This window comes from Rutidosis leptorrhynchoides, chromosome 6 (assembly GCF_046630445.1).
Source record: "Rutidosis leptorrhynchoides isolate AG116_Rl617_1_P2 chromosome 6, CSIRO_AGI_Rlap_v1, whole genome shotgun sequence".
In the NCBI taxonomy this organism is placed as follows: domain Eukaryota; kingdom Viridiplantae; phylum Streptophyta; class Magnoliopsida; order Asterales; family Asteraceae; genus Rutidosis; species Rutidosis leptorrhynchoides.
The window spans coordinates 443,451,641-443,523,729 of record NC_092338.1 but is presented as its reverse complement, the minus strand read 5'-3'; positions in this window follow the sequence as shown (position 1 = coordinate 443,523,729).

Below are 72,089 nucleotides of genomic sequence, written 5' to 3'. Positions count from 1 at the left end.
ACACCATGACTACCACCACCATGAACTACTAAAAACACCCATCATCACTTTAATCATCACACCACAACCGGCCATCATCAACTCACAGCTACCACCCTCTTCCTTTTCATTTGAACACCACCTCCTACAACAAAATGATGATGATGATTAAATCCTGCTGTCCGGTTCTGATTGAATTCAAAAGCCATCACTCAGCACCATCGACCACAGATATGTTTGTCTCTTTTAATCATCTTCGAAACCTGCGTTTACATTTTTTTTCCTATCGCCAACCACCTTAAACCTGATCACCACGTACCATCACTAGTGTGTTGATTGCTGTGTTTGTTTATGTTTCAATCGAAAACCACTTCAAACCGAGAACAATCTGATCACCTCTTTTCTTCTACCATCTCCATCATCTAGCTTGATAACCATCGAAACAACTACTACTTGTTTCCTTTTCTGTCGAGTAAAGAATCAAACCGAAACCTCACCCTTGCTCACATATTTTTTTTCCCTTTCTCTCAACGTCATGCTGCTACAGCAGTTTTATTCATTTTCTGTTTACTATAAAATGAACGTGAAGAATGATAGAAATGGAAAACGAATTGATAAGGTTGATCACGATAATAGTTTCAGTATGAAGATGATGATACTTGGTGACTATGACATTGATGATGCGTGATAAATAATAAACAATAATAATAGTGATGATGAATGTTTCGTTAATGGGTTAATGAGGAATATTTTAATTGGGTTTTAAGACAGCTACAGTTATAGGTTAAATCAATTCAATATGCTGATTAAAACCGAAAGTATTGAGTTGCTCAAAGGGTTAGTAGTGTGGTCATTTAACAAGAAGTCGTGGGTTCGAAACCAGGAGGCTGCAAGTAATTTTTTCTTTTTAAAAATTGTTATGAAGTGTTGGGCCGAAATGAAAATAAAAGTGTTAAATAAATTAAAGTCGGGCATTAATCAGGAAAAACAGAACTGGAGCCATGGTTAAGGGGTGTTATGGGTGAGCGAGAGGTCTTGAGTTCGAGCCTTGGCAGAGGCATTTACTTTTTTTGGCTTGTTTCTTCAAAGGTTGTAACTCTTTATTTATTTATTTATTTTATTATTATTATTATTATTATTATTATTATTATTATTATTATTATTATTATTATTATTATTATTATTATTATTATTATTATTATTATTATTATTATTGATATTATTATTATCACATCATCATTATTATTAAAGATAAGTATTATTGTTACCATTAACATTATTATCATTATGAGGATATGTATTATTTTTTATCTTGACTATTAACATTATTTTTTTTAAAAATATCGTTAGTATTATTATTAGAATTATCATTATTTTTATCATTAGTATCTTTATTATTATTTTTATGAATATGAATATTATTATTAATTTTATGAATGTTATAATTATTATTATTATCATCATCATTATTATTATTACTACTATTTTTAACCTTAATATTATTAATATCATTACTATCATTTTACTAATTACTAGTATCATTATTATTATTATTATAAGAACTATATTATTATTATTAACAATATTACTATTAACAATATTATTATTATTACAATAAAAATTGTTATTAAAATACTTATATAAAACATATATAAAAGTATACATATAAATATAAAAATATAAACAATTGAAATAATATATATATTAAAATATAACCTGTTCGATTATGATTATATGTGTTAATATATATATAAATGATATAGGTTCGTGAATCCGAGGCCAATTCTACACTTGTTCAATATCGTCATATGTATTTTTACTACAATATACAGTATTGTGAGTTTCATTTGATTCCCTTTTACTCTTTACATTTTTGGGACTGAGAATACATGCGCTGTTTTTATAACTGTTTCCTAAATGCTTTTGAGATATATTTTTGAACTGAGGATACATGAACTGCTTTTATAAATGATTGACGAAATAGACACAAATATTCAAAACTGCATTCTATGATAGAATTATTTGGATTCAGAGGTTCGATTTAGTAGTTAACGGAGAGATGATTTTGCATTGCATATGCATTAGCTCCCGTTTTAACTACCATCGGCGGGATGATTTTGCATTGCACGCACGCACTAGCCCCCGATGTATTGTATTGTATTATAGTCGACTTTGTAGTTGGTAACGGAAGGATGATTTTTCATTGCGTACGCATTAGCCCCCGTTTCAGCTACCCTCGGAGGGATGATTTTGCATTGCGTACGCATTAGCCCCCGTTGTAAGAATTATATTGTATTAACTACCACTGTGAGATGATTTTGTCATTGCACTACGCATTAGCTACCGTTGGAGAGTTGTTTGAAAGGTTCCGGTGTTCTTCATATGAATGATTTTATAGCAGGAATAGACCTGCACAGATTGTTTTCTAATTATGAGTATCTTGTGGTCTATTATATTATTGAAAATGATTGATTATGAAAAACTAATGAACTCACCAACCTTTTGGTTGACACTTGAAAGCATGTTTATTGTCAGGTACGAAAGAAATCTTTCGCTGTGCATTTGCTCATCTTAGAGATATTACTTGGAGTCATTCATGACATATTTCAAAAAGACGTTGCATTCGAGTCATTGAGTTCATCAAGAATATTATCAAGTCATTTATATTTTAGATATATTATGAAATGGTATGCATGCCTGTCAACTTTTGATGAAATGAAAGTTTGTCTTTTAAAAACGAATGCAATGTTTGTAAAATGTATCATATAGAGGTCAAGTACCTCGCGATGTAACCAAATGTAATGTATTCGTTCAGGTGGATTAGGACGGGTCGTTATGCATTCGTTACATGTGAAAGACTTATACGATTCGTTATGTGGAAGGAACTTCCGGTAAACCCACTCTGATCAACTATGGTTAATGGCTTGGCCAGGTCGGCCGAGTCTCTTGTGACAACACTAGTGATTTTTGGGCTTTAGTTGTATGACACGTTGTATGAATGTGTTGTATACTATTGTTGATAGTTAGTGTCATCCACTTAGCTTCGCGCTAACCCCTCCATTTCCTTCCTGCAGGTTGTTATGTTATCTGGTTGCATATTTTGGGCGGGCGTGCTGGTGTTATGTTTGTCATGAAGTCAACTATGATGTGGATTTTGTATAACCTTGTATTTTGTAAATAGTGTTTAAGTGACACTTGGATTTCTGTAATTATCTTATAACTTAGCTAGTTATGTTTGTTAATTAATCATGCTTATTACTTTCGATGTGTATTTTAAAAAAATGGATGGTGTCTCACAAATTGTGTTTTTGACAATGAAATCACAAATCGGATTATCAGATAATTGTGGATTCTGTGTGTTGTGAATGTGTAAGAAAAAGATGCCAACTCGAATTCTATAATTCTGTTATATTGGTGGTTAATAGTTAGAGGATACAACCCTTCATTATGACAGGAAAAACTGTTACACGAAATAATGTGACTTTGGCTGGAAACTCCTCGACTTTTGGACCCCGCAGAGGGCGCTGCCCCTTGATCTCCGCTTTTTCGTCGCACCGATGACACTGAAAATCAGCAACAAATTCCCCCACCCATACCCCCACCCCAATTTTAGTGTAATCCTTGATTTACCAAATGACTTCAACCAAACAGATAAACCAATGCATAAATGAAAATGTTTCAGACTGTAAGTAAATAGAAGGGGGTGAATAATTACTTAGTGCGATTTTTTTTAAAAAACATTTTACGATTTAGAACTTGAGATTACTATAGTGTGATTTGATTAGTTGTTCACAAGTAAAGTAAATGCAAAGATAAGGGATAAGAGAACAAACACGTAGATTTATAGTGGTTCGGGAAGATGTTAACTAATCTTCCTTAATCCACTCCTCAATTCTAACAAATTGAGAGTTAGTTTCACTATGATGCTCCAAACTCGGTGGAGTTTCCAGATACAACACCAGCTCCTCGATAAGCCGCAACTTATGAACCCTTACGTCCCTTTAAAGAATTCACAATCACTAAATGCTCTTACCACAAGATCCTAATACTTCCACTAGTGAAACCTCACCTATCTTCTAGATCACTTTAAGAAGATAGTTTACAAGTAAACTCACAACTAAGTTTACAATCACTCTTGCTATAATCACTCTAAATAGATTACAACAATATTTGAATGATATCAGTAAATGTATGGGAATGTAAGTGCAAGAGGTGAGTCTTCAAGTGCTCCAAGGTTTGGCTTTTATAGGCAAGATAAATTCAAACCCGGCTGTCTGCGACTCACCTCACGGTCGACTATGATTCGATAGTGCATGATTCTGAACTCTGAAATTGTAGTAGCTTGAGATCTTTAACTTTATCATTTTCCCTTAATGGATGGCTGCAGTTAGATGCCAAAAACATCTGAAAAGACCTGCATTACTCCTTTTATCTTGGATGTATTCTTTGAGGTTGACCTTGGCTTAAAAGTGGAAAGTCCCATTGTACTAGAGGTGTGTCATTGATTTCCCTCTAAGGAAAATGCAGAATTTGGATCTAATGACAACCACAAGCTTCCAAACTTCAAGTCACAAGCCTTCAAGCCTTTTGTCAATATTACTTTTGCAAGTATATGCATTCATTGGTTACTTGCAACCTTCCAAATTAGACCAACTTGTTTTTACGTGAAGACTTTTGGAAGTTTACGCTAAACTCTTATTAAGCATGCAAGTACTGCTTAATGGTTAATCAAGTGGAGAACATCTCTTTACTTTAATGACCATCTTAAATATTTCATTACTTTTGATTTAGACTTAAAAATATAACTTTTGAAACAGAACTTTTAGCCATACTTGTGTGTTTAATATTAATCACAAGCTAAAAGTGTCATTAAGATGTCATTAAGTATGATTAACCAAGATTAGTGTTTTAGTGACCAAAATTCATTTGGTTATGAAGAAGGCAACAATTCTAAGCATGTTTAAATGAGTTTTGTAAATTATAGATGCCCCGAGGGAGTCAAACATTTTTTGATCAAAAATCCGAACATAGGAAAATGCGGTCGACCGTGGACCCAGCCGTGCTCCTTAAATGTTTTTCAATATACTCTTTTGACTTAACGGTTTTGTGTATTGGTCGTTTGCTAGAGATTGTGTAGGCTTGTGAACTTGTGTTATTCTATACGTTGTTTAAGCACACAAGACTTGGTGTCATCATCAAAATAAAGTGTTCAACATTTGAAAATTATCATTAGATCACTAACCAACATTCTCTCCCTTTTTGATGATGGCAAACCTATGTAAGTGTGCTTAAGTGTACAATACAACATATGTGTTAACTTCACTTACCATACACTTTCTCCCCTTTTGTCGAAGCGAAAAGGTTAGCTCCCCTTGGAACTAAGCGCACCCTTGAGTAATGCTCCCCCTTGAATCTTACATAGCGGTTGATGATATAGCTCCCCCTTGAATGTGCAATATAAGACTCATAGAGAAAGGATTAGTACACACATAAGTCATAATAAGAGTACATAAGACATTACACATCATAAGCATATATCTTAATCATAGACTAGTTAACATAACTATCTACCCTTAAGATAATCCTAACCAACTTTTTAAAGATAATTGGCATTGGTGCTGACAGCACCCGAGATGACCAATTCCTTAGAGTCGGATGAGAGAATTGTGATCGAAGTAGCAATCCAAAAAGTAAGCGGAGTGGTTGACATGGAGCGAGGAACCTCCAGAGGAGTTATCATACCTAGATGTCGAAAGATGCGATTGGGATGAATAGAATAGGTAAATGGATGATTAGGAAGGTTACGAAGATTTCCCATTTGCTGATTCATGATGAAGGCTAAGTTTATGGCTTCTTTTGATAAGAAGGACCATAGAATGGCTACTTCGGTTCACGAGAGATGATCGACGAAAGTTTCCCTACAAAAGATGTTGTGTCAGATGACAGTTAAGAGGAGTTGAATATCATGACGGATATCGAAGTCTCGAACATGAATGTGGTGATTGAGATTAAGAGGTACATCTGAGTGAGTGATAGTGGATAGTACTTCTTGTGTTGAATAAGTTGGGTGCAAAGATCTAAGATCGGTTCGAGGAGTGTAGAAGTTACGACTGTGGGAGGGAATCCTCATAACCGTAGCAAAGTGTGAGAGAGGCCAAGTGTGAATCTTATTACCGAGTTGAAATTTGACTTGATTTGGGTTGATAAGTTTGAATTTGGCATAAAACTCTCGTATAAGGGGTGGTTAGATGACCTCATCTAATTTTAAGAAAGAAAAACATTCTTTTAGAGTGAATGTTGTTTGAAGGTTTGTAAATTCATGATAGTGAACAACTCTTTCTTCCAGAAGAGTTTGAGTCTCCATTTGTTGTTGGTGATATGCCGTACACTGTCTTCATGTGTTGGTCATTTCCTAGGAATGTGAACATTTTAGCAAGAAGGTCATGTTTGCAACATGGTTTTGAAAACCTATATGATAAGCATGTGTCGATTAATTCTTGTCTAGATGCATTTTTGAAAGCGAATGAGTTGTGCCATTTTGAAAAGATAGACAAGTTTCATCATTTCAATTTATGTTTGCCAAAGTTTGATAAGTATCACGAGATTGACATTTATCACAATAACTTGGTCAAACATTGGTGTGTGCATGAGTGGTTTTCAAAAACAACTTTTATGATTTATGCAAGAGAAGGTTCCTACATGGCACTCTATTAGTTAAGATCGTTGCAAAGAGACTCTTTCACATAACTGATAATTTATGCATCAAAACAAGTGTTCCTATTAGTATGAAAGACACTAAAAATAATCCCATGTGAGATTATGCAAGTAGTAAAGGATTTCATGAGAAATTTTGAAAGTAAGCAAGATTAAAAAGTTTGGATGCTTACCTTTGAGGACCACTAGATGTTGGAGAGAATGGAGACAATAAAATATGGAATCTAGTGGTTGGGGTTTAAAGAAGGAGTGAGTTTGGTGAGAAAGTGATTTAGATAATTAAAATGGTGAGGAAAAGATAAAACAGCCGTCAACTGTTGTGCGGTCGGGGCCACGGTCAACCGTGGTTCAGCTGCACGGGTTCAGTCAGTTTAAGACACAAGTTCCATCATTCCCAACCCATTCCTAAGTAGAGTGAAGGTCTCCTTTTTTCAGAGGCTTAGTAAAGATGTCAGCAATATTTTCTAAGGAGTCTACCTTATCAATCATAATATTACCCTTTTGGACATGATCACGTAAAATTTGATTCTTAGATAGGTCTATAACACTCTTATTATCACAACAAATAGGTGTTTCAGAAGAGATGATACCGTAGTCGATGAAAGTTTGTTTCATCCATAGCACTTGTGCATATGCTTTCCCACGGCAACGTATTCCGCTTCGGTAGTAGATAGTGCAACATTTGTTTGCTTCTTGGAGAACCATGATGTTAAGCAAAGCCCGACAAATGCACATACACCCTTTGTGCTCTTTCGATCAATTAACGATCCTCCATGGTCAAAATCCGCAAATCACATAATGTCAACACCGGTGAACTTTAAATACCATAGACCAAGATGCATGGTACCTTTCAAGTATCTAAAGATTCGTTTAACCACTTCAAAGTGAGACATTTTGGGATTATCTTGAAATCCTGCACACAAACACACGCTATACATAATATCAGGTCGGCTTTCTGTTAAGTATAGAAGAGATCCTATCATTCCTCTATACTTGGTGCTATCGAATGAATCTCTTTCTCCTTCAAGAGTAAGCTTGACATTGGTAGCCATAGAGTAGCCATTGGCTTCGAGTTTTCCATTTCAAACTTTTTAAGCATATCGTGAATATACTTATGTTGATTGATGTGTAGAGACCCGTCCTAATCCATCTGGACGAAATCCATATCGATTATAAATGATTCACAACAGTTGATTACATTGCGAGGTACTTGACCTCTATATGATACATTTTACAAACATTGCATTCGTTTTTGAAAAGACAATCTTTCATTACATCGAAAGTTGACGGAATGCATACCATTTCATAATATATCTAACTATAATTGACTTAATAATAATCTTGATGAAATCAACGACTCGAATGCAACGTCTTTTGAAATATGCCATGAATGACTCCAAGTAATATCTCTAAAATGAGCAAATGCACAGCGGAAGATTTCTTTCGTACCTGAGAATATACATGCTTTCAAGTGTCAACCAAAAGGTTGGTGAGTTCATTAGTTTAACATAAATAATCATTTCCATCATTTTAATAGACCACAAGATTTTCATTTCTCATAAATATACGTCCCATGCATAGAGACAAAAATATCATTCATATGGATTGAACACCTGGTAACCGACGTTAACTTTAATGCATAGAATATCCCCAAACAGAACCTCTCGTCTGTATAATAATAATCTCGAAGTACTAAAGCATTCGTACCCCGAATAGGACTTGTCAAGGTCCATAGATCTATCTTTAGGATTCGCGTCAATCAGGGGCCATTTCCCTAAATTCTTAGGTTACCAGACTTGAAGGGCGATATTCGGTTTAATAATCCTACCATAGAATTTAATTTTAAGTACTTGTGTCTATTTCGTAAAACATTTATAAAAGCAGCGCATGTATTCTCAGTCCCAAAAAAATATATATTGTAAAAGCAAGTAAAAAAGAGAGCAAATGAAACTCACAATACTGTATTTTGTAGTAAAAATATGCATACGACAGAACTGAACAATGTAGAGTTGGCCTCGGATTCACGAACCTATATCATGTATATATATTAACACATTATAAATCAACTAAGTTTATATATATTCTGTTTTGTATTAAGTCTAATATTTTTATATATAATTTCATTAATACTTTATAAAACGTTATGATACTTATTTGATATTTTAATTAATGTTACATCAATAATATTAGTTAAACAAAATTTTATGTAATATTAGTATACTTCATATATTTTTATATAAATATCTTTCGTTCGAAAAATTAATAATTTATAGTAATACTAGCTTAAAAATAATGATAATAGTGATAGTAATAATAGTAATGATAAAAATGTTAATTCAAAATATGATAGTTTTAATGAGGATAGTAACTTTAATATTATTGTTATATGATAGTTTTAATAATAAAAATGATACAATAATAATAATACTAATAAAATAATAATAATAATTTTAATGTTAATAATAATAATAATAATAATAATAATAATAATAATAATAATAATAATAATAATAATAATAATAATAATAATAATAATAATAATAATAATAATAATAATAATAATAATAAATGAAACTACCTTTTAAGCTTTTTCCCAAAAATGCCTCAGACGAGGCTCGAACCCCCGACCTCTCGGCACCCAACACACACCCTAAACCATTGAGCTGTTTCATTTTATCTATTCTAATTCATATCCAAATTTATTTAAACCCCTATTTCTGTTCTCTTCATCTTCTTAATCTATTATCATTATCTACAGCATCATCATCATGATCACATCATCATGTATATCACAATATCATCTTATTATCATCATCGTCATATGTAACGCATCATTATCGACATCTATATCGAACATATTCATTATTTTCATTACCGTCCATAATCATCACCATATTAAGACATCATTATTCGATCATTATCATCATTGTTAACAAAATTTTTAATCCGTAACACTACTATCGTGACTTTACATAAAATCACCATCATACTTCATTCATCTCTTTATCATCATCTCTGCCATTTTAGCATCATCTTTGCCACAATTCATGGTCTTTTCCATCTGTCATCATCATTATTGTTGTTGTTTCAGGAACGAAGAGAGTAGTAGTGGTTCGATGATGGATATGTTGGCTTTCGGACAGAATCCAGAAACAGAAATGGAAACAATAAGTAACGAAGCATCAGTGATATGTTTCGAGCAAGTCACGATGGGTTAAAAGGTCGTGGCCCAATAAGGTAGCCCAACATATAAGTCCAATTAATAAAAGAATGATACGGCCCAAGAGAAGAACAATCCAACATAGAGTGTTTTAATGGAACTGCCCGCTGGATTTTTGGGAATGTGGGGTTCATTTGGAATAATAAGAAAATACGGCCACTAGTTAACCTCAATTATTCAACACCAATTACCTTTTTCATCATCATTATTTTCACATGATCATCTCCATTATCGCCTTTTACATTTGTATTAGTAACAGCAAAAATAATGGCAGCAATTGGAGTGGAGTGGTGGTGGTTCATTTTGCTGGGTTCTTGGTTGGTTTTCGTTTAACAAGGCAGCAATCACAAGTGGGTTTCTGAAATGTCCCGTTCATATTGATTATAAACGTTCCATATTAATTGATTTCGTTGCGAGGTTTTGACCTCTATATGAGACATTTTTCAAAGACTGCATTCATTTTTAAAACAACCATAACCTTTATTTTATCAATAAAGGTTTTAAAAACATTACGTAGATTATCAAATAATGATAATCTAAAATATACTGTTTACACACGACCATTACATAATGGTTTACAATAGAAATATATTACATCGACATATGTTTCTTGAATGCAGTTTTTACACAATATCATACAAACATGGACTCCAAATCTTGTCCTTATTTTAGTATGCAACAACGGAAGCTCTTAGTATTCACCTAAGAATAAACATGCTTTAAACGTCAACAAAAATGTTGGTGAGTTATTGGTTTAACCTATATATATATATATATATATATATATATATATATATATATATATATATATATATATATATATATATATATATATATATATATATATATATATATCAAATCGTAACAATAGACCACAAGATTTCATATTTCAATACACATCCCATACATAGAGATAAAAATCATTCATATCGTGAACACCTGGTAACCGACATTAACAAGATGCATATGTAAGAATATCCCCATCATTCCGGGACACCCTTCGTATATGATATAAATTTTGAAGTACTAATGCATTCGGTACTTTGGATGGGGTTTGTTAGGCCCAATAGATCTATCTTTAGGATTCGCATCAATTAGGGTGTCTGTTCCCTAATTCTTAGATTACCAGACTTAATAAAAAGGGGCATATTCGATTTCGATAATTCAACCATAGAATGTAGTTTCACGTACTTGTGTCTATTTTGTAAATCATTTATAAAACCTGCATGTATTCTCATCCCAAAAATATTAGATTTTAAAAGTGGGACTATAACTCACTTTCACAGATATTTCCTTCCTCGGAAATAAGACTTGGCCACGGATTGATTCACGAACCTATAAAAATATGTACATATATATCAAAGTATGATCAAAATATAATTACAACCATTTTTATTATGTTTTAAAGATTTGATTGTATTAAGTCAGCTGTCCTCGTTAGTAACCTATAACTAGTTGTCCACAGTTAGATGTACAGAAATAAATCGATATATATTATCTTGAATCAATCCATGACCCAGTGTATATACATCTCAGGCTAAATCACAACTCAAAGTATACATATTTTTGGAATCAACCTCAACCCTGTATAGCTAACTCCAACATTACTGCATATAGAGTGTCTATGGTCGTTCCAAATAATATATATACATGGGTCGATATGATATGTCAAAACATTTGCATACGTGTCTATGGTATCCCAATATTACATAATATATTAGAATACATGTATAATACAATATAAGTTAGCTAGGATATGATTTGTATAGATTTGTTAAACATTTCCCGTAGCTAAAAAGATCAAAAATATCCAATCTTGTTTTACCCATAACTTCTTCATTTTAAATCCGTTTTGAGTGAATCAAATTGCTATGGTTTCATATTGAACTCTAATTTAAGAATCCAAATAGAAAAAGTATAGGTTTATAGTCAGAAATTTAAGTTACATGTCAATTACTAAAGAGGTAGTCATTTCCGTCGAAAGAACGACATCTTGATGACCATTTTGAAAAACATACTTTCACTTTGAGTTTAACCAAGATTTTTAGATATAGTTTCATGTTCATATGAAAAATCATTTTCCCAGAAGAACAACTTTTAAATCAAAGTTTATCATAGTCTTTAATTATCCAAACCAAAACAGCCCCCGGTTTCACTACGACGGCGTATATCCGATTTTATGGTGTTCATCGTGTTTCCAGGTTTTAAATCATTAAGTTAGCATATCATATAGATATAGAACATGTGTTTAGTTGATTTTAAAAGTCAAGTTATAAGGATTAACTTTTGTTTGCGAACAAGTTTAGAATTAAATAATCTATGTTCTAGTGATTACAAGTTTAAACCTTCGAATAAGATAGCTTTATATGTATGAATCGAATGATGTTATGAACATTATTACTACCTCAAGTTTTCTGGATAAAACTACTGGAAATGAGAAAATAGATCTAGCTTCAAAGGATCCTTGGATGGCTTGAAAGTTCTTGAAGCAGAATCATGACACGAAAACAGTTCAAGTAAGATTTTCACTCGAAATAAGATTGTTATAGTTGTAGAAATTGAATCAAAGTTTGAATATGAATATTACCTTGAATTAGAAAGATAACCAACTGTAAATAATAAAGGTTCCTTGATCTTAGATGATTACTTGGAATGGATTAGAAAGCTTGGAAGTAGACTTGCAAACTTGGAAGTATTCTTGATTTTTATGAAACTATACTTATGGAATTTATGAAGAAAACTTAGAACTTGAAGATGGAACTTGAGAGAGATCAATTAGATGAAGAAAATTGAAGAATGAAAGTGTTTGTTGGTGTTTTTGGTCGTTGGTATATGGATTAGATATAAAGGATATGTAATTTTGTTTTCATGTAAATAAGTCATGAATGATTACTAACATTTTTGTAATTTTATGAGATATTTCATGCTAGTTGACAAATGATGGTTCCCACATGTGTTAGGTGACTCACATGGGCTTCTAAGAGCTGATCATTGGAGTGTATATACCAATAGTACATACATCTAAAAGCTGTGTATTGTACGAGTACGAATACGGGTGCATACGAGTAGAATTATTGATGAAACTGAATGAGGATGTAATTGTAAGCATTTTTGTTAAGTAAAAGTACTTTGATATGGTCTTGAAGTCTTTCAAAAGTCTAAGAATACATATCAAAACACAACATGTATATACATTCTAATGGAGTCGTTAAGTCTTCGTTAGGCGTTACATGTAAGTGTTGTTTTGAAACCTTTAAGTTAACGATCTCAATTAATGTTGTTAACCCAATGTTTATTATATCAAATGAGATGTTAAATTATTATATTATCATAATATTATGATGTATGAATATCTCTTAATATGATATATACATTAAAATATCGTTACAACGATAATCGTTACATATAAGTCTCGTTTCGTAATTCTTGAGTTAGTAGTCTTGTTTTTACATATGTAGTTCATTGTTAACACACTTAATGATATATTTAAATATCATTTTATCATGTTAAATATAGTGTATCAATATCTTAATATGATACATATATATTTAGTAGACGTTATCATAACGATAATCGTTATATATATATATCATTTCGAGTTTCTTAACTTAGTAATCTCATTTCTTATGTATATCAAACATTGTTAATATACTTAGTGAGATACTTACTCATCATAATCTCATGTCAACCATATATATATATGTCTATATATACCACAACATGTAGTTTTTACAATTTTGTAACGTTCGTGAATCGCCGGTCAACTTGGGTGATCAATTGTCTATATGAAACTTATTTCATTTAATCAAGTCTTAACAAGTTTGATTGCTTAACAAATTGGAAACATTTAGTCATGTAAATATCAATCTCAATTAATATATATAAACATGGAAAAGTTCGGGTCACTACAGTACCTACCCGTTAAATAAATTTCGTCCCGAAATTTTAAGCTGTTGAAGGTGTTGACGAATCTTCTGGAAATAGATGCGGGTATTTCTTCTTCATCTGATCTTCACGCTCCCAGGTGAACTCGGGTCCTCTACAAGCATTCCATCGAACCTTAACAATCGGTATCTTGTTTTGCTTAAGTCTCTTAACCTCACGATCCATTATTTCGACGGATTCTTCAATGAATTGAAGTTTTTCATTGATTTGGATTTCGTCCAACGGAATAGTCGCGAGGTATTGACCTCTATATGCGACATTTTTCAAAGAAAACTGCATTCGTTTTTTTTACAATACAAACCATAACTTTTATTAAAATACAAGGTTTAAACAACATAATAATGATTATCGTTTAGCGATTAGCTTAGCCTTACAAACATTACATGTGATGATAACAATATGATTTCCAACATATTTTACATTACAAATCCTCCGATATGCAGTTTTATTTTTGACACAAATATGCATACTCCAGATCTTGCTTAAATTCAACATGATGCAGCGGAAGCTTTTAGTTATCACCTGAGAATAAACATGCTTAAAACATCAACATAAAGTTGGTGAGATATAGGTTTAATGCCGGCATCGTTATAAATATAGACCACAAGATTTCATATATAAACGTTTTAATAAAAATATTCTAAGTTGTTGAGCACTTGATAACCATACTTAACATTTAATCAACGTCGCATATTCCCTTTATTATGAAATCTTACTACACCGTACCAAGTGTAGTCACCAAAACGAAGTACTGTGCATGTAACAGACTGAAACCTGGGCTAGTTGTAAGTTGCCTATTTTGCCCTTAGGGTTTGTGCTTAGTCTTAAGTGCTTTTATTTTAATTATTTTATTAGTGTTTTATTATAATTGTGTTGTGACCAGTTTGTGACAAGGGTCCCAGAACAGGTTGGTTTATTTAATTTGGACTCCCTTAGGACCGCCTAAGGAGATACGAAAGGTTATCAGATAAGATAACTAGTAAATACCTGTGTGATATGGGGTATGAGTTTATAACTCATTTAAGTGTATGTATCTGGATAGTTCTATCCATTTCTCATTTCATCAAACACATACACGAACACATACACAAACACACACATAAACCCTAATTTGATTTTGTGAGCCTTTGGATTAATTGAAGCTAGAGATATATTCCTTGTGATTTCGTGATCAATATAAGGTATGCATATCATAGATTCATGTATTAATTCTTGCTCAAAATGGGTTTTGTGTTCTTGAATAAAAAGTGTGATTTTAAGCTTGAATCTTCATTTTTGGTGTTTGTCATGCTTAATTGATGTTATAAATAGGTTGTATATATGTTTAGTAGCTTCCATGTGCTTAAAAACGGATCAAAAACACACAAAAATCGAGTTTTGGGCGAAAAAATCGCAAAAACAGCGAACTGCTTCGAAACCCAGTTTCTACAGTATTTTGCTACAGTATCTTGCTACAGTATTTTGCTACAGTACCCGAACTGCTACAGTGTCACTATTTGCTACAGTACCACTATTTGCTACAGTACTTGAGTTGCTACAGTACCCCCGAGTTGCTACAGTGTCACTATTTGCTACAGTGTCACTATTTGCTACAGTACTTTTATGAAATTGAAACGGACGTAACTTTCAAAACGTAACTCCGTTTTTGATGAATAAACTATCGTTAGAATCGTAATAAAGAATACTTTTCAATGGTGAACTTTTAAGAAACTAGATCAAATTGTTTTTGGGCCGAAAAAGGAGTTTTAGTGTGTATATCGTGTTTTGCACGCACCTGTATGCCATTATTGAGTGGAGTCATGATGTAGACTCATAAAATTATGAATATATGGTGTTATGACCTAGTTAATCGTATGAAATGATTATATTATTTATTGGATATGTATATTAACTTTGTTTGTGTTGTTCTCGGGTTATAATGACAAGGAGGAAGCTCAGAAATAATAACTGAGCAGTTGGTGGTAATTGGTGAGTGGGTCTATCTCCAGATAGAGTTTAAGTAGCATATCATGCTACTGTGGTTGACTCTTTTACCATGCATAGTGTAGAAATTGCCATGTTAGAATAATATAGTATGCCTGATGTTGTATGTGAATTATGTGTACACTGTGTGAATGGCACCAGTCGGGCCTAGGGAGACTGGGAACTCGAGACCGTGCCTAGGAGAGGTTAGAGTCCGTATGAGGTCAACCGTGCCTAGGGGAGGATGGGTCCATAGGCTACTGATTGTAGAGTATAGTGTGAATGATGCATCCCCTGCATCTGGATAACTATACTGTGAATTTAGTAGCAGGGACTATCGGTAGACTCAAGTCCGATCAGCTAGGAGTCGTGTGCTCGTACAAGCCGCCGATCCTCATATTGTCTTATTGTATGCTAGTTGATAGTTAGCATGTGTTGTTGTTAGTATATAGCTTGTGTGTGACTTAAGCTATATCTGTTAGATAGATTCCATTCACTTAGCGGTGCGCTAATCCCCCACATATTCTTCCCTTGCAGGTTTAGGTACTGCTAGTCGGAAAGGGTGCTACTGTAGAAGACATGTTTGACAACCCAACTCTGATGTGGACTTTTGTATAAATAATGTTACCGTTGTGTAAACTTAAACGTAATGACGTGACTTATATTGTGTTTGTTAATAAAGTCTTCTGCTGTGTATTTAAAAAAAAAATGGCCGGTGTTACAAGTTGGTATCAGAGCATGGTTTGGCAGCAGATACGTGCGCGTATTTTGTTCCCAAACCCTGAGGCAAGTCAAACATGTCTGTGGGAGTGGGGGCTAAGTGAAAATAGGATATACGTGTGTTAGTTGTGATTGAACTAACTGTTATCCACTAAGCTTTTGTGTGAGCTGTTTTGTAGCACAGGTATGGCTGATAGAAACGCAACTGGCCCATCCAACCCCGGAACATTCAGAGCACCAGAAGAGGGTGTTGAGTCTAATGATGATCAGAATTGTTACATTCTTCAGTTAGAGAGCAAACTAAAGGAGGCTGAAGACAAAATTAATGAGCTTGAATTGGCGAGGCATTCTGGAAATGATGATACACCACCTGGATTCCCAATCGCGCAATCCCAAACGATACCTAATGTGCCCCAGAACCAGCTTCAGAATCAAATACCTAACCAATATTATATGCCACCACAAAACACCTTTACTTACCAAAATCCCATGATGATGAATCCATACCAAATGCAAATGTTCCATCAATCTTACTTGCAACCACCCAAAAGATGTACTTATAAAAATTTTCGTGATTGTAAACCCTCCGAGTTCTCTGGAAGTACTGATCTGACTGTAACTCTCAATTGGTTGCGAGAAGTTGAAAGGGTATTTGAAGCGTGTCAGTGTGAACCCGGGCTGAAGGAAACATATGCTAGTAGACTGTTGAAAGGTAGGGCTATGATTTGGTGGGATTCTTTGATTTCTAGTATATCGAAAGAGCAAGTGAGTATGATCACATGGGAGCAGTTTTATGGAAAGGTGTGTGAACAGTATTGTAATCCGTTTGATATGAACCGAATCAAGACTGAGTTTCTTGAAATGAAGATGACACCTCAAATGACGATCGATGAGGTAGTAGAGAAGTTTATGGATAAACTGAGGTTTGTACAACAATGGGTGCCAGACGAAGCGTCTCGTATCCAGCATTTTGTTAATATCATTCTGCCTGAGTACAGAACTTTTGTTAGAACAGCTACATCATTGTCTCAAGCTGTTGTGATGGCTAAGATGGTAGAAAGTGATGTTCAGGCTGCCAGAAACAGAATGTTTGGTAATGTGCTACAACAAGGTGGGCAAGTATCTGGTCAATCAGGATCTAAATTCAAGAAGTCTAGTGGGTTTAAATCAAAGGGTAAAAGTGGTCAGAGTAGTACTGGATCTGGATCAGGTAAAGGGAATTGGTGTCACAAGTGTTGATCTTCTCACAGTGGTCAGTGTTCTGAGGCTACAAGAAGATGCTTAAAGTGTGGTGTTGTTGGGCATGAGTCTTCAGCATGCCCGTATCCAAATAGTGTGTGTTGGAGTTGTCACAAACCAGGGCATCGTGCAATTAGTTGTCCGTCGAAGAGTGGTAGTTCCGGGGTAGGGTCAGGAGCGCGTTCAGCATCAGCCGTAGGGTCAACTGCCTCGAGTGGGCAGAAGAGGAAGAACCCTTCGACAGCAGAGGCTAGAGCTTTTTAGATGTCGGTTGAGAATGCTGTGGCAACCGACGAAGTAATCACCGGTATGTTTCTAATCAACTCAATACCTGCTCGTGTATTGTTTGATGTGGTGCCAATAGGTGTTTTATGTCCCTAGATTTCTGTGCTAAGTTGAATTTACCAGCTACTGTGTTACCCAAGCCGGTTAGTGTAGAAGTAGCCGATGGTAAGACCACACCCGTCACAACCTATGTGACTGGGGTTTGTATAGAGATCGAAGGGAAGTCTTTCCCGGTGACTTGTTTAGTGTTACCTATTCCTAGCTTTGATGTAGTACTAGGAATGGATTGGTTGAGCTCGCTTAGGGCTAATATTAAGTGTGATAGGAAAATGATTACCTTTCGTTCGACCGATGGAACCCGTGTTGTGGCCCGAGGGGAACGGGGAGGGTATAATTTTCCGTTGATAACCATGATGAAAGCGAAAAAGTCGATGGCAAAGGGTTGTGAATCATTTCTTGCGTATGTGATTGATGCGAAGAAAGAAAAGAAAACAGTGGCCGATATTCCGATAGTATCAGAATTTCCCGAAGTGTTCCCAGATGGGTTACCAGGTCTGCCGCCGGTAAGGGAAGTCGAATATAAGATTGAGTTGGTTCATGGAATAACTCCAGTTGCAAAAGCTCCATACCGATTAGCGCCGTCTGAAATTCGTGAAATGATGTCACAGATTCAAGAACTATTAGATCGAGGGTTTATCCGACCGAGTTCTTCACCGTGGGGTGCTCTGGTATTGTTTGTTAAAAAGAAAGATGGGTCAATGCGTATGTGTATTGATTATCGTGAATTGAACAAAAGAACAGTGAAGAATAAGTATCCGTTACCTTGAATAGACGATTTGTTCGATCAGTTACAGGGTGCTTCATTCTTTTCTAAGATAGACTTATGATCCGGATATCATCAGGTTCGTGTTGCTGAATCAGATATATCGAAAACAGCGTTCAGAACAAGGTATGGTCATTATGAATTTCTTGTCATGCCGTTTGGGTTGACGAATGCGCCAGCAATCTTCATGGATCTAATGAATAGAGTGTGTCGCCCATTCTTAGATAAGTTTGTGATTGTGTTTATAGATGATATACTAGTGTATTCAAAGACCGAAAGTGAACATGCTGAACATCTGAGACAGGTTTTGAACATGTTGAAACGTGAACAACTATTTGCAAAATTTTCAAAGTGTGAATTTTGGTTACGTGAAGTGCAGTTATTGGGTCATGTGATTTGTGCCGAAGGTATAAAAGTTGATCCGACAAAGATAGAAGCGGTAATGAATTGGAATTCTCCGAAGACTCCGACTGAGATTAAGAGTTTTCTGGGATTAGCCGGTTATTATCGCAGATTTATCAAGGATTTCTCGAAAATAGCGGGTCCGTTGACTAAGTTGACTCGTAAAGATGTAGCCTTTCAATGGACTGATGAACAGGAAAACGCTTTTCAGATTTTGAAACAGCTACTGTGTCAGGCACCAGTGTTAGCTTTACCAGAAGGTTCAGACAACTTCGTGGTATACTGTGATGCATCATATGCTGGGTTGGGTTGTGTATTAATGCAAAGAGATAAAGTAATCGCCTACGCCTCGCGACAGTTGAAAGTTCATGAGAAGAATTATCCAGTGCATGATCTTGAAATGGCTGCAGTAGTGTTTGCTTTGAAACTGTGGAGACACTATTTGTATGGAACCCATTGTGTTATATGTACAGATCACAAGAGTTTGCAGTATATCTTCTCACAGAAAGAATTGAATATGCGTCAGAGACGATGGCAAGAGTTGATCAAAGATTACGATTGTGAAATTAAATACCATCCGGGTAAGGCAAATGTGGTTGCAGATGCGCTAAGTCGTAAAAAGTCAAGTGAAAATGTGAAATTTCTTCGTTTGAATATAACTTCAGATTTGATTAACAGCTTAAAAACCATTCAGGCCTGTGCTTTAGAGGACGAACATATTAAATCTGAACAAATGACCAAACGAAAAGTGGACTTAATTGATGACTTACGTGGACTAAAGACCTTAAACAATCGTGTTTGGGTGCCTAAGCTTGGAGATTTGAGGGATTTAATCATGATGGAAGCTCACAAATCCAGATTGACAGTACATCCGGGTAGTAATAAGATGTATCATGATTTGAAAACAGTGTATTGGTGGCCAACAATGAAATCAGATATCACCCGTTATGTCAAAAAGTGTCATATATGTGCTCAAGTGAAGGCCGAACATCAGAAACCTTATGGTTCGTTACGTCAGTTACAGAAAAGACATGATATGATTTTGTGACCAAATTACCTCGAACTCAGAAAAGACATGATATGATTTGGGTAATAGTGGATCGCCTAACTAAAAGTGCTCATTTTCTTGCTACTCATGAAACAGCTTCGTTAAGTGAGTTAGCCGAATTGTATATAAATGAGATAGTTAGTCGACATGGTGTGCCATTATCGATCGTTTCAGACAGAGATTCCAGATTTGTGTCGAATTTTTGGAATAGTCTTCAACAGAATTTGGGTACACGTGTGAATTTAAGTACAGCTTATCATCCTCAGACAGACGGTCAGAGTGAAAGAACGATACAGACTTTGGAGGATATGTTAAGGGCTTGTGTGTTAGAATACGGTGGTTCGTGGGATACACATTTGCCGTTGGTCGAATTTGCGTATAATAATTCATATCATTCGAGTATAGGGATGCCGCCCTATGAAATGTTATACGGTCGTCGTTGCAGAACTCCGACTTGTTGGTTAGAAGCCGGGGAGAAACAGTTTGCAGGTCCCGAAATTGTTCAAATGACAGCCGAAAAAGTTGCAATTGCGAGAGAAAAGTTGAAAGCCACTAGAGATAGGCAGAAAATGTATGCTGATCCGCGTAGATGTCCGGTAACCTTTAATGTGGGTGAACGAGTGTATCTGAAAGTTTCGCCGTGGAAAGGGGTTATCAGATTCGGTAAACGTGGTAAGTTAGCACCGAGATTTATTGGTCCGTTTCCGATCAGTGAAGTGTTGAATGATCAGACTGTGGTGTTAGATCTTCCGCCAGAGTTAGCTGGTATTCATAATACATTCAACGTATGTTATATTCATAAGTGTAAAGTCGACGATGAAACACAACTTCTTCCTTTAGAAGATTTAAGGGTCGATTTGAATAAGAAATTGGTGGAAGAGCCGGTCCGTGTGGTTGACCAAAAGGTGACTAAGCTGAGAAAGAAAGAGATTCCGATGGTGTTGATTGAGTGGAAACACAGTTTGGGTTCTAATCTTACGTGGGAAACGGAAGAGTTGATGAGAAAACGTTACCCTCATTTGTTTGACCAAGATCAGATTCTGAGGACGGAATCTTCTTAAGGGGGTGGATTTGTAACAGACTGAAATCCGAGCTAGTTATAAGTTGCCTATTTTGCCCTTAGGGTTTGTACTTAGTCGTAAGTGCTTTTATTTTAATTGTTTTATTAGTGTTTTATTATAATTGTGTTCTGACCAGTTTGTGACAAGGGTCCCAGAACAGGTTAGTTTATTTAATTTGGACTCCCTTAGGACCGCCTAAGGAGATACGAAAAGTTATCAGATAAGATAACTAGTAAATACCTGTGTGATATGGAGTATGAGTTTATAACTCATTTAAGTGTATGTATCTGGATAGTTCTATCCATTTCTCATTTCATCAAACACATACACGAACACATACACAAACACACACATAAACCCTAATTTGATTTTGTGAGCCTTTGGATTAATTGAAGCTAGAGATATATTCCTTGTGATTTCGTGATCAATATAAGGTATGCATATCATACATTCATGTATTAATTCTTGCTCAAAATGGGTTTTGTGTTCTTGAATAAAAAGTGTGATTTTAAGCTTGAATCTTCATTTTTGGTGTTTGTTATGCTTAATTGATGTTAGAAATAGGTTGTATATATGTTTAGTAGCTTCCATGTGCTTAAAAACGGATCAAAAACACTCAAAAATCGAGTTTTGGGCGAAAAAATCGCAAAAACAGCGAACTGCTTCGAAATCCAGTTGCTACAGTATTTTGCTACAGTATTTTGCTACAGTATCTTGCTACAGTATTTTGCTACAGTACCGAACTGCTACAGTGTCACTATTTGCTACAGTGTCACTATTGCTACAGTACCAAGTTGCTACAGTACCCCCCGAGTTGCTACAGTGTCACTACTTGCTACAGTGTCACTATTTGCTACAGTACTTTTATGAAATTGAAACGGACGTAACTTTCAAAACGTAACTCCGTTTTTGATGAATAAACTATCGTTAGAATTGTAATAAAGAATACTTTTCAATGGTTAACTTTTAAGAAACTAGATCAAACTGTTTTTGGGCCGGAAAAGGAGTTTTAGTGTGTATGTCGTGTTTTGCACGCACCTGTATGCCATTATTGAGTGGAGTCATGATGTAGACTCATAAAATTATGAATATATGGTGTTATGACCTAGCTAATTGTATGAAATGATTATATTATTTATTGGATATGTATATTAACTTTGTTTGTGTTGTTCTCGGGTTATAAGGACAAGAAGGAAGCTCAGAAATAATAACTGAGCAGTTGGTGGTAATTGGTGAGTGGGTCTATCTCCGGATAGAGTTTAAGTAGCATATCATGCTACTGTGGTTGACTCTTTTACCATGCATAGTGTAGAAATTGCCATGTTAGAATAATATAGTATGCCTGATGTTGTATGTGAATTATGTGTACACTGTGTGAATGGCACCAGTCGGGCCTAGGGAGACTGGCGACTCGAGACCGTGCCTAGGAGAGGTTAGAGTCCGTATGAGGTCAACGGTGCCTAGGGGAGGTTGGGTCCATAGGCTACTGATTGTAGAGTATAGTGTGAATGATGCATCCCCTGCATCTGGATAACTATACTGTGAATTGAGTAGCAGGGACTATCGGTAGACTCAAGTCCGATCAGCTAGGAGTCGTGTGCTCGTACAAGCCGCTGATCCTCGTATTATCTTATTGTATGCTAGTTGATAGTTAGCATGTGTTGTTGTTAGTATATAGCTTGTGTGTGACTTAAGCTATATCTGTTAGATAGATTCCATTCACTTAGCGGTGCGCTAATCCCCCACATATTCTCCCCTTGCAGGTTTAGGTACTGCTAGTCGGGAAGGGTGCTATTGCAGAAGACATGTTTGACAACCCAACTCTGATGTGGACTTTTGTATAAATAATGTTTTGTGATAACGTAACACCGTTGTGTAAACTTAAACGTAATGACGTGACTTATATTGTGTTTGTTAATAAAGTCTTCCACTGTGTATTTAAAAAAAAATGGCCGGTGTTACAGTGCAACCGTTGAATACTGGTCGTCCAGTCCGGTTGGGGTTGTCAGGCCCGATAGATCTATCAACAGGATTCACGTTTACAATAACGCATGTAAATAGTAGTTACTAAGTTACAGGGAGGTATGCCAGTGGTACAACTCAACGTAGAATATATATTTTTAATCACTTGTGTCCATAACGTAAATCATAAAATGCATGTATTCTCATCCCGAAATATTTAGAGTTTAAAAGTGGGACTATATACTCACTTTTGCCTTGAAGGTATTTAACACGACTTGGTCTCCGATAGATATCACAAACCTAACCATATATATAATATATCAACATATTTTCTTTTCAAGTAATCGTCACATATATACATATATATACTTATAATACTTTTAATATTTATTAGTCCGTAGTTAGCAGTCCGATGTTAGTGGTCCACAATTAGTTGCTCAATAAAATAAATAAAGACCCCATCGTATTCGTATTGATCAGAATTAATCTCGACCCATGGTACCATGTTGTCAAATGACGTGTTGCGTACATAAAGTACCGTGTTGTCAAATAACGTATTGCGTACAATCATGAGGTCTTATGATTAATCTTCTCGTATTGTTTACGGGTGGTCCTGAAATATATAAAATCAAATCATAAGTAAATATATATAAAATATCATATTAATTAGCAAAGATATGATTAGTTTAGTTTTACTCCAATTAATTTCGTAGCTAAACTAGCTTCGGATACCCAATCTTGTTTTAGTCGTAGTTTCTTCATTACAACTCCGTTTTTGTTGGTTCAACTTGCCACTTCCTTGGATCGAGTCAAATTTTAAGAATATGAACTGTAAATACCTTGGTTTACATTCGGAATCACAGGTTATAGTTCAAACTTTAGGTAAATCTTATGAAAGTAATCATTTTTGTCATAAAAACAATATTTAGATAAAACTATTTACACTTTGAGCTAAACCATGAAATTTTTATGTGTTAACATATTCATAAGAAATATCATTTTTACAGAACATGAACTTCCAATTCAAAATTCAAGATGGTTTTTAATTATCCAACCCAAAACAGCCCACGGTTGCACTCCAACGATGTAGATTCAGTTTTAAGGTGTTCTTTGTAAAATTAAGTTGTATCTTGTTAAGTTAGCATATCCTTATGATATATTACAGGTCTTGAAGTGTTTTAAAAGTTAAGTTAGAAGGATCTATTTAGTTTGCGAACAAGTTTGAAATCATTCAAACTATGTTCTTGTTGTTAAAATTTTACAACACAAAATAAGATAGCTATATGAATATGAATTGAATAAAATTATGAACATGGTTACTACCTCAAGTTACTTGGATAAAGTTACTGCAAAAGATAAGAAAAATCTTGGAATCAAAAGAGTGGTGGAGTGGGATTGAAAGGTTGGAAGTAAACTTGTATACTTGGAAGGATTATTGAAGTGTTCTTGAAAGAAATTTCTTATGATGATTAAGGCTTGTTTTTGAAGCTAGATCTTCATGGTTATTTGCTGAGATGATTAAGGTGTTTAAGACTTATAAGTGTGTGTGTTTTTAGCTAGGAAATGGTAGTAAAATTTGAATCAAAATGAAGTACCCCATGACCCCTTTAAAAACGTGAATTGGGGGGGGGGGGGGGGAGACATGGACAAATTTTCAAACTTGTAATCTTGTGAAATTGTCATACTAACTTACAAATTCTAATTACCTCCTATATAGGGCAGTATTTTAGTTGATTAAGATGTTGATTTGATTTGTATATACCAATAGTAAATACGTATAGAAGCTGGGTATGATACGGTTACATATACCCTAGATATACTTGTAGAAATCTTGAGAAAACGAAACTAGAATTAAAATATAACTATCTTTTGTAAATATACTTATATTGTTTTATGTATAAAAGCCCTTTAATAGTGATTAAATACATATCTATACGATACATGTATAAGCATTATAAGTTTTAAGTATTTATGTCAATGAACGTTACGTATAGTTATCGTTTTGAAAACTTAAGTTAGTAGTTTCAAAGTATACTTATAAGTCATTGTTATTTGTACACAATGAGATGTTAAACCATCCTTAGATCATGTTAAATATATATAAATACATATATATACACAAACGTATAATTATCGTATGTTATATAGTTCGTGATATCATCGGTCAAATTGGACGGTCAAACGTTGTGTAAAACTCTTTTCAAAAACATAAGTCTCAACAATTTAGATTGCTTATAATGTTGGTAAGGTTTAATTTATGTAAATATTAATCTTATAAGTATAGAATGATCGGAAGAATCCGGGTCATTACAGTACCTACCCGTTAAATAAATTTCGTCCCGAAATTTTTAAGTTGTACCTATTTTGCGTTCTCGGGAAACAAATGTGGGTACTTTTGTTTCATCTAATCCTCTCGTTCCCAAGTAAACTCGGGACCCCTTAGAGAATTCCAACGAACCTTAACGATTGGTATGTTGCTTTGCTTGAGCCGTTTAACTTCACGGTCCATGATTTCGACTGGTTCTTCTATGAATTGTAGTTTCTCGTCGACTTGGATTTCTTCAAGAGGAATGGTGAGATCTTCCTTTGCAAGACATTTCTTAAGGTTTGAGACGTGAAATGTATTATGTACTCTGGTGAGTTGTTGTGGTAACTCGAGTCGATAAGCTACCGGTCCAATGCGTTCGATAATCTTGAACGGGCCTACATACCTTGGGTTCAGTTTACCTCTTTTTCCAAAACGTATTACACCTTTCCAAGGTGACATCTTTAGCATAACCATGTCACCGATCTGAAACTCTAATGGTTTCCTTCGAACATCGGCGTAGCTCTTTTGGCGACTACGGGCTGTTTTCAATCTCTCCTTGATTTGTACTATCTTCTCAGTAGTTTCGTGTATGATCTCGGGACCAGTTAATTGCCGATCTCCCACTTCATTCCAACAGATAGGGGATCTACACTTCCTTCCATACAGTGCTTCGAATGTTGCAGCTTTAATGCTCGCATGATAACTATTATTATACGAGAATTCTGCTAATGGTAGATATTTATCCCATCCGTTTCCAAAATCGATCACACATGCCCTGAGCATGTCTTCAAGAGTCTGAATTGTTCTTTCACTCTGCCTGTCAGTTTGCGGATGATATGTAGTGCTCATATCCAAACGAGTTCCCAGGGGTTCCTGTAGTGATTGCCAGAACTTTGATGTAAATCTACTATCACGATCGGATATAATGGAAATAGGTATTCCATGCCTTGAAACAATTTCCTTTATGTATAATCGTAATAGTTTCTCCATTCTATCCGTTTCCTTTAAAGGCAAGAAATATGCAGATTTGGTGAGACGATCAACTATTACCCAAATGATGTCATAACCCCAGGCAGTCTTAGGTAACTTTGTGATGAAATCCATGGTAATACCATCCCATTTCCATTTTGGGATTTCTGGTTGTTGAAGTAACCCTGACGGCTTCTGGTGTTCTGCTTTAACTTTGGAACAAGGTAAACATTCCCCAACATATGTTGCAACGTCTGTCTTTAAATTAGGCCACCAATAATGCATCTTAATATCTTGATACATCTTTCCAACTCCAGGATGTATCGAGTATCTTGTCTTATGTGCTTCGTTCAATATCAACTTCCTTAATCCACCCAACTTTGGTACCCAAATACGTTTTGCAAAATATCGAATTCCATCTTCCCGTATAACGAGTTGCTTCTCATACTTCTTCATTATTTCATTTCCTATGTTTTCTTTAGTAAGAGCTTCTCGTTTGTAGTGACCCGAACTTTTCCATGTTTATATATATTAAATGAAATTAATATTTACATAATTAAGTGTTTCCAACATGTTAAGCAATCAAACTTATTAAGACTTGATTAATTGGAATAGGTTTCATATAGACAAATGACCACCCAAGTTGACCGGTGATTCACGAACGTTAAAACTTGTAAAAACTATATGATGACATATATATGGTTATATAAATAGTTAACATGATTTTATTATAAGTATGTATCTCATTAGGTATTTTAACAATGAGTTATATACATAAAAATGAGACTATTAAATTAAGAAACTTGAAAACGATATATATAACGATTATCGTTATAACGTCTTACTAGGTACATATGAATCATATTAAGATATTGATACACTTGGTTAATTATGTTAAATGATAAGTAAATATATCATTAAGTGTATTAACAATGAACTACATACGTAAAAATAAGACTACTAACTTAATGATTTTGAAATGAGACATATATGTAACGATTATTGTTGTAACGACATTTAATGTATATAGATCATATTAAGAGATATTCGTACATAATAATATCATGATAATATAATAATTTAAAATCTCATTTGATATTATAAACATTGGGTTAACAACATTTAACAAGATCGTTAACCTAAAGGTTTCAAAACAACATTTACATGTAACGACTAACGATGACTTAACGACTCAGTTAAAATGTATATACATGTAGTGTTTTAATATGTATTTATACACTTTTGAAAGACTTCAAGACACTTATCAAAATACTTCTACTTAACAAAAATGCTTACAATTACATCCTCGTTCAGTTTCATCAACAAATCTACTCGTATGCACCCGTATTCGTACTCGTACAATACATAGCTTTTAGATGTATGTACTATTGGTATATACACTCCAATGATCAGCTCTTAGCAGCCCATGTGAGTCACCTAACACATGTGGGAACCATCATATGGCAACTAGCATGAAATATCTCATAAAATTACAAAAATATGAGTAATCATTCATGACTTATTTACATGAAAACAAAATTACATATCCTTTATATCTAATCTATACACCAACAACCAAAAACACCTATAAACACTTTCATTCTTCAATTTTCTTCATCTAATTGATCACTCTCAAGTTCTATCTTCAAGTTCTAAGTGTTCTTCATAAATTCCAAAACTTCTAGTTTCATAAAATCAAGAATACTTCCAAGATTGCAAGTTTACTTCCAAGTTTTCTAAATCCATTCCAAGTAATAATCCAAGATCAAGAAACCTTTGTTACTTACAGTAGGTTATCTTTCTAATACAAGGTAATAATCATATTCAAACTTTAATTCAATATCTATAACTATAACAATCTTATTTCGAGTAGAAATCTTACTTGAAATTGTTTTCGTGTCATGATTCTGCTTCAAGAACTTTCAAGCCATCCAAGGATCCTTTGAAGCTAGATCCATTTTTCTCATTTTCAATAGGTTTATCCAAGGAACTTTATGTAGTAATGATGTTCATAACATCATTTGATTCATACATAAAAAGCTATATTATTCAACGTTATAAACTTGTAATCACTAGAACATAGTTTAGTTAATTCTAAACTTGTTCGCAAATAAAGTTAATCCTTCTAACTAGACTTTTACAATCAACTAAACACATGTTATATATCTATATGATATGCTAACTTAGTGATTTAAAACCCGGAAACACGATAAACACCATAAAACTGGATATACGCCGTCGTAGTAAAACCGGGGGCTGTTTTGGTTGGGATAATTAAAAGCTAAGAAGAACTTTGATTTAAAAGCTATACTTCTGGAAAAAATGATTTTTCTTATGAACATGAAACTATATCCAAAAATCATGGTTAAACTCAAAGTGAAAGTATGTTTTTCAAAATGGTCATCAACATGTCGTTCTTTCGACGAAAATGACTACCTCTTTCAAAAACGACTTGTAACTTGTATTTCCAACTATAAACTTATACTTTTTCTATTTATATTCATAAAGTTAAGTTCAATACGAAATCGTGGCCACTGGAATCACTCAAAACGGATTAGAAACGAAGAAATGGCGAGTAAAACAAGATTGATAAAAACTACTCATTTTACCTACGTGAAAGTTAGTAATAAATCTATTCCAACCATAACCTAATCAACTTATATTGTATATTATGTAATCTTGAGATACCACAGACACGTATACAATGTTTCGACCTATCATGTCGACCCATCTATATATATATTGCGGAACAACCATAGACACTCTATATGTGAATGTTGGAGTTAGCTATACAGGGTTGAGGTTGATTCCAAAATATATATATAGTTTGAGTTGTGATCAATACTGAGATACGTATACACTGGGTCGTAGATTTATTCAAGATAATATTTATCGATTTATTTCTGTACATCTAACTGTGGACAACTAGTTGTAGGTTACTAACGAGGACAGCTGACTTAATAAACTTAAAACATCAAAATGTATTAAAAGTATTGTAAATATATTTTGAACATACTTTGATATATATGTATATATTGTTGTAGGTTCGTGAATCAACCAGTGGCCAAGTCTTACTTCTCAATGAAGTAAAAATCTGTGAAAGTGAGTTATAGTCCCACTTTTAAAATCTAATATTTTTGGGATGAGAATACATGTAGGTTTTATAAATGATTTACAAAATAGACACAAGTACGTGAAACTACATTCTATGGTTGAATTATCGAAATCGAATATGCCCCTTTTTATTAAGTCTGGTAATCTAAGAATTAGGGAACATACACCCTAATTGACGCGAATCCTAAAGATAGATCTATTGGGCCTAACAAACCCCATCCAAAGTACCGGATGCTTTAGTACTTCGAAATTTATATCATATCCGAAGGGTGTCCCGGAATGATGGGGATATTCTTATATATGCATCTTGTTAATGTCGGTTACCAGGTGTTCACCATATGAATGATTTTTATCTCTATGTATGGGATGTGTATTGAAATATGAAATCTTGGGGTCTATTGTTACGATTTGATATATATAGGTTAAACCTATAACTCACCAACATTTTTATTGACGTTTAAAGCATGTTTATTCTCAGGTGAATACTAAGAGCTTCCGCTGTTGCATACTAAAATAAGGACAAGATTTGAAGTCCATGTTTGTATGATATTGTGTAAAAACTGCATTCACGAAACTGATTTCGATGTAACATATTTGTATTGTAAACCATTATGTAATGGTCGTGTGTAAACAGGATATTTTAGATTATCATTATTTGATAATCTACGTAAAGCTTTTTAAACCTTTATTTATGAAATAAAGGTTATGGTTTGTTTTAAAAATGAATGCAGTCTTTGAAAAACGTCTCATATAGAGGTCAAAACCTCACAACGAAATCAATTAATATGGAACGTTTTTAATCAATAAGAACGGGACATTTCAGTTGGTATCCGAGCGTTGGTCTTAGAGAACCAGAATTTTGCATTAGTGTGTCTTATCGAGTTTGTTAGGATGCATTAGTGAGTCTGGACTTCGACCGTGTTTACTTGAAAAATGATTGCTTAACAAATTTTGTTGGAAACTATATATTTTTAACATGTGAATATTATGTGATATATTAATCTCTTAATGTGTTTGATATTATGTGATAGATGTCTACCTCTAATACAAGTCCCATTGACTCACCTAAAGCACACTTAGAAAATTTGCACTACTAACAACGTGGCCAAGAAATTGCACTTCTTTCAACCAAAAAGCACACTTAGAAAATTTGGCGTATAGCTGTTCTTTTCTTAACAACTCTAATATCAACCTTAAATGCTGTTCATGCTCTTGCTCATTTTTGGAATAGATAAGAATATCGTCAATGAAAACGATAACAAACTTATCTAGATACGGACTACAAACACAATTCATGAGGTCCATAAATACAGCTGGCGCATTCGTCAATCTAAACGGCATGACCAAAAATTCGTAATGACCGTAGCGTGTCCGGAAAGCAGTTTTCGGAATATCTTCTTCTTTGACACGTAGTTGATGATAGCCCGATCTTAAGTCGATTTTTGAGTACACACATGATCCCTGCAGTTGATCAAATAAGTCGTCAATTCTCGGTAGTGGATACCGATTCTTGATAGTTAACTTATTTAATTCACGATAATCTATACACATCCTAAAAGATCCATCTTTCTTTTTAACAAATAAAATTGGAGCTCCCCACGGTGAAGTACTTGGTCGTATGAATCCAAGGTCCAGTAATTCTTTTAACTGACTCTGAAGTTCTTTTAACTCAGACGGTGCAAGTCTATATGGAGCACGAGCAATCGGTGCAGCTCCTGGTACAAGATCTATTTGAAATTCTACAGACCTGAAAGGAGGTAGTCCCGGTAATTCTTCCGGAAATACATCGGGAAAGTCTCTTACTACATTTACATCATTAATATTCTTCCCCTTTTCTTCAACTTTCTTTACATGTGCTAGGATGGCATAACATCCCTTTTCTAAGTACTTTCGAGCTTTCAAACAGCTAATGAGATTTAGGTTTGGGTTACCTTTATCTCCGTAAATCATTATCATTGATTTATCCTTTCGAGGAATACGAATTGCCTTTTCAGCACACACCACTTCGAATCCTACTTTGGACATCCAGTCCATGCCGATAATTACGTCAAAACTTCCTAATTCTATAGGTATCAAATCAATCTTAAATGTTTCTCCGGCTAAATTTATTTTACAATCACGGCAAATTTTATCGGCTTTAATTAGTTTACCATTAGCTAACTCAATCATGTACTTAGCATCTAGAGGTAATGATGAACAATTCAATTTAGCGTAAAAGTCTCTACACACATAACTTCTATCGGCACCAGTATCAAATATATTAGATGCTGATAAGTTATTAATGATAAACGTACCCGTAACAAGCTCCGGATCTTCACACGCCTCTCTAGCATTAATAATAAATGCTCTTCCACATGCAGATCCATTATTCTTCTCTGGATTCGGGCACTGGCTCTTATAATGACCCTGTTTCCCACACCCATAACAAGTAACAGTGGCCAAGGTAGTTCTATTTGCATTGGTGGCAGGAGTCTTGGTGCCATTGGTATTTGTAACAGGAATCCTACAATCTTCAGCAAGATGACCCCTTCGATTACAATTATCGCACACCACATTACAATAACCAGAGTGATGTTTGTGGCATCTGTTACATAAAGGATTTCGTCCCTTGTAACCTGAGCTTGAACCACTACCCGCACCTTGCGTGTTTTCTTGTTTCTTGTTGGATTGTTGATGATTACCTTCCCACTTTCTTTTGTTTTTCGATGTCTTGACATCGGTGTTCTTATCCAGAATAATCTGGTCCATCAACCCATTTGCCATGGTGATGGCTTCGTGAATAGTCTTGGGTTTCGATGCTGTAACATTTGCTTTAACATTTTTAGGCAAACCATCTTTGTACAGTTTTATCTTCCATTCTACGGTTGGTACCAATTCGGGACATAGCAAAGCTAATTCCATGAATCGCTGATTGTAGTTGGTGAGTTCAGTACCAACAACTTTCAGACTTCGTAATTCAGCTTCCAACTTCCTAACCTCGTTCCTTGGACAATACTCGTTGATTAGCATTGTTTTGAATTCTTCCCAGGGAATATCATAAGCTACATCTCCTCCTACGGCCTTCACATAGTTTTTCCACCACGTGAGTGCACTATCTTGTAAGGTGCACGATGCATACTTGGTCATGTCCTTCTCAATACAACCACTGATTTTAAACACAGACTCAATCTTTTCGATCCACCGGGTTAAACCGACCGGGTCCTTCTGTTCCACTGAATGATGAGGGCTTGCAACCTTGAAAAGTTTTGTAGGTGCATCCCACACAAGGATTTGGGTTAACTGCAGCACCTCTTGCAGCCTCGACCCATAACATTCTGTCGTTCACTCGGTGATTGATGAGTTTCTCGATTTCTTGTTCCGTCATTCGGTTCAATCGCGCCATAATCTTCAATAAGAATGAAAAAAAATAATTATTCACATGGGATATTATAGATGTAGTGTGTATTTACAGTACATCGTAGCTTATTAATAATATGAACCAGTTATTATTATAAAAGCCTTTTCTTCTTATTAGCGTTTTATAATTATATCTAGGGTAGTACCTACCCGTTAAAGTTCATACTTAATAGCTTAGTACGGAAATCAATTACTACCACCCAAATAATACTCAACCATGGAAAATTATTGCATTTCACACTTCACTATTTTACATATGCTTATCTTACATCAAACATTAAACAAACCACACTAATAATATTATACAAAACGTTATATGATCCCATGGTTTAAAACAACAGCGCATCATTTAACCCAAAATGTTTGTGTTCAAAGAAATCGCCTAAAGGTTATCCTGGCTGTCTCCCTGCATTTTGGCTGAGGGGCTGAAGAACTGGATGCCAGGATAGAACTAATAGGAATAGCGGGAATAGGGGTGGAAGTGTCTGGTGGAGTTGGTGCCACAACATCCTCACTAAACTCGCGATTTGGATTTTCCAATTCAGTAGCCTTTCGTTTCTTTCCTCGTTCGAACTTGTCTTTCGTAATTTCCTGTATTTCTTCCTCCTCAGGATCACTTTCCGATTCCTCTTCAATTGATTCATCCGGAAATTTTGAGGCTTCCCCAAAGGTGTCGTTTTCATCATCGGATAGGTTAATGACTGGAACACCATCTGAAGATTCTGGTTCGGAGTCGCTGAATGTGATAACAAGTTTTAAGACAGACATCTATCACATAACAACTAGCACGTTAGTACCACATAATATTTACATATTAATTTTTAACCAACAAGGATAAGCAATAGTTTTCTAGATCAAACACGGTCAAAGTCCAGACTCACTAATGCATCCTAACAAACACGATAAGACACACTAATGCAAATTTTCTGGTTCTCTAAGACCAACGCTCTGATACCACATGTCATAACCCGTCCTAAACCATAAGGACAAATATAATAACATATGATCTCATCGCGAGGTATTGACCTCTATATGCGACATTTCTCAAAGAAAACTGCATTCGTTTTTTTACAATACAAACCATAACTTTTATTAAAATACAAGGTTTAAACAACATAATAATGATTATCGTTTAGCGATAATCTTAGCCTTACAAACATTACATGTGATGATAACAATACGATTTCCAACATATTTTACATTACAAATCCTCCGATATGCAGTTTTATTTTTGACACAAATATGCATACTCCAGATCTTGCTTAAATTCAACATGATGCAGCGGAAGCTTTTAGTTATCACCTGAGAATAAACATGCTTAAAACGTCAACATAAAGTTGGTGAGATATAGGTTTAATGCCGGCAGCGTTATAAATATAGACCCCAAGATTTCATATATAAACGTTTTAATAAAAATATTCTAAGTTGTTGAGCACTTGATAACCATACTTAACATTTAATCAACGTCGCATATTCCCTTTATTATGAAATCTTACTACATCGTACCAAGTGTAGTCACCGAAACGAAGTACTGTGCAACCGTAGAATACTGGTCGTCCAGTCCGGTTGGGGTTGTCAGGCCCGATAGATCTATCAACATGAGTCGCGTTTACAATACCGCATGTAAATAGTAGTTACCAAGTTACAGGGAGGTATGCCAGTGGTACAACTCAATGTAGAATATATATTTTTAATCACTTGTGTCCATAACGTAAATCATAAAATGCATGTATTCTCATCCCGAAATATTTAGAGTTTAAAAGTGGGACTATATACTCACTTTTGCCTTGAAGGTATTTAACACGACTTGGTCTCTGATAGATATCACGAACCTAACCATATATATAATATATCAACATATTTTCTTTTCAAGTAATCGTTACATATATATATATATATATATATACTTATAATACTTTTAATATTTATTAGTCCGTAGTTAGCAGTCCGATGTTAGTGGTCCACAATTAGTTGCTCAATAAAATAAATAAAGACCCCATCGTATTCGTATTGATCAGAATTAATCTCGACCCATGGTACCATGTTGTCAAATGATGTGTTGCGTACATAAAGTACCGTGTTGTCAAATGACGTGTTGCGTACAATCATGAGGTCTTATGATTAATCTTCTCGTGTTGTTTACGGGTGGTCATGAAATATATAAAATCAAATCATAAGTAAATATATATAAAATATCATATTAATTAGCAAAGATATGATTAGTTTAGTTTTACTCCAATTAATTTCGTAGCTAAACTAGCTTCGGATACCCAATTTTGTTTTAGTCGTAGTTTCTTCATTACAACTCCGTTTTTATTGGTTCAACTTGCCACTTCCTTGGATCGAGTCAAATTTTAAGAATATGAACTGTAAATACCTTGGTTTACATTCGGAATCACAGGTTATAGTTCAAACTTTAGGTGAATCTTATGAAAGTAATCATTTTTGTCATAAAAACAATATTTAGATAAAAATATTTACACTTTGAGTTAAACCATGAAATTTTTATGTGTTAACATATTCATAAGAAATATCATTTTTCCAGAACATGAACTTCCAATTCAAATTTCAAGATGGTTTTTAATTATGCAACCTAAAACAGCCCCCGGTTGCACTCCAACGATGTAGATTCAGTTTTAAGGTGTTCTTTGTAAAATCAAGTTGTATCTTGTTAAGTTAGCATATCCTTATGATATATTATAGGTCTTGAAGTGTTTTAAAAGTTAAGTTAGAAGGATCTATTTAGTTTGCGAACAAGTTTAAAATCATTCAAACTATGTTCTTGTTGTTAAAATTTTACAACACAAAATAAGATAGCTATATGAATATGAATTGAATAAAATTATGAATAAGGTTACTACCTCAAGTTACTTGGACAAAGTTACTGCAAAAAATAAGAAAAATCTTGGAATCAAAAGAGTGGTGGAGTGGGATTGAAAGGTTGGAAGTAAACTTGTATACTTGGAAGGATTATTGAAGTGTTCTTGAAAGGAATTTCTTATGATGATTAAGGCTTGTTTTTGAAGCTAGATCTTCATGGTTATTTGCTGAGATGATTAAGGTATTTAAGACTTATAAGTGTGTGTATTTTTAGCTAGGAAATGGTAGTAAAATTTGAATCAAAATGAAGTACCCCATGACCCCTTTAAAAACGTGAATGGGGGGGGGGGGGAGACATGGACAAATTTTCAAACTTGTAATCTTGTGAAATTGTCATACTAACTTACAAATTCTAATTACCTCCTATCTAGGGCAGTATTTTAGTTGATTAAGATGTTGATTTGATGTGTATATACCAATATTAAATACATATAGAAGCTGGGTATGATACGGTTACATATACCCTAGATATACTTGTAGAAATCTTGAGAAAATGGAACTAGAATTAAAATATAACTATCTTTTGTAAATATACTTATATTGTTTTATGTATAAAAGTCCTTTAATAGTGATTAAATACATATCTATACGATACATTTATAAGCATTATAAGTTTTAAGTATTTATGTCAATGAACGTTACGTATAGTTATCGTTTTGAAAACTTAAGTTAGTAGTTTCAAAGTATACTTATAAGTCATTGTTATTAGTACACAATGAGATGTTAAACCATCCTTAGATCATGTTAAATATATATAAATACATATATATACACAAACGTATAATTATCGTATGTTATATAGTTCGTGATATCATCGGTCAAATTGGACGGTCAAACGTTGTGTAAAACTCTTTTCAAAAACATAAGTCTCAACAATTTAGATTGCTTATCATGTTGGTAAGGTTTAATTTATGTGAATATTAATCTTATAAGTATAGAACGATCGGAAGAATCCGGGTCATTACACATTTCTTCAAATTCGAGACGTGAAAAGTGTTATGTACAGCCGCGAGTTGTTGAGGTAGCTCCAGTTGGTAAGCTACTGGTCCGACACGATCTATAATCTTGAATGGTCCAATGTACCTTGGATTTAGTTTCCCCCATTTACCAAATCGAACAACGCCTTTCCAAGGTGAAACCTTAAGCATGACCATTTCTCCAATTTCAAACTCTATATCTTTTCTTTTACTGTCCGCGTAGCTCTTTTGTCGACTCTGGGCGGTTTTCAATCATTGTTGAATTTGGATGATTTTCTCGGTAGTTTCTTGTATTATCTCCGGACCCGTAATCTGTCTATCCCCCACTTCATTCCAATAAATCGGAGACCTGCACTTTCTACCATAAAGTGCCTCAAACGGCGCCATCTCAATACTAGAATGATAACTGTTATTGTAGGAAAATTCTGCTAACGGTAGGTGTCGATCCCAACTGTTTCCGAAATCAATAACACATGCTCGTAGCATGTCTTCAAGCATTTGTATCATCCTTTCGCTCTGCCCATCAGTTTGTGGATGATAGGCAGTACTCATGTCTAGACGAGTCCCCAATGCTTGTTGCAATGTCTGCCAGAACCTTGAAACAAATCTACCATCCCTATCAGAGATAATAGAGACGGGTATTCCATGGTTGGAGACAACCTCCTTCAAATACAATCGCGCCAACTTCTCCATTTTGTCATCTTCTCTCATTGGCAGGAAGTGTGCTGACTTGGTGAGTCGATCAACTATTACCCAAATAGTATCATAACCACTTGCAGTCCTTGGTAATTTAGTGATGAAATCCATGGTAATGTTTTCCCATTTCCATTCTGGGATTTCAGGTTGTTGTAGTAGACCTGATGGTTTCTGATGTTCAGCTTTGACCTTAGAACACGTCAAACATTCTCCTACATATTTAGCAATATCGGCTTTCATACCCAGCCACCAAAAGTGTTTCTTGAGATCTTTATACATCTTCCCCGCTCCGGGATGTATTGAATATCTGGTTTTATGTGCTTCTTTAAGTACCATTTCTCTCACATCTCCAAACCTTGGTACCCAAATTCTATCAGCCCTATATCGGGTTCTGTCTTCCCGAATATTAAGATGTTTCTCTGATCCTTTGGGTATCTCATTCTTCAACTTTCCTTCTTTTACAACCCCCTGTTGCGCCTCCTTTATTTGAGTAGTAAGGTTAGTACGAATAATTATATTCATAGCTTTTACCCGTATAGGTTCTCTTTCCTTTCTACTCAAAGCATCGGCTACCACATTCGCCTTCCCCAGGTGGTATCGAATCTCAAAATCATAATCATTCAACAGTTCAATCCACCTGCGTTGTCTCATATTCAGTTGCTTCTGATTAAATATATGTTGGAGACTTTTGTGGTCAGTATAATATATACTTTTGACTCCATATAAATAATGCCTCCAAGTCTTTAATGCAAAAACAACAGCACCCAATTCCAAATCGTGAGTTGTATAATTTTGCTCGTGAATCTTCAATTGTCTAGACGCATAAGCAATCACCTTCGTTCGTTGCATTAATACACAACCGATACCTTGCTTTGATGCGTCACAATAAATCACAAAATTATCATTCCCTTCAGGCAATGACAATATAGGTGCCGTAGTTAGCTTTTTCTTCAATAACTGAAACGCCTTCTCTTGTTCATCCTTCCATTCAAATTTCTTCCCTTTATGCGTTAATGCAGTCAAGGGTTTTGTTATTTTGTAGAAATCTTGGATGAATCTTCTGTAGTAACCAGCCAATCCTAAAAATTAACGTATATGCTTCGGAGTTTTTGGGGTTTCCCACTTTTCAACGGTTTCGATTTTTGCCGGGTCCACCTGGATACCTTCTTTGTTCACTATGTGACCGAGGAATTAAACTTCTTCCAACCAAAATGCACACTTTGAAAACTTAGCGTACAGTTTTTCTTTCCTCAATACTTCTAGCACTTTTCTCAAATGTTCTTCGTGCTCTTGATCATTCTTCGAGTAAATAAGTATGTCATCGATGAAAACAATGACAAACTTGTCAAGATATGGCCCATACACTCAGTTCATGAGGTCCATGAATACAGCTAGTGCGTTAGTCAATCCAAACGGCATAACCATAAAGTCGTAATGACCGTAACGCGTCCTAAAAGCAGTCTTTGAAATATCATCCTCCTTCACCCGCATTTGATGATATCCAGAACATAAATCGATCTTCGAATAAACAGACGAGCCTTGTAGTTGATCAAATAAGTCATCGATTCTCGGTAGTGGGTAGCGGTTCTTGATGGTAAGTTTGTTCAACTCTCGGTAGTCGATACACAACCTAAATGTACCATCTTTCTTCTTGACAAACAAAACAGGAGCTCCCCATGGTGATGTGCTTGGTCGAATGAAACCACGTTCTAATAGTTCTTGTAGTTGGCTTTGCAGTTCTTTCATCTCGCTGGGTGCGAGTCTGTAAGGAGCACAAGCTATTGGTGTAGCTCCTGGCACAAGATCTATTTGAAATTCAACAGATCGATGTGGAGGTAGTCCCGATAATTCTTTTGGAAATACATCGGGAAATTCTTTTGCGACGGGAACATCATTGATGCTCTTTTCTTCAGTTTGTACTTTCTCGACATGTGCTAGAACAGCATAGCAACCTTTTCTTATTAGTTTTTGTGCCTTCAAATTACTAATAAGATGTAGCTTCGTGTTGCCCTTTTCTCCGTACACCATTAAGGGTTCTCCTTCTTCTCGTACAATGCGAATTGCATTTTTGTAACATACGATCTCTGCTTTCATCTCCTTCAGCTAGTCCATGCCAACTATTACATCAAAACTCCCTAACTCTACTGGTATCAAATCAATCTTAAATATTTCGCTACCCAGTTTAATTTCTCAATTCTGGCATATATAATCTGCTGAAATTAATTTACCGTTTGCTAATTCGAGTAAAAATTTACTATCCAACGGCGTCAATGGACAACTTAATTTAGCACAAAAATCTCTATTCATATAGCTTCTATCCGCACCCGAATCAAATAAAACGTAAGCAGATTTATTGTCAATAAGAAACGTACTCATAACAAGCTCCGGGTCTTCCTGTGCCTCTGCCGCATTAATATTGAAAACTCTTCCGCGGCCTTGTCCATTCATGTTCTCCTGGTTCGGGCAATTTCTAATAATGTGGCCCGGTTTTCCACATTTATAACAAACTACATTGGCATAACTTGCTCCGACACTATTTGCTCCGCCATTACTCGTTCCGACACCATTTGGTCCTTTCGTTCTGTTAACCCCTGGTCCGTAGACCTCACACTTCGCCGCGCTATGACCATTTCTTTTACACTTATTGTAAAATTTGGTGCAGAACCCCGAGTGATACTTTTCACACCTTTGGCATAGCTGCTTCTGATTGTTGTTGTTGTTGCGGTTGTTATTATTGTTGGGATGATTGTTGTAGTTGTTGTTGTTGTTGTTGTTGTTGTTGTTGTTGTTGTTGTTGTTGTTGTTGTTGTTGTTGTTGTTGTTGTTGTTGTTGTTGTTGTGCCGTTTGTTGTTGTTGCGATTGATGTTGTGATTGTTGGGATAGTTGTTGTTGTTTTGGTGACTCTTATCACTGTTTTCCTCCCACTTTCTTTTGACTAACTTCACGTTGGCCTCTTCGACCGCCTGTTCTTTAATTCTTCCCTCAATCTGGTTCACTAGTTTGTGAGCCATTCTACATGCCTTTTGTATGGAGGCAGGCTCGTGTGAACTTATATCTTCTTGGATTCTCTCCGGTAACCCTTTCACAAACGCGTCGATCTTCTCTTCCTCATCTTCGAACGCTCTCGGACACAATAGGCACAATTCTGTGAATCGTCTTTCGTACTAAGTAATATCGAATCCCTGTGTTTGTAACCCTGTAAGTTCTGACTTGAGTTTATTGACCTCGGTTCTGGGACGGTACTTCTCGTTCATCAAGTGCTTGAATGCTGACCACGGTAGCGCGTAAGCAGCATCTTGTCCCACTTGCTCTAGATAGGTATTCCACCATGTTAACGCAATACCTGTGAAGGTATTCGTAGCGTACTTCACTTTTTCTCCTTCAGTACACTTACTTATGGCAAACACCGATTCGACTTTCTCAGTTCACCGTTTCAATCTGATTGGTCCTTCGGTCCCATCAAATTCTGAAGGTTTGCTGGCAGTGAATTCCTTGTAGGAGCATCCTACACGATTTCTTGCGCCGTTAGCTGTATTACTAGATTCAGAGTTATTGTTGGTATGTAGCGCGGCCTGTACTGTGGCTATGTTTGAAGCAAGAAAGGCACGAAATTCCTCTTCGCTCATATTCAAGGTGTGTCGAGTAGTCGGTGCCATTTCCTTCAAAATAGTCAAATGAAACAAGTTAATCATACAGAATATTAAGAGTAGTCAATAGTATCTCGTAGCATAATGTGAACTCATTTATAAAAGCTTTTTCTTCATATTAGCATTTTATAAGTTTAAATTCGGGTACTACCTACCCATTAAGTTCATACTTAGTAGCTAATATATACAATTCAACTACTACAATTCCATATGAAAAACTGATTATAATAATATATCACATACAAATATTCTTCAAACTTACAACTTCGCTATATTACATATAACATGAAATATAGTACACTATGATACAGGACAGTTTTGAAGATAAATCTAGTTAATACGCAAGTTGTTCAGCAAAGGTAATAAAGACACGTAATTCATAAGTCCAGAAACAAGTCATGCATTCTGGTTTTACTAAGACGACTTCCCATCCTTGGTCTTGTGGAAAATAACCGTTATGACCATTGGCTAGGCAGCATGTTGTAATATCGTCAAAAGGACGAGGGTTTCGTAATGTCCAACAGCCCCGTAATAATCTAAAAACCTTGTTTCTCACCCCAACTACTGAATCCGTCACTTGTGGGAAAGTTTTATTTAAAAGCTACAATCCGATGTTCTTTTTCTCAATTTGGTAAGAAGCGAACATCACTAACCCGTAAGTATAACATGCTTCTTTATGTTGCATGTTAGAAGCTCTTTCTAATTCACAAAATCCTATGTTGGGATATGTTGAGTCAAAATCGGTTCTTAACCCGTAGCTTAAAATTGCATTTGGGTTCCCCGCATTTAACGCTTTAAAGAAAACACGGCGTAACTTAAAGTCTCCCCTATGTGATATACCCCACCTATCAAAGGAAAGCCTTTTATAAACTAAGGCATTTCTTGAAAGTCTTTCAAATGTTTGACAAGTTAATTTCGCCATAACTAAATGTGCTGATGAATTCTGACCGACTCTAGACAAGATTTCCTCAATCATATCCTCTGGTAGGTCTTCTAAAATATTTGGTTTTCTACCCTTAACGTCCATTTTATTTTTATACTGTAAAATAGACAAGGATTAGATTCGTAATAACAAACAATACAAGCAATTTTTACATAGAACATAAAAGTACAAGCACACTACAATACATTTATTACACAACATGCTCACACCCCTCTAATCTGAATCACTGGTTTCTTCTTCTTCGGACTTGGTTCTTTTTCCTAATCTTCTAGGGATATATGATGGTCCTCTAATACGAGTCGTCGTTTTTCAAATTGGTTTAGAAAAACTTGGTGATTTAGAGGTTCCCGGGTTATTGTCACGATATTGAAAATACGGGTGTTGACGGTACATATAAAGTTCATCGGGGTCGGAATCAGATTTCTCTATTTTGATGCCTTTTCCCTTATTATTTTATTTTGCCTCATTAAATTGGGTCGGGGTAATTTCTATAACATCATCGGAATCCTCATCAGGATCCGATTCATCGGAAAATTGGTAATTTTCCCAATATTTTACTTCCTTAGCGGAAACACCATTGACCATTATTAACTTTGGTCCATTGGTTGAGGATTTTCTTTTATTTGACCGGTTTTCTGTGGTTCCTACTATTCCCCCCTCCGAAACCTCTTCTTCTTCCGGTTCCTCTTCTTCTGGTTCCTCTTCTTCCGGTTCCTCTTCTTTCGGTTCCGTTTCCTCTTCTTCCGGTTCTTCGGGAACTTGTGAATCTTGCCAATATATATATTTGACTCTTCGTTATTATTAGGTGAGTCAATGGGATTTGTGCTAGAGGTAGACATCTATCACACAATATCAAACATGTTAAGAGATTAATATATCACATAATATTTACATGTTAATAATATATAGTTTCCAACAAAAATGTTAAGCAATCATTTTTAAAGAAAACACGGTCGAAGTCCAGACTCACTAATGCATCCTAACAAACTCAATAAGACACACTAATGCAAATTTTCTGGTTCTCTAAGACCAACGCTCGGATACCAACTGAAATGTCCCGTTCATATTGATTATAAACGTTCCATATTAATTGATTTCATTGCGAAGTTTTGACCTCTATATGAGACGTTTTTCAAAGACTGCATTCATTTTTAAAACAACCATAACCTTTATTTTATCAATAAAGGTTTTAAAAACATTACGTAGATTATCAAATAATGACCATTAATTGGTTTACAATAGAAATATATTACATCGACATATGTTTCTTGAATGCAGTTTTTACACAATATCATATGAACATGGAATCCAAATCTTGTCCTTATTTTAGTATGCAACAGCGGAAGCTCTTAGTATTCACCTGAGAATAAACATGCTTTAAACATCAACAAAAATGTTGGTGAGTTATAGGTTTAACCTATTTATATATCAAATCGTAACAATAGACCACAAGATTTCATATTTCAATACACATCCCATACATAGAGATAAAAATCATTCATATGGTGAACACCTGGTAACCGACATTAACAAGATGCATATATAAGAATATCCCCATCATTCCAGGACACCCTTCGGATATGATATAAATTTCGAAGTACTAAAGCATTCGGTATTTTGGATGGGGTTTGTTAGGTCCAATAGATCTATCTTTAGGATTCGCATCAATTAGGGTGTCTGTTCCCTAATTCTTAGATTACCAGACTTAATAAAAAGGGGAATATTCGATTTCGATAATTCAACCATAGAATGTAGTTTCACGTACTTGTGTCTATTTTGTAAATCATTTAAAAACCTGCATGTATTCTCATCCCAAAAATATTAGATTTTAAGAGTGGGACTATAACTCACTTTCACAGATATTTCCTTCCTCGAAAATAAGACTTGGCCACGGATCGATTCACGAACCTATACAAATATGTACATATATATATCAAAGTATGATCAAAATATAATTACAACCATTTTTATTATGTTTTAAAGATTTGTTTGTATTAAGTCAGCTGTCCTCGTTAGTAACCTACAACTAGTTGTCCACAGTTAGATGTACAGAAATAAATCGATATATATTATCTTGAATCAATCCACGACCCAGTGTATACACGTCTCAGGCTAAATCACAACTCAAAGTATATATATTTTTGGAATCAACCTCAACCCTGTATAGCTAACTCCAACATTACTGCATATAGAGTGTCTATGGTCGTTCCAAATAATATATATACATGGGTCGATATGATATGTCAAAATATTTGTATTCGTGTCTATGGTATCCCAAGATTACATAATATATTAGAATACATGTATAATACAATATAAGTTAGCTAGGATATGATTTGTATAGATTTGTTAAACATTTCACGTAGCTAAAAAGATCAAAAATATCCAATCTTGTTTTACCCATAACTTCTTCATTTTAAATCCATTTTGAGTGAATCAAATTGCTATGGTTTCATATTGAACTCTAATTTAAGAATCCAAACAGAAAAAGTATAGGTTTATAGTCAGAAATTTAAGTTACATGTCAATTACTAAAGAGGTAGTCATTTCCGTCGAAAGAACGACATCTTGATGACCATTTTGAAAAACATACTTTCACTTTGAGTTTAACCAAGATTTTTGGATATAGTTTCATGTTCATATGAAAAATCATTTTCCCAGAAGAACAACTTTTAAATCAAAGTTTATCATAGTCTTTAATTATCCAAACCAAAACAGCCCCCAGTTTCACTACGACGGCGTATATCCGATTTTATGGTGTTCATCGTGTTTCCAGGTTTTAAATCATTAAGTTAGCATATCATATAGATATAGAACATGTGTTTAGTTGATTTTAAAAGTCAAGTTAGAAGGATTAACTTTTGTTTGCGAACAAGTTTAGAATTAACTAAACTATGTTCTAGTGATTACAAGTTTAAACCTTCGAATAAGATAGCTTTATATGTATGAATCGAATGATGTTATGAACATCATTAATACCTCAAGTTTTCTGGATAAAACTACTGAAAATGAGAAAAATGGATCTAGCTTCAAAGGATCCTTGGATGGCTTGAAAGTTCTTGAAGCAGAATCATGACACGAAAACAGTTCAAGTAAGATTTTCACTCGAAATAAGATTGTTATAGTTGTAGAAATTGAATCAAAGTTTGAATATGAATATTACCTTGAATTAGAAAGATAACCTACTATAAATAACAAAGGTTCCTTGATCTTATATGATTACTTGGAATGGATTAGAAAGCTTGGAAGTAGACTTGCAAACTTGGAAGTATTCTTGATTTTTATGAAGATATACTTATGAAATTTATGAAGAACACTTAGAACTTGAAGATGGAACTTGAGAGAGATCAATTAGATGAAGAAAATTGAAGAATGAAAGTGTTTGTAGGTGTTTTTGGTCGTTGGTATATGGATTAGATATAAAGGATATGTAATTTTATTTTCATGTAAATAAGTCATGAATGATTACTAATATTTTTGTAATTTTATGAGATATTTCATGCTACTTGTCAAATGATGGTTCCCACATGTGTTAGATGACTCACATGGGCTGCTAAAAGCTGATCATTGGAGTGTATATACCAATAGTACATACATTTAAAAGCTGTGTATTTTACGAGTACGAATACGGATGTATACGAGTAGAATTGTTGATGAAACTGAACGAGGATGTAATTGTAAGAATTTTTGTTAAGTAGAAGTACTTTGATATGTGTCTTGAAGTCTTTCAAAATTGTAAGAATACATATCAAAACACAACATGTATATACATTCTAATGGAGTCGTTAAGTCTTCGTTAGTCGTTACATGTAAGTGTTGTTTTGAAACCTTTAAGTTAACGATCTCAATTAATGTTGTTAACCCAATGTTTATTATATCAAATGAGATGTTAAATTATTATATTATCATGATATTATGATGTATGAATATCTCTTAATATGATATATACATTAAAATATCGTTACAACAATAATCGTTATATATAAGTCTCGTTTCGTAATTCTTGAGTTAGTAGTCTTGTTTTTATATATGTAGTTCATTGTAACAACACTTAATGATATATTTAAATATCATTTTATTATGTTAAATATAGTGTATCAATATCTTAATATGATACATATATATTTAGTAGACGTTATCATAACGATAATCGTTATATATATCATTTCGAGTTTCTTAACTTAGTAATCTCATTTCTTATGTATATCACACATTGTTAATATACTTAGTGAGATACTTACTCATCATAATCTCATGTCAACCATATATATATATATATATATATATATATATATATATATATATATATATATATATCTATATATATATATATATATATATATATCTATATATACCACAACATGTAGTTTTTACAATTTTGTAACGTTCGTGAATCGCCGGTCAACTTGGGTGATCAATTGTCTATATGAAACTTATTTCATTTAATCAAGTCTTAACAACTTTGATTGCTTAACACGTTGGAAACATTTAGTCATGTAAATATCAATCTCAATTAATATATATAAACATGGAAAAGTTCGGGGTACTACTGTTTTAACGGAAAAATAGAAGCTGGAACAACATCATCACAGTAGCAAAAGAGAAGAGAAGAAAGGGTCACAATCCCATGTGAACACAACCCAAAAGTAAAAGGGATTCATTCCAAATTTAATTAAAGTTTATAATTACTAAAGCATGCTCAAAGTTGTTGGCCATAATGTATCCACTAGTCCCACTTGTATCGATTATCATGGAGGTTTAAATAAAGTGAGAGATATAGTTAGGAGTTGGTCACTTGGGGTCTGATCGAAATATTTAAAATATATATAGCAGCAACAGTAGCGAGCTTGTAACAGTCAGGATAAGAAAAAAAAATCGAGTTTGCATGTTTGTTGATGGTTGGGTTACGTCCACACATAAATAAGAAATAGAAAATATAAAGAACTGTGGGTTAGAAGGTGGCAGTGGAAGTGGTTTTAGATTTCATGTGAGGATGTTGATCGAAGTGACTCTTGAACGCAACATTAAAAAAATATAACGGTGGTCGTGATTGTGGAGAGTGATCAAGCATACGGGTGTGGAGATGGAGTAGGGTGGAGGTTGTGGATGTAGTGACAATCGACGGTGACTCATGATGGTTCAACAAAAATCCCAAGAGAAAAGTGAAGAAATAAATCAAAGGTTTTGAGATTACTTATGTTATTGAGCTACGGTGATGATATAAAGATGATAGATGTGTGTATATATAAAGATATATCATATATAATAATAATAATTATAATATTAATAATAATTAATAATAATTATATAATAATAATACCGTGACTTGACATGAAACAGATTTTTAAAGTGACCAACATTATTTTTTTGGTGTCTTGTGTTTGGAAAGAAGGAAAATGGGAATATATAAAGTGGTGATGTTTTTGAATCCATACGACTATGTAGGTATATAATATAAGTCTAAAGGTGAAAGACAAAAGCAAAACGGTGACCTTAATTGATTAATTCAATTATTGGAAATAGTTTAGCAGCCATGAGTATTTAATTATTGTACCGACAGTTTTTCCTATTATTTCGTACCCCGTTGATAATTAGTGGCGAATAAAAGTATTCGGAAAAATCCCAAATTTTTACAGTGACTATCTTTATTTATTTTGGTCATTATGGCATAAGATTTGATCATTAACTATTAAATAAAAATTACATTAATTATTCACTCCCAACCCCAAGTAAAATATAAAAAGTTTTAAAATTAAAAAAAAATAGCCCCTAAACATATATTTAATAAGCCTAAAATTTATAGAACTCATTTTCGTATCATCGTTTATTTTAAAATTACATAAGTTTGAATTTAACTTGCTTAATATCAATCGGAACATCAAACGAGTATTACAATCATTTAATATTTATTTTTAATATATTTAATTTATATATAGAGATATATTTTAAATAATAATTATTATAATATCCTATTTTTATTTTATTTTACAAAATAAATTTTTAAATGATAATATCATACACTATTATATTTCTAATTATTATATATATATATATATATATATATATATATATATATATATATATATATATATATATATATATATATATATATATATATATATATATATATATATATATATATATATATATACGCACACATATCTAATTACAATTAATTGTTGGTGAATCATCGAGAGCAGTCGAAGGGTAAATGAATGCATAAATATAATTTCAAAATTTTGAGATTTAACATTACAGACTTTGCTTATTATCGAAATCATGTAAAGATTAAGTTTAAATTTGGTCGGAAATTTCTGGGTCGTCACAGTACCTACCCGTTAAAGAAATTTCGTCCTTAAATTTGAGTTAGGTGGTCATGGTTAACAATAAAAATGTTTTCATGACAAATATGAGTTGATAAATAGATTTTTATCATCATTGAGTAATATGGATAAAATAATTCGATTATTCGAAGAGTACGAGTGAAGCTATCACTAAATAGTAAAATAAAGAAATAGAGATTCATCTTATCTTTTGACGTAGTCATTGTTGAATTTAGAAAATGAGGTGCATCTTAAGTCAGGGTTGAATTCCGGAATTCAAGGGATTTAAAGAAAATCTTCGAAATCTAAAAGATTTGATTCTTCGGCGAGTAAGGAAATTAAGATCTCTATAGTTAAATACGGTGATCTGCCTCGATTACTCTGTCTGATATTTCCATTATAAATTAAGCTCTTCCGTTCCATTATTCTCACCATTCCTATACTTTCTTTCTTAGTTCATACATCCAAAAGATTGTGAAAATGCTTAATCCAGTTCTAATCCTTGATATTTTTCTAATTATCATTTCTGTCATCCTTCTTTTCAATCTTCCATCAGAAGAATCTGTTTACTTCTACTATTACCTTGGCGTGATACTATTCTTAATTATACCATATCTTTATATTGCTATTCGTATTAATATCCATGGTTTGTAACCTCCGTGTTGTTATTGGGCTTTATATTTTCTCTTATATTTTGGATCTCTTTGCCTTTTTATTATCCTCTCGACCTCGAGCAACGATCCAGAATTCGTAAGTACGGAGTTTCGAATGAACTTAATATTCTAACTAAGAAAGAACAAAATCGTACGATTTGATTTGTCAAATTATTAGAATCATTGAGAATAGAACTATCAAGAATATACTTTCTTGATTTGTTCAGAAGTTAAGCAGAATGAAAGAGTCATGTAACATGGCACATGATGATGTTATGATCTGTGAATCATCATGTCCCATTAGAAACTCAGCATGATTTACTGTAATATAATGACGTTGATCAAGTGTCATTATATTATACTAGCTCATGCATCAGTTCCCAACATTACTTCAATAACATTCATATTTTAAGCTCGAAAGTTTACATAATATAGAAACTAACAGTTTCTATATGATGTAACACTGATAGCACTAATAGATTAATGATTCAGATAAGAATAGTTATGAAAATATCTTCAGAAATATGGAGGATATTTATAATGAAAGATACGATGATATCTTAGAATTTCTAATATCGAAGGATGGTGAAGAAAATTTGTCCGCAAGAGTTTGGAGTCAGAAGCAAGGTATTCGCTAAAGATTTCATCAGAAACAGAATCATCAGGATTCTTAATGTACAAGTTTAGTCCTTGTGATTTGTTCAGAGACTCCTTCGTAGTTTGCTCAATCAGTTTTTCAGTTCCAACTTTTCCGAGCTTTTCCAACATATTATTCTTTATCATCAAACTTCTGACGATTAAGGTCATTTACAGTTGCCCGTAGTTTCTGCTACTTCATTCAGCTTTTTCAAAGTTCAATGTATTGATTCGTAGGCTGGGTGCTTTTCAAAATCTCAAAATTGAAGGTCGTAATTCTAGGAGATAATTGTTATATGTATACATATAACTATTGATGTAGAAATACTATGAGATTCGAAATACTGATTGCTGATTCTCGGTAATTGGTATGGCAATTATTGTTACAGGGTATAGATGTATACATGATGGGGTTCCAATGAATGTAATGATTTTTCAGAAAGTCCAAATTCATTGAAGTTGCTGGTAAGTTTATTGCTAATGTGGTGGAATATAAACGGTTCCCCGGTAACGATGACGACAGGCAAACTTATATATCGAGGTTATAATAAGGCTAATTCGAATGAAAGTCGAAGTTGATTTGCTGAAGCTATGACAAAGTTGGCTAATTGGAAAAAAGAGTTGAAATGTTATTTTCGGTAATAACAATGCCAAAGGAGCTAGAACAGACACGTGTTAAAAGTTTACACAGGTTCCGAGTGTTTTCAGGTGCATAACTATATGCATTAATCTTTTCTTCTGTAGATGAAGTGCGGTTGGTTCATCCTCTCGATTGAGGTGTTTTTAAGAATCATGAAAGGTTTGAACGTAGATTGGAATCATTAAAATACAAATGAGGTTTAAGATGAGATCAAGTGGCAAACTTGAAGAAATGTTTAGTTTCATATGTTATAATCAATATTTTAAGTCATTTTAATTGTCCAACATTATTAGTCTACAGTCGATAGTTCACAGTTAACAATTCAATAATTCATATATAATATTCGAATTAAATAATACGTATCGTGACCCGTGTACATGTCTCAGACTCGATCACAACTCAAATTATATATATTATTATAGAATCAACCTCAACCCTGTATAGCTAACTCTAGCATTACTGCATATAGAGTGTCTATGGTTATTCCAAATAATATATATGCGTCGATATGATATGTCAAAACCTTGTATACGTGTCCCGATATTTAAAGTGCGTAAAATAAATACAGAAATTAAATGATGATAAATAAAATTGCGAGAACATAAATTGCGATAAATAAACTGCGATAAATAAATTGCGATAATTAAATTGCGATAAATAAATTGCGATAAAATAAAATGTAATACAAAATTAACAGTTAGCTAGGAACAGTTAGCTAGGATCTTGTTAGCGTGGTTTCTTAACAAAATTTCATATTGTTAATTAGTCTGTTTCTAATCAATTTTTTTATTGTGTCCATTATTTCTTCATTATGCCACTTGTTGGATTCTGGTAAGTCAAAATCCAGATATGAAATTGAATTTGAACAAAAATATTTATTCTTTGGTGAACATATACGTATATCTTGTGGATGTAAGTAGGATAGTAAATGACTGTTGAATCAGATTCAAAGAATGTACAGTGTACTTATTAATGTGAAATCTAAATATTCCTCGGGTATTACCTACCCATTAAAATATTTTCACCATTAACAGTTTGTACAAAAGAATTTTTAACTACAATCTTTACGAAACATATATACATATATATTTTCTTCATATGTAATCATGGATTTAATGAGTCAATTATGATATTAATCTTATTTGATTTATCGTTAGAACAAGAATATATAATCTCTAAAACATTAGAGATTACATAATTGCCATGTCGAACGAAGATAAATGATGTAAAACGATTCGCAGATTGATGATTATGCTCGAGGTACAGATTATGATGTCGAGGCGTGTGATGCGGATGTTGTTGTTGGTGGTAATGGTACTGTTGATGTTGGTGCCGTTGTTGAAGCTGGTACGTTTTGCACCATATTTTCCAAAGCTACAACTCGGGCTCGAAGCTCGTTGGCTTCTGCTATTACTCCGGGATGATTGTCGGTCGGAACGAGCCGATGAATAAAATATAGAATTCGAGATAGTGTATAATCATGACAAGATACTCTGGAAATGAGAGAGAAAATGGTATTTTGAACAGGTTCGCCGGTAAGTGCTTCAGGTTCTTTGCCAAGAGGTGAATTCAGTTGGTGGAAAGGATCGACTTATTCTCATCTTCATTGATTAAGTCGACTACGAATTCGTCAGATGAATTGGGGATGAATGATTGGCTGATTCATTCTGGCGACGCTTCTTCCGGAGCTTAGGTGAACATCCATGTCTGAATAGTTGTCGGAATAACTATCGAAATAGCTATCGGAATCTGAGGGACTCGAACTGGTTGAGGGATTTATCTCGTACGATCAGATGAAGGATTTTCGATAAGAAATAGATTATAGGATATAGATTAGTACCATGCAATACATAATTTACATATGCATATATAATACTAAAATCCCATAAGTTACGAAAGAATCTACGGAAGCTGTCAGGTAAAGGTAACAATAACAGATACGCTAAGATATGAATTTATCTATACACTGTCTATGAAATAGAGGCAGTAAGACATGTCTAGACTAAGAATAATGAGCAGGTAATTTCCTAAGGATGATAAGCAGATGATTTCCGACAAAAAGATAAGCAAAACTTTTGACATGCAGACACGGTCGAAGTCCAGACTCACTAATACATCCTAACAACTATTAGTTAGATACACTAATGTAAGACCTGGTTCACTAAGACCACCGCTCTGATACCAACTGTAGAGACCCGTCCTAATCCATCCGGACGAAATCCATATCGATTATAAACGATTCACAACAGTTGATTACATTGCGAGGTACTTGACCTATATATGATACATTTTACAAACATTGCATTCATTTTTGAAAAGACAATCTTTCATTACATCGAAAGTTGACGGCATGCATACCATTTCATAATATATCTAACTATAATTGACTTAATAATAATCTTGATGAACTCAACGACTCGAATGCAACGTCTTTTGAAATATGCCATGAATGACTCTAAGTAATATCTCTAAAATGAGAAAATGCACATCGGAAGATTTCTTTCGTACCTGAGAATAAACATGCTTTCAAGTGTCAACCAAAAGGTTGGTGAGTTCATTAGTTTAACATAAATAATCATTTCCATCATTTTAATAGACCACAAGATTTTCATTTCTCATAAATATATGTCCCATGCATAGAGACAAAAATATCATTCATATGGATTGAACACCTGGTAACCGACGTTAACTTTAATGCATAGAATATCCCCCAACAGAACCTCTCATCTGTATAATAATAATCTCGAAGTACTAAAGCATTCGTACCCCGAATGGAACTTGTCAAGGTCCATAGATCTATCTTTAGGATTCGCGTCAATCAGGGGCCATTTCCCTAAATTCTTAGGTTACCAGACTTGAAGGGCGATATTCGGTTTAATAATCCAACCATAGAATGTAATTTTAAGTACTTGTGTCTATTTCGTAAAACATTTATAAAAGCAGTGCATGTATTCTCAGTCCCAAAAAAATATATATTGCAAAAGCAAGTAAAAAGGGAGCAAATGAAACTCACAATACTGTATTTTGTAGTAAAAATATGCATACGACGGAACTGAACAATGAAGAGTTGGCCTCGGATTCACGAACCTATATCATGTATATATATTAACACATTATAAATCAACTAAGTTTATATATATTCTGTTTTGTATTAAGTCTAATATTTTTATATATAATTTCATTAATACTTTATAAGACGTTATGATACTTATTTGATATTTTAATTAATGTTACATCAATAATATTAGTTAAATAAAATTTTATGTAATATTAGTATACTTCATATATTTTTATATAAATATCTTTCGTTTGCAAAATTAATAATTTATAGTAATACTAGCTTAAAAATAATGATAATAGTGATAGTAATAATAGTAATAATAAAAATGTTAATTCAAAATATGATAGTTTTAATGAGGATAGTAACTTTAATATTATTGTTATATGATAGTTTTAATAATAAAAATGATACAATAATAATAATACTAATAAAATTATAATAATAATTTTAATGTTAATAATAATAATAATAATAATAATAATAATAATAATAATAATAATAATAATAATAATAATAATAATAATAATAATAATAAATGAAACTACCTTTTAAGCTTTTTCCCAAAAATGCCTCAGACGAGGCTCGAACCCCCGACCTCTCGGCACCCAACACACACCCTAAACCATTGAGCTGTTTCATTTTATCTATTCTAATTCATATCCGAATTTATTTAAACCCCTATTTCTGTTCTCTTCATCTTCTTAATCTATTATCATTATCTACAGCATCATCCTCATGATCACATCATCATGTATATCACAATATCATCTTATTATCATCATCGTCATATGTAACGCATCATTATCGACATCTATATCGAACATATTCATTATTTTCATTACCGTCCATAATCATCACCATATTAAGACATCATTATTCGATCATTATCATCATTGTTAACAAAATTTTTAATCCGTAACACTACTATCGTGACTTTACATAAAATCACCATCATACTTTATTCATCTCTTCATCATCATCTCTACCATTTTAACATCATCTTTGCCACAATTCATCGTCTTTTCCATCTGTCATCATCATTATTGTTGTTGTTTCAGGAATGAAGAGAGTAGTAGTGGTTCGATGATGGATATGTTGGCTTTCGGATAGAATCCAGAAACAGAAATGGAAACAATAAGTAACAAACAGGTCATGGCCCAATAAGGTAGCCCAACATATAAGTCCAATTAATAAAAGAATGATATGGCCCAAGAGAAGAACAATCCAACATAGAGTGTTTTAATCGAACTGCCCGCTGGATTTTTGGGAATGTTGGGTTCGTTTGGAATAATAAGAAAATACGGCCACTAGTTATCCTCAATTATTCAACACCAATTACCTTTATCATCATCATTATTTTCACATGATCATCTCCATTATCGCCTTTTACATTTGTATTAGTAACAGCAAAAATAATGGCAGCAACACGAGTGGAGTGGTGGTGGTTCATTTTGCTGGGTTCTTGGGTGGTTTTCGTTTAACAAGGCAGCAATCACAAGTGGGTTTCAACGGAAAAACAGAAGCTGGAACAACATCATCACAGTAGCAAAAGAGAAGAGAAGAATGGGTCACAATCCTATGTGAACACAGCCCAAAAGTAAAAGGGATTCATTCCAAATTTAATTAAAGTTTATAATTACTAAAGCATGCTCAAAGTTGTTGGCCATAATGTATCCACTAGTCCCACTTGTATCGATTATCATGGAGGTTTAAATAAAGTGAGAGATGTAGTTAGGAGTTGGTCACTTGGGGTCTGATCGAAATATTTAAAATATATATAGCAGCAACAGTAGCGAGCTTGTAACAGTCGGGATAAGAAAAAAAAATCGAGTTTGCATGTTTGTTGATGGTTGGGTTACGTCCACACATAAATAAGAAATAGAAAATATAAAGAACTGTGGGTTAGAAGGTGGCAGTGGAAGTGGTTTTAGATTTCATGTGAGGATGTTGATCGAAGTAACTCTTGAACGTAACAGTAAAAAAATATAACTGTAGTCGTGATTGTGGAGAGTAATCAAGCATACGGGTGTGGAGATGGAGTAGGGTGGAGGTTGTGGATGTAGTGACAATCGACGGTGACTTATGATGGTTCAACAAAAATCCCAAGAGAAAAGTGAAGAAATAAATCAAAGGTTTTGAGATTACTTATGTTATTGAGCTACGGTGATGATATAAAGATGATAGATGTGTGTTTATATAAAGATATATCATATATAATAATAATAATTATGATATTAATAATAATTAATAATAATTATATAATAATAATACCGTAACTTGACATGAAACCGATTTTTAAAGTGACCAACATTATTTTTTTGGTGTCTTGTGTTTGGAAAGAAGGAAAATGGGAATATATAAAGTGGTGATGTTTTTGAATCCATACGACTATGTAGGTATATAATATAAGTCTAAAGGTGAAAGACAAAAGCAAAACGGTGACCTTAATTGATTAATTCAATTATTGGAAATAGTTTAGCAGCCATGAGTATTTAATTATTGTACCGACAGTTTTTCCTCGACCATTATTTCGTACCCCGTTGATAATTAGTGGCGAATAAAAGTATTCGGAAAAATCCCAAATTTTTACAGTGACTATCTTTATTTATTTTGGTCATTATGGCATAAGATTTGATCATTAACTATTAAATAAAAATTACATTAATTAATCACTCCCAACCCCAAGTAAAATATAAAAAGTTTTAAAATTCAAAAAAATAGCTCCTAAACATATATTTAATAAGCCTAAAATTTATAGAACTCATTTTCGTATCATCGTTTATTTTAAAATTACATAAGTTTGAATTTAACTTGCTTAATATCAATCGAAACATCAAACGAGTATTACAATCATTTAATATTTATTTTTAATATATTTAATTTATATATAGAGATATATTTTAAATAATTATTATTATAATATCCTATTTTTATTTTATTTTACAAAATAAAATTTTAAATAATAATATCATATACTATTATATTTCTAATTATTATTCATATATATATATATATATATATATATATATATATATATATATATATATATATATATATATATATATATATATATATATACTCACACATATCTAATTACAATTAATTGTTCATGAATCATCGAGAACAGTCGAAGGGTAAATGAATGCATAAATATAATTTCAAAATTTTGAGATTCAACATTACAGACTTTGCTTATCGTCGAAATCATGTAAAGATTAAGTTTAAATTTGGTCGGAAATTTTCGGGTCGTCACATGATGAACGTTCCATCTTCTAGTTACTTAATTTGTAGTCCGAGAAAGAACTTGAGTTCACCCATCATGCTCATTTCAAACTCATCCTGTATTAACTTAGAAAACTCATTGCTAAGAGACTCGTTAGTAGAACCAAATACAATATCATCAACATATATTTGAACAATAACTAAATCATTTTCATGCTTTTTAACGAATAATGTATTATCAATTTTTCCCATTTCATATCCATGATTAGTAAGGAAGGTTCTAAGTCTTTCATACCAAGCTCTAGGAGCATGTTTGAGTCTATATAGGGATTTCTAAAGTTTAAACACGTGATATGGTTTTTCAAAATCTTCAAAGCCCAGAGGTTGTGACACAAATACTTCTTCATTTATGACACCATTTAGAAAAACACTTTTGACATTGATATCGCTCAAATTATACATATATTACATCATGATATCGGTCTTTTATTGTTATTTATTTGCGAAAATGTGAAGACTTTTGTGATTATTTGAGATAAATTGGTAATACTAGCTCCATAGGTCTTTGGCTTAATGTTTTAGTTTTTTTTGCTGAGTATTGGTTATATTTAAGCTCAAAGTATGTTTGGACGCAAGAAATTGAAGTTTTACTGAGTCTAGAGCTGATCACGGCCGCGACTGGTTGAATCCTGGCCGTAATACATTGACATAAGTTGAAGAAATCAAAATCAGCCCAATCACGGTCGCGACACAGGCATCGCGGTCGCGATGTAGCAGCCCAATCCCGGTCGCGATCCACCTATTTCGGTCGCGACGCGGGCCCGATCAGGTGACTTTTTGAGCAATTATAAATAGTTGAGGTTTTTAACCCTAAAAGGGTGTGCAGTTTTCCAGCTACGAAAAAAGGAGTTCTTTGAAGACCTCAACCCTACCATTGAAGACTTGCTCACCTTTTACTTCTATTTGATTATTCATAACTTTCAATACTCATTTTTATCATCAGTTTATCATTGTAATCATGAATACTCTTAGTTTTTATTGTTTATTTGTTTCTTGCTACTTTAATATGCTAGGCTAAATCAGTTTAGCGTTTGCTTGAATGTGAAACTATGAATATTGGATTGTTCTATCATTTGGATTTAATATTTTGTGATTGAAATTGATTGTGTTTGATTAAAGATCCACTCTTATGCATGTTCTATGTTCTTAATTCAATTACATTGGTTGTTAATCGTTTAATGTGAGTTAAATTTGATATGCAATTTATGCTTCAACACTTAGGTGATCTAGACAATTAGAGAAGTGATTTTAAGTGATTGTGTCATTGATTTAATTGGTAATGGCTTGTGAACAGCATAATAGTGTAATTATTGCAAGTGATTGTTATAATTAGGATTTTACATGAGTTTAGTCCAAATCAAGTCTCATTGGTTTCTATCAAATATAGTTTAATCTTTTGAAGTGCGTTTGATTGATTAGAACTTTGTGAGAAGTCATACAACTATATTAAAAACATAATAATCGGTAATTATTGCAAGAACAATCCATATCAATAGTGAATCATTCAAGTGGATACTGTTTATCTTTATTGTTAATTCTTTTGATTATGCTTCACGTTGATTGCGTGAATTATAATACAAACAAAATCTCTTTATTAAATCTCTAGGATAATTACTAGTGTTAAGATCTTGATTAAACTGCTCTCTGTGGAACGAACTAGTCAAATTACTTATAGATTACTGCATGATCAGGTTATAGTTGCCTGTAATTGTGTGATATTTATTAAGTTTTTAGCTAGTTATTTTATGGTACGATATCACATATCAACTTTTTGGCGCCGCTGCCGGGGAGTGGTTCTACATTGGGATTTTAAGTTTGCTTTTAATTATTCGATCCTTTTGTGAGAAGCAATTCTTACAAAAGTTACTTTATAGTTATTTTATTTGGATTTACGCACGGTTTTGTTGTGGTGTGATTACAGGTTAGCTACAAATAACTCTGGAACCGTCTAGAGTTTACCATACAAGTAGCAAAGCTAAAGAAGAACAGGAAATCCCCGAAGGTTTTGCTGAATTACCTTTTTATATTCCGGACTTTGAATATATTAAGAAAGAAGAAGTTAAAATGGCTGAAGGAGGAGAAGGTCAAACAATGGAAGCAATGATGAAAGCCACGAGGGCTGGTAATGGACATGCCATTAGACAGCCGGCAGTTACCACGGATTTTGAGGTTAAGGGACAGATTTTGAATATGATAACTCACCAGTGCCAATTCAGGGGTACACCGAAAGAGGATGCATTCGAGCATCTCTGGAACTTTAAAAGCATTTGCACTTTGTTCAAGATTTCAAATGTTGCAGATACGATTATCTATTTGAGAGTTTTTCCTTGGTCCTTGAAAGACGATGCCAAGGACTGGTTAGAGTCATTGACCGAAGGTGAGATTGATACTTGGCCTACAATGGAAGATAAGTTTCTGCAACGTTTCTTTCCAGCTTCAAAGGCTGCTAAATTGCAGAGTGACATTAACCACTTTGTTCAGAAGTCAAATGAGACACTTTATGATGCATGGACACGATTAGGTAAAAGGCTACGTAATTATCCTTGTCACGGGTTGAATAACTTTAATAAGGTCCAGATATTCAATAAGGGTGTTAATGTGCCAACAAGGAAAGAAATTGATATTGCTGCAGGTGGTTCGTTAATGAAAAAGACTCTGGATGAAGCTTATGAAATCATCTCTGAAACTGCTACGCATTCTTATGATTGGCATCAAGAAATGGATGTTTCTCGCTCTTCTCATGTTGCTAGTACCTAAACTAGTGACGAGCTTGCTTCAGTTAAGGCTCAACTTGCAACCTTTAAAAGACAGATGGATTCTATGACTAAAGAAATGCACGTGCTAAAGGTTGGTTGTGAGTTATGTCAGGGACCACATCTTACAAAAGATTGTGATCAAGCATCAATGGAGGAACAAGCTAAATATTTGGGTTATGTGAAAAAGGGTGACTTTGCGCTTATTGAATTCCCGGGCAGAAGGCAGTTTTTTAACCAAGCGGGTAATACGAGTGGTAACAATTATCAGAATGGTAATTAGGTTTATCAGGGTAATCAGAAGACATATCTGTACAGGTCGCCTGGATTTAATAACAGAAATCAGCAAGCACCACCTAGAAATTTCCAGCAACCTATGCAACTAGTTCATCAGCCAGAAAATAAGATGCCTCCGTTGGAAGAATTGTTAAGGGGTTTCATTATGAAAACGGACGAAAGTATCACTTTTTTGAGATAGGATGGTGAATCGAAAAAGCATCAAGTTAGAAGTCAGCAGGCCTCGATTCAGAATTTGGAACGTGATGTGGGCCGTATTGCTCAGTCTTTATCGGAGAGACCACCAGGTACTCTCCCATCTAACACGCAATCCAATCTAAACAATAAAGGACCGGTTAGAAATGAGCACGTGAACGCCATAACCACCAAAGTAGTTTGGTTATTAATGAGGAGACTCTCAAGTCTCCTCCTATTGTTTCTCCTTCTACTTTGCTGGTACCAATTGATGAAGAGCCAAAGGACGACAGTCCTAAGGATAATGAGCCAAAGGCTCGGGAGCAAAAGAAAGATGATCCACTGGAGATCATAACTAAGCCACCATTGAAGGTGTACAAAGAACCGATTCCATATCCTAAGGCTCTAAAGAAAGACAAGCTGACGAATCAGTATAAGAAATTCTCGAATATGATTAATCAAATCAGCATCAATATGCCATTGGCTGAGGTGATTAAAGGAATGCCTAACTACGGGAAGTTTCTATAGGATCTAATCTTTTAGAAAGTTAAATATCAAGAGGTCTCGGCCACATTTCTCAATGAGGCGTGTTCGGCCATTTTGCAAAAGCAAAAGATGCCTCCAAAATTAGGAGACCCAGGTAGCTTTATTATTCCCTGTTTATTGGGTGATCCGGCAGTGTACGATGCACTAGCCGATTTAGGGGCAAGCGTTAATTTAATGCCCTATTCGTTATACTTGAAACTTGGCTTAGGAGATTTAAAATCGACTAGAATGGGAATCCGTTTGGCCAACCATTCTTGTAACACTCCTATAAGTATTGTCGAAGACTTAATAGTGAGAGTTAGCCACCCTTATCCAAATAAGGAGCCATTAGTCTTTTCCACCGATTTTGTGATCCTTGAAATGAAAGAGGACACTAAGGTACCAATCATTATAGGTCGATCTTTCCTAAACATAGCTGATGCTATTATCCATGTTCAGTAGAACCAACTTAGCATATGTGTAGGTGATGAAAGAGTGATTTGCCATGTAGATAAAGCCATGAAACAACCCACGTCCACTGATGATACTTGTTTTAAACTTGATATAATAGACTTGTGTGTTAAGAATTATTTGTAGGAATTCTTAGAAGTTGATACAATAGGTCTTGTTCCGGTTGATGGTAGTGATGATTTCGATTTAGATGTTGAGTTTGAGAAGTTGTTGGAAGTTAGTACTGTTGATTATGATTGTAAGAAGGAAGATGATCCCAAAGAAGAGGAACTGATAGAAGAGATCAAAGAGGAAGATAAGTTCCGAATCAAAACTTCTTTAGAAGAACCACCCGTACTTGAACTAAAGGAACTCCCAGAACATTTAGAGTATGCCTATCTTCAAGGTACATCGCAATTACCGGTAATTATTTCTGTTAATCTTTCTGGTAATCAAAAGGGTCAGTTAATTAATTTTTTAAAGGCTCACAAAAAGGTAATAGCCTGGAAAACGACTGACATACCGGGCATAAATCCCTCCTTCTGCACTCATAAAATCCTCTTAGAGGATGAGTACAAACCTGTTGTCCAAAAGCAGAGGAGGCTAAACCCGAATATGAAAGACGTTGTGAAAAAGGAGGTAGTCAAGTTACTTGACACCGGGTTGATTTACCCAATCTTCGATAGCCCGTGGGTGAGCCCTGTTCAAGTCGTGCCTAAAAATGGGGGTACAACCATTGTGCTTAATGAAAAGAACGAACTTGTTCCTACACACACGGTTACAGGATGGAGAGTTTGTAAAGATTATCATCGTTTGAACGATGCTACTAGGAATGATCACTTCCCGCTACCTTTCATCGATCAAATACTTGAATGATTAGCGGGTAATGTAATAACCCGACTTTTTCCGTTAACTTTTCGTTGAGAACTTAACAACCGTTGCTTAAAACTTACAATTTTGTATGTATTTTTTTTAAATATACTATTTTTAATATTGGTTATATTTTATTTTTTTAAAACACTACGGTTAGTGAAAACGAGAAAAATATATTTTAAGACAACAAAACGTATGATTATTAATTTTAATAGTTATTATGTTATATAATAATTGAGTTTTGAAAATCAACTGTATTAATTAGGATATTCTTAAACTAAACGCGAGAAAATTAGTTTAAACATTCATGTTTTCAGTATCTAATTTAAAAATATAATAAATAAGTATTTTATGAAACACATCAACTAAGTATAACGTCAAGATTCTAAAAGGTTTTGAACAATATATAAATGTATTTTTTTAAATACAAAATAAATCAATTAAGTAAATCATATTAAAGTAAAATACATTGGGTTTTAGATAACGGATAAAAATTTAATAGAACCCGTGACCATACAGTTAAAAATTGTGACATCTATAATTATAATTGCAAATAGATATAATACCCGTGTTTATCAAATTATTACACCCGTGATATCTTATAACTACCCGTGACTACTACAGTTTAAACCGTGACTTCCTTTTCTACTTATATTTCTGATCTAGATTCATTTCACCAAACAAACACACATACGTATCTATCTTATTCTCTTATCAAGAACACCCATTACTATTCATCATCATCATCAATCTTTCATCCTCAAGAACACCTTCAATAATCACTTGATCATAAAATCGTTTACATATTCGGACTCCTCTCGAAGAGCTCTACACATCTATACCAATAATTTCTTGATTAGGGTAAGTTTCAAAAACTCTAATTTTTGGGTTTTTATGTTTTTGTTACATTTTAGGGTAGATATAGTGTCTAGTGCTCAAGTCCTTGTATGTATGCATGATAGTATTCGTTAATTTGATCGTTTGATGACTTTTTGATGAATCACGAATTTGTTTTGTGTGAGGTTAGAAACTTAAACTTGTTGAATGTATAATATTATGAGATAATCAGAATCCTCTTGAAAAACTAATAAGTTTGGGCTTTGGAATTTCGAATTTTCGTTACCGTATGCTCATGTTAGGCTTAATTGAAGTTTTAACTCGTTTTTATGAATGATCACGTTTTTGAATAATATGCTACTGATATGAACATGATATTTTCAGTTTATGAAATAATTATAAATGAAATCCTTGTGAAAAATTAATAAGTTTGCTCTTTTGAATCACATATTTTCGTTATGTATAACTCAAGTTATGATCAATTGAATTATCGTTGTGTTTTATGCATTAATCTGAAAACTGGTATTGATTGGTGATGAACTGGTTTATGTATGTTACATGGTTGAAAATACAAGTGAAAAACACTCAAGATAGACTCGGATATCATGTTAATTGGATTTTTAAAACTCCCGTTATGCTTAATTGATTATTAGACCCGACTTTTGTTGATCAACGTTTTAAACAGATGAAAAACGCCATTTAAATTGATTTCTGGATTATGAGCTGAGGATTTTTGAAAATTATATGATTAGTACTTCACTTTTCATGTAGAGTATGCATGCTAATTGTTCCTAGATGTTCGGTTATATGTGTTCGAATATGACCTCCTGAAACGAATTGAATCTGTCCAAAAAAATTTGCAGCGAATGACATAACTTGATTTGTAGATGGACTTAGGACTTGTGCTTCTGGTATGTGGTTGTTTACATGTTGTTGCACATATGTCATTTGTATGTTAGCTTCTGAAACCGTTGTTTGCTATGCGTTATATGTGTTACAAAACAACATGTCTAAATTCTATCCAAATCAGGAAGTCCGTAGTATTTTGTAAAACTGTACGAATTGGCTATATGAATTGCTTAGATTTATTTACCAGTGATTATTTGAGATGTTTGTGGCCATCTCCAATTGGCCGTTCGTCGTTTTCATTTTTCTAGAATAAATGGCAGAATTTACAAAACTGGCGCGCGCTGAAAATTTTCTGAAAAACTGTCGGGCGCATTTGAGACTGCTGCGATTTTTCTATGATGACTTAGAGTCTGATCTCTGGAAATTTTTTAGGACTTTGAGTTACGGAGATTTTGGCGTGTATTTTAAGTTAAACGGACCTGTACTTATTTTTATAAAAATTCTGGAAGTTGACTACATTATTTAAGCTAAATATTATGTGCAATTGACTTTGTTTGACCAAATGGGTTTAATGGGTCAAAATGGGTAACGATCAGTGTAGAAAATTCCCAAACGTCGATTTAAGTAAGTTTAAAGGTTGTGGTGTTTAAAAAATAAGTTGTGGCATGTTTTGGTCAAAATGGGTGTTTATGATCCATTTGGGTCATACGAGCCTACTTTGACCCATATGCGAAATTTTGAGAACCAAAGGTATGTAACACATCCCGTATATTGATTTAAGTATGTTTGCAAGTTTTGGTGCTTTAAAAATGAGTTTGTGTCAAATTTGGTTTAAAGAAAGTTTTATGACTCATTCGGATCAAACGTGCATAAATTGACCCATATGCATAATTTTGGAAAACGAAAATCACCAACACATCTAAAATGTCATTTTAGAGCAGTGATAAAAATTTGGTTAAGTTAGGTCAGCCGGATTCAAATTTGGATCGTCAACCGAAAATTTTAGTATTTTAACAAAATTGTCAAAATGACTCTCGGACCTACTTTGAGGACTCGCAAGTTGAAATCAGTTAAGTTTAGATAAAAACTATTATTTGGTATTGAAAGTATTTGCGACAAACTTTAAAACGATATATTATTTGTATAATTTTGTTGAGTCTAAATAGGTATAAAACAAGCGAGGAAATGGGCAATCGTTGCTGATTTTGAACACTTAACAAAAATTTTATCAGCATTTTATGTTTCGGGAGACTGTTTTCGCGAGGTCATAACTTTAAAACTGTAACTCCGTTTTTGTCAAATAAACTGTCTATAGAAAGGTGGGATGACATAATTTCCAATGGTCATGACCTACGGTATTATATCAAATTTGGTAGGACCCGGAATCAGCTGCAAAATACTAAAAAATACATATATGTAAATAATATAAATTTTTCTAAGTAAAAATGAATAACTTAAGTTTGACCTATGTTTGACTACTTGACCAACTTGTGTAATTTTATGCGGTTGTTGACTTGTGTTAACCATGTTGACTGTGTTTGACTTGCGTTTGACTTACATTTGACTTACTTTGACTTGCGTTGACTTTTGTTGACTTTTGCTAAATTTTGCTAAATTTATGAGTCGGACTTGAGCAATAGGACTATACGAACCCTATGACCTGACCTAGCTTGTTAGACATTTATTAACCAGCATATATTCTTTAGGATGAGGTCTACGGTTACTTGCATTTCGAGTATTGGTTACATCTACGTGAATTGTTTATTGGGCTACAAAGGTGAGTTTCATTTGCTCCCTTTTTAATTGCTTTTGCAATATATATTTTTGGGCTGAGAATACATGCGCTGTTTTATAAATGTTTTACGAAATAGGCACAAGTACTAAAACTAATTCTACGTGGGTTTAAACCAAAAATATACCCTTAGCTTGGTAACATTAAACTACTTGTCTATGTACGGTAGGCGCGAATCCTAAAGATAGATCTATTGGGCCTGACAAACCCCATCCTGACTATGGGATGCTTTAGTACTTCGAGGTTATTTTAAACACACCTGATCTGGTGTACTTCAGAGGGTAAAACATGAATGTTAAGGCTTGTTACCGGGTGCCTACAACTTATAGAATACTTTTATGCACTTGCGAGTGTACATATATTTATAAACGGAAATCTTGTGGTCTATTGAAACTATTGATAACTATTGTTATGATAAACCTATGAACTCACCAACCTTTTGGTTGACACTTTTAGCATGTTTATTCTCAGGTTTTTCAAAAGTGCTTCCGCTGTCTGCTTGCTATTTGCTCAAGGTGCTGCATGGAGTCTTTTATGCCATATTTTCAAAAAGACATTGCATTCAAATATTATTGTTATAATCTGTTATTAAATAAATTGATGATTTAGTCATTTTGTATAAGTTGTCATATATATTTGGGATATGTCTATATTTTGGTAAACTTTCTATGTATAGAAAGTATGTTTTTTTTTTTTTTTTAAAAAATGAATGCAATGTTTTATCAAAACGTATCATATAGAGGTCGAAACCTCGCTGTGGGACCGTAGATAACGTACCGCGTCAATAGCGATTTTGGTGGGTCGTTAGAGATGGTATCAGAGCGTTGGTTCTAGGGAATTAGGTGCATTAATGTGTCTGACCTGGACCGTTAGGTTACATTAGTGATCTAGTCTAGAACTGTGTCGTTACACTTATATGTGATTATGTGCATATTCTGATATTAATATAATATTATTATTACTATCGGTGAGAAAGTATTTCTCCCTTTGATTACAAGCCTTCTCATGCTCAAACGAGTTCATTTTCAACACCCCGGTCATTGAAAAACCAGGAAGCGTCATTCAGGACTTTCGAAATTTTCGACATTCCTACATGAGTTATTACTTATATATTTTTATAGATATCATATGAGTTATATTATGTGCTTATATGCTTCGATTTAGAAACTCCTGACATCTCGAATTGTAAATCGGAAGAAGTCTTATCCGACTCACGAAGATTCTCAATAGTTTCAAAGACATTCTTATGTCATTACCCTTTCAATATTATTAAATTAATTAAATATTATATTCTCGTACTATTTTTAGTGCACCCCTTTTTGAAATCATTTTGATTTATAAATTTTGGAAAACGACACTTGTTTTATATCCATAAATATTTTCGAGTAATGTTGGAATGGAAGCATGAGTTAGTGTAATATAATGACGCTTGATCAACGTGGTTATATTACGGTAAGTCATGTGGAAGTTTTAATGGAACGTGATGGTGGTAATGCTTGATCAACTTTACTTTCACCACGTACCATGTTACATAAATCCTTTATTTTTTTTGCTGACATCTGAATATACTGAGACTCTATATGTGACATCATTCGAGTCACCCGTAATTTCCTTCTCATCTCTGTCATATCACACTTGCACTCCGAGCAGTTTATTCAAAGGTATTCGTATCAAAAGACTATGATCTCGTTTTACCTACAAGATGCTCGATCTTTCTACGTCAAGACGAACATTTCTATCCTCACTTGTTTCTTAAACGCCGTTTAATCACACCAACTAAAATTTCGGGACGAAATTTTCTTTAAGGGGTAGGTAATGTAATAACCCGACTTTTTCCGTTAACTTTTCGTTGAGAACTTAACAACCGTTGCTTAAAACTTACAATTTTGTATGTATTTTTTTTAAATATACTATTATTAATATTGGTTATATTTTATTTTTTTAAAACACTACGGTTAGTGAAAACGAGAAAAATATATTTTAAGACAACAAAACGTATGATTATTAATTTTAATAGTTATTATGTTATATAATAATTGAGTTTTGAAAATCAACTGTATTAATTAGGATATTCTTAAACTAAATGCGAGAAAATTAGTTTAAACATTCATGTTTTCAGTATCTAATTTAAAAATATAATAAATAAGTATTTTATGAAACACATCAACTAAGTATAACGTCAAGATTCTAAAAGGTTTTGAACAATATATAAATGTATTTTTTTAAATACAAAATAAATCAATTAAGTAAATCATATTAAAGTAAAATACATTGGGTTTTAGATAACGGATAAGAATTTAATAGAACCCGTGACCATACAGTTAAAAATTGTGACATCTATAATTATAATTGCAAATAGATATAATACCCGTGTTTATCAAATTATTACACCCGTGATATCTTATAACTACCCGTGACTACTACAGTTTAAACCGTGACTTCCCTTTTCTACTTATATTTCTGATCTAGATTCATTTCACCAAACAAACACACATACGTATCTATCTTATTCTCTTATCAAGAACACCCATTACTATTCATCATCATCATCAATCTTTCATCCTCAAGAACACCTTCAATAATCACTTGATCATAAAATCGTTTATATATTCGGACTCCTCTCGAAGAGCTCTACACATCTATACCAATAATTTCTTGATTAGGGTAAGTTTCAAAAACTCTAATTTTTGGGTTTTTATATTTTTGTTACATTTTAGGGTAGATATAGTGTCTAGTGCTCAAGTCCTTGTATGTATGCATGATAGTATTCGTTAATTTGATCGTTTGATGACTTTTTGATGAATCACGAATTTGTTTTGTGTGAGGTCAGAAACTTAAACTTGTTGAATGTATAATATTATGAGATAATCAGAATCCTCTTGAAAAACTAATAAGTTTGGGCTTTGGAATTTCGAATTTTCGTTACCGTATGCTCATGTTATGCTTAATTGAAGTTTTAACTCGTTTTTATGAATGATCACGTTTTTGAATAATATGCTACTGATATGAACATGATATTTTTAGTTTATGAAATAATTATAAATGAAATCCTTGAGAAAAATTAATAAGTTTGCTCTTTTGAATCGCATATTTTCGTTATGTATAACTCAAGTTATGATCAATTGAATTATCGTTGTGTTTTATGCATTAATCTGAAAACTGGTATTGATTGGTGATGAACTGGTTTATGTATGTTACATGGTTGAAAATACAAGTGAAAAACACTCAAGATAGACTCGGATATCATGTTAATTGGATTTTTAAAACTCCCGTTATGCTTAATTGATTATTAGACCCGACTTTTGTTGATAAACGTTTTAAACAGATGAAAAACGCCATTTAAATTAATTTCTGGATTATGAGCTGAGGATTTTTGAAAATTATATGATTAGTACTTCACTTTTCATGTAGAGTATGCATGCTAATTGTTCCTAGATGTTCGGTTATATGTGTTCGAATATGACCTCCTGAAACGAATTGAATCTGTCCAAAAAAATTTGCAGCGAATGACATAACTTGATTTGTAGATGGACTTAGGACTTGTGCTTCTGGTATGTGGTTGTTTACATGTTTTTGCACATATGTCATTTGTATGTTAGCTTCTGAAACCGTTGTTTGCTATGCGTTATATGTGTTACAAAACAACATGTCTAAATTCTATCCAAATCAGGAAGTCCGTAGTATTTTGTAAAACTGTACGAATTGGCTATATGAATTGCTTAGATTTATTTACCAGTGATTATTTGAGATGTTTGTGGCCATTTCCAATTGGCCGTTCGTCGTTTTCATTTTTCTAGAATATATGGCAGAATTTACAAAACTGGCGCGCGCTAAAAATTTTCTGAAAAACTGTCGGGCGCATTTGAGACTGCTGTAATTTTTCTATGATGACTTAGAGTCTGATCTCTGGAAATGTTTTAGGACTTTGAGTTACGGAGATTTTGGGGTGTATTTTAAGTCAAACGGACCTGTACTTATTTTTATAAAAATTCTGGAAGTTGACTACATTATTTAAGCTAAATATTATGTGCAATTGACTTTGTTTGACCAAATGGGTTTAATGGGTCAAAATGGGTAACGATCAGTGTAGAAAATTCCCAAACGTCGATTTAAGTAAGTTTAAAGGTTGTGGTGTTTAAAAAATAAGTTGTGGCATGTTTTGGTCAAAATGGGTGTTTATGATCCATTTGGGTCATACGAGCCTACTTTGACCCATATGCGAAATTTTGAGAACCAAAGGTATGTAACACATCCCGTATATTGATTTAAGTATGTTTGCAAGTTTTAGTGCTTTAAAAATGAGTTTGGGTCAAATTTGGTTTAAAGAAAGTTTTATGACTCATTCGGATCAAACATGCATAAATTGACCCATATGCATAATTTTGGAAAACGAAAATCACCAACACATCTAAAATGTCATTTTTGAGCTGTGATAAAAATTTGGTTAAGTCAGGTCAACCGGATTCAAATTTGGATCGTCAACCGAAAATTTTAGTATTTTAACAAAATTGTCAAAATGACTCTCGGACCTACTTTGAGGACTCGCAAGTTGAAATCAGTTAAGTTTAGATAAAAACTATTATTTGGTATTGAAAGTATTTGCGACAAACTTTAAAACGATATATTATTTGTATAATTTTATTGAGTCTAAACAGGGATAAAACAAGCGAGAAAATGGGCAATCGTTGCTGATTTTGAACACTTAACAAAAATTTTATCAGCATTTTATGTTTCGGGAGACTGTTTTCGCGAGGTCATAACTTTAAAACCGTAACTCCGTTTTTGTCAAATAAACTGTCTATAGAAAGGTGGGATGACATAATTTCCAATGGTCACGACCTAAGGTATTATATCAAATTTGGTAGGACCCGGAATCAGCTGCAAAATACTAAAAAATACATATATGTAAATAATATAAATTTTTCTAAGTAAAAATGAATAACTTAAGTTTGACCTATGTTTGACTACTTGACCAACTTGTGTAATTTTATGCGGTTGTTGACTTGTGTTAACCATGTTGACTGTGTTTGACTTGCGTTTGACTTACATTTGACTTACTTTGACTTGCGTTGACTTTTGTTGACTTTTGCTAAATTTTGCTAAATTTATGAGTCGGACTTGAGCAATAGGACTATATGAACCCTATGACCTGACCTAGCTTGTTAGACATTTATTAACCAACATATATTCTTTAGGATGAGGTCTACGGTTACTTGCATTCCGAGTATTGGTTACATCTACGTGAATTGTTTATTGGGCTACAAAGGTGAGTTTCATTTGCTCCCTTTTTAATTGCTTTTGCAATATATATTTTTGGGCTGAGAATACATGCGCTGTTTTATAAATGTTTTACGAAATAGGCACAAGTACTAAAACTAATTCTACGTGGGTTTAAACCAAAAATATACCCTTAGCTTGGTAACATTAAACTACTTGTCGATGTACGGTAGGCGCGAATCCTAAAGATAGATCTATTGGGCCTGACAAACCCCATCCTGACTATGGGATGCTTTAGTACTTCGAGGTTATTTTAAACACACCTGATCTGGTGTACTTCAGAGGGTAAAACATGAATGTTAAGGCTTGTTACCGGGTGCCTACAACTTATAGAATACTTTTATGCACTTGCGAGTGTACATATATTTATAAACGGAAATCTTGTGGTCTATTGAAACTATTGATAACTATTGTTATGATAAACTTATGAACTCACCAACCTTTTGGTTGACACTTTTAGCATGTTTATTCTCAGGTTTTTCAAAAGTGCTTCCGCTGTCTGCTTGCTATTTGCTCAAGGTGCTGCATGGAGTCTTTTATGCCATATTTTCAAAAAGACATTGCATTCAAATATTATTGTTATAATCTGTTATTAAATAAATTGATGATTTAGTCATTTTGTATAAGTTGTCATATATATTTGGGATATGTCTATATTTTGGTAAACTTTCTATGTATAGAAAGTATGTTTTTTTTTTTTTTTTTTTTTTTTTTTTTTTTAAATGAATGCAATGTTTTATCAAAACGTATCATATAGAGGTCGAAACCTCGCTGTGGGACCGTAGATAACGTATCGCGTCAATAGCGATTTTGGCGGGTCGTTAGAGGTAAGGAGTTCTACTGCTTCCTAGATGGATTCTCGGGTTATTTCCAAATCCCAATCGACCCCTTAGATAAGGACAAGACCACATTCACTTGTCCGTTTGGTACTTTTGATTATCGCCGCATGCCTTTTGGGTTATGCAATGCACCTTGTACTTTTCAAAGGTGCATGATTGTGATCTTCCACGACATGATCGAGGAGTGGATGGAAGTATTTATGGACGACTTCTCCATCTTTGGGGACTCCTTTGATTCATGTCTTGCTAATCTTGAACGTATGCTAATTCGATGCGAGAAAGCCATTTAGTCTTAAATTAGGAAAAATGCCACTTCATGGCGAAGGAAGACATAGTTCTAGGCCATAAAATATCTCGTTCGGGCATTGAGGTAGACCAAGCTAAAATTGAGTTCATATCTAAATTACCCGAACCATCGAATGTCAAGGCCATTCGTAGTTTCCTTGGTCATGCGGGTAGGCGATTCATAAAAGATTTTTCAAAGATCGCCCGCCCCGTGACCAAACTTCTTGAGAAGGACACTCCTTTTGATTTTAA